At 50.9% G+C, this 70998-nt stretch overlaps 1 protein-coding gene and 1 non-coding gene across 2 annotated transcripts; one reads left to right on the plus strand and one right to left on the minus strand.

Annotated features, from left to right (window-relative positions):
- The first annotated feature begins 20041 nt into the window (after positions 1–20041).
- On the plus strand, positions 20042–60348 carry OPRD1 (opioid receptor delta 1). The gene is made up of 3 exons (XM_075538777.1): positions 20042–20268; positions 56916–57265; positions 59801–60348. The coding sequence occupies exons 1-3, from the start codon at positions 20042–20044 to the stop codon at positions 60346–60348; spliced, it is 1125 nt and encodes a 374-aa protein (XP_075394892.1).
- Positions 41339–41445, minus strand: LOC142438166 (U6 spliceosomal RNA). Its single transcript, XR_012782594.1, has one exon. It is a non-coding gene; the product is annotated as a U6 spliceosomal RNA (small nuclear RNA).
- Positions 60349–70998: the final 10650 nt, after the last annotated feature.

Below are 70998 nucleotides of genomic sequence, written 5' to 3' on the forward strand. Positions count from 1 at the left end.
TGTTCATTTGTTGATGGACTCCTGTATTGGTTTTTATCTTTGGCTGTTGTGAATAATGCTACAGTAAACATTGGTGTACCAAAATTGTTCAAGTCATTGATTTCAATTCTTTTTTTTAATCTTTGAAGAACTTTTCATCTATTTTCTCCTTGACAACCTTTAATTCACATTAGCATAGGCTGTTCTTTTTTCATTAGTTGGGATTTAATACAGATAACACATCATTCCATATTTCAATCGTGTCAAGTAGACTTGCACAATCACTAACACTCGTTTCCAACCATTCTTTTTCCACATGGACTCCTTGACATCGCCTCCATTTTATGTCCCCTCCCTGCTGTACCCCCTCCCCCTGAGCCCCTGATTCTACTTGCTGCCCTATAGGTTCATCAGTCCTGGGTTTCATTCACCGAAAAACAGAACAGCATATAGCACAGCTCCATGAGAGAGACCTCTGTTGACATAACTCCTCTGAGATGCGCTCTGCTGTGACCAACCAAAGACCTAAACCCAAACCAAAACCGTACAAATCCCCAATACAGAAAAAAATTGGGAACCGGATCAGGTCCAGCCTGCATCATAGGGGGCATCTGTGTAAAAACAGACAAAGTTTTAACTGTTCAGGTCAGATCCGTGCCTTTGATCTTCTTGACTCCTCACTCCCAAGCACTCTGTTCAGTGACCGCTTATAGTATGAATTGGGGGGGGGCAGCCTTCCACCACTCATCATGGGTTCAGTAAGCACAATTGTATGGTTAACATATATATACATGTCATATATATATTATATTAAAGTCATCGAGAGCATGAGAGATAGAAGTAATGGAGTCAGACACATTACATGATAGCATTGCTCTCCTCAGCCCCACTTGATGGTCCACGTGGAGAGAGGGGGAGGGGAAGGAGGACAAGGGGAAAGGGAAACAGGAGGAGAGGGGGGTGGGAGACCAGCGAGAGAGGACTCTATTGTTAGCCCAGGCTTACATACCTTTTGGGGGCGTGCAAGCCCACTAAGTACAGGTAAAGACATACATCACAGGAAGGGGTTGCACTATGTTACACAGCAGTGAGAGGGGGTGGTCTGGGGACATACACGCAGTAGGAAGAGGAGGGATTGGGGGCATACATGTGACAAGATGGCAGCTTAACTCTGGATGTCACCTAGCTGGTTTGACCTGTTCTGGATCTCCATAGGAACCATTAGCAGTAGGGTGCAAACCCCACCTACAGGAACCAAATAGATGGCTGCAGGAGTCCATTGTCCTTAACAGCAGGGAGTGGGGCCCTCTGCAGTCTGCAACTGATCACCTTCAGGGAGGATGCCTGTGGGCATCTGACCTCCCCCCACAACCACTTTCCTCCCATCTCTCAATTTTAGAGAGCGGAGTTCGCTGGAGGCCTGTTTCCTAGGTGGTTCCACAAATGGATCTTGGGCTCCCACTGCCATCCGTCGCCTCCAGCACACCGATTCTCACAACGTGGCCTCTGATACTGAGCCCTCCTTCGACTTCGGATTATGTGGATTCCAATCCTTTGGTGAGTGATGACGGGGTGCTTCTTCCATGTGGACTTAGTTGACAACCCTCTTCGATGGCTGCTTGTTTGGAGACAGGCCTTTAAGACCCCAGATGCCATTTTAGCTGATAGCCAGACACCATCTAAATTCTTTGCCACATTGTACTATATCCGTGTCTTCTGTGTTCCCTTCCTGAGGTCGAGTGTCGAGCTGGGCCGTGATATAAGAACTAATTGTTCTTAAGTTGGAGCTAGGTAAGATTTAGTGTAATCCTAGAACTCACTCCTGGATCTATGCTTTTTTTTTTTTTTCTTTCCCCCTTTTAATTTGCTGAAGCTTGGGAGTTAATGCCTATGTCATATCATTCCATAGTTCAATCACAACAAACAGAATTGTACATTTATTTCCACAGTCAGTCTCCAAACATACTTGCCCTTCCTGGACTCCTTGACAGCATCTCCCTTTGCTTCCCCACCCATCTATATGCCCCCCCACCCCCCGCCCCCCGCCAACACTTGTTCTATTTGCTTTCCCTATAGGCTCCGCGTCCTTGGGTTTCATTTACTGAAAAACAGAGAAACAAATAGCGCAACTTCAAAAGGGTGACCCCCCCAATGGCGACGGAGCTCTGAGATACCCCTAATATGAACAAGCATAAGCAATATGCAAGAGAACAACCTTCACAGGATTGCCGGAATAATACACATCTTAATACAGCACCCAGGGCGCTGATGTAGCAAGGCCTTGTGTGTCCGCCCACCCACAGTGCACCCCTCTTGCCACAGCCGTCTTCTGCTGCCTCGGGTTTTCCCGTGTGTTTCCGGCTTCCGTCCTCAGGTTACAAGTGCATCTGGGGTAGAATCCAGTTCACCCAGTGGAGTTCCTGCATGGCATCTCACCGATGCACCCTCTGGAGCTTGCTGTGTGCCCTCAAATATCCAGGATTCAGTGTCCCAGTGTTCCATGGCACCTGGCTGGGTTCCCAGGATACCTCCAGACGCCCTAGTTCACTTTGGCCCACCCACTGCCTGCCACTAAAGACTGTCCCCACCCGATGTTCCCCAAAGCATCCTCAGTCACTCCTCTCCTCACCTGGAGGTCAGCCCTCTCTTCCCTCCCCTCAATAGACATGCACCCCTGTTCCCCTAATGTGAGCCTGTTCTCTCTTCCCTCTCCTGCGCTGCCCCTCCCACCAGTAAGCCTCACCCCGACAGGGCTGCCTCCCTCTTGGGGGGGAGAGGACTTCACCCCAGATCCACATGGCTACCACAGCATCCCGCGCCTCTCCTCACGACCTTTTGACCCCAGCTGCCGTGAGGCTGCAGCAGATGATGTGTGGGGCTCATTGACATGGTCCAGCTCTTTCCCAGGCTGTCTGGTCCCCGGCCAGAAGAGTGGGTGCCCAGTAAGCTTGAGCTTGTGCCCATTATGCTGCTTGCTTCTGCCGCAGTGGACTCAGATAAGACCTGTCCTTTCGTGCTTGACCCACTTCACTCAGCATCATGTCTTCCAGGTCCCTCCACGTCTTGAGATGTTTCATGGTATTATCGCTGGTTTTTAGGGATGCTTGGTATTCCATTGAGTGTATGAACCAGAGAGAGTTCTTTATCCACTCTTCTATTGATGGGAATTTAGACTGTTTCCAGCTTCTTGCTATTATGAATTGTGCCGTGGTGAACATGGGGGCGCAAATGTCTGCTTGTGATCTGTTTCTTATTTCTTTTGGTAATGGTATTGCTGGATCATCTGGTAGTTCAATTGCCATCGGTTTTAGGTATCGCCACATTGCCTTCCACAGTGGCAGTACATATTTACAAGTCTGCCAGCAGTGGATAAGAGTTCCTCTCTCATCACATCCTCTCCAACATTTGTTGTTCTCCGTGTTTTTTAATTGGGCTACAGTTATGGGCGTTAGGTGGTATCTCGTGGTTGTTTTGTGGTGCATTTCCGATGGCTACTGACCGGGCGCATTTGCTCGTGTGTTTATGAGCCATCTGAATGTCATCCTTTGAGAACCATCTCTTCAGGTCCTTTGCCTACCTTCTCAGAGGGCTGTTAGTGTTTTTCTTGCTGTAGGCTTGTACAATTCTGGAGAGTTTAGTAATTAGTCCTTTGCTACGTCCTTACGAAATATCCTTTCCCAGTCTGTGGGCTCTCATTTTACTCTTTTAATGAAGTCTTTTGATGTACAAGAGTGTTTTATTTTAACAGGTCCCGCTCTGTTTCATTTCCATCAGAATATGTTTCCTTTTCCTTTCTGGTAGGCCGTGTATTCCCTGCGCTAGGGCTCCTAGCTTTGTCCCAATGTTCTCATAGATGATGCGGAAAGCTTTGGGTTTTACATTGAGGTCTTTGATCCATCTTGAGTTTATTTTTGTGCGTGGAGTGTGATGTGGGCCTTGTTTCACTCTCCTGCAAGTGGATATCCAGATATTCCAACACTATTTATTAACAAGGGCATCTGCTTCTCATTTAATGCTTTTTGGGCCTTTGTCAAAAATCGGTTGTCTGTATGCGGATGTTTTTAGTTCTGGGTTTTCTGTCCTGACTCATTAGTCCAAGTATCTATCACAATACCAGGACCCGGCTGTTTCCACAACCGTGGCTGTATTGCAGGTTTCCAGGTCAGGTTGTGCAAATGATATTTTTGTTTGGTGCCTTCTGCAAGCTACTGAGGAAATATTCTGTAGGGTGAGCTTTGGGAATAATTTAGCCCGGGCATTATTTAGCAAGGAGAGGAAGAGAAAGGATTTTAAGGCAGACAATGATAGGCCGTTCCGGATATGGAGAGCCTAGAGAGAGACTAACATAGTCTCATCAGATAAGGAGATTTGCCGGAGTAAATAGGATGAGGGACATCATTTATAGATTTAGAGGATGCAAACAGAGAAGGCAGGACCTTTTCGGCCATAAGTAGAACCAGAAAGATCATGCGTTCTTTTTTCAAGTGCAAGGTAACCAAATAGAAATAGTTAATGACAACACAGACTGAGATTAGTAAAACAAGACTGAAAAAAGCCAGTTCCCCTGTGCACCTGGCAAATAGAACTAAAAAGATCAAAAGTGAAGGCAGGCCATGAGAATATCAAACAAATTTAAAAACAAAATTATTTGGAAGCTAAAAATTGTAGCTAATGTTAGTGTCACAATGAGTCAGAAGCACTGTAACTTCCTAAATTAGAAAATGAGGTTGTTATTGTTGTTATTGTTAGGTGCGTTTGAACCAATTCTGAGTCCTAGCGACCCTGTCAGACAGAGTAGAGCTGCCCCTGAGTATCGATGACAACATTTACGGGAGTAGAAAGCCGCCTCTTTCTCCCACAGAGCGGCCATGGTTCAGAACTGCTGGCCTCGCTGTTAGCAGTCCAACGTGTCGTCTACCACGCCAGCAGGACTCCTTAGAAAATGCTACACAACAAAAATGTAAATGAGACATATTGCATTTTCTGCTCAGTCTCCCACCAGAAATAGAAATTAATTTTTTAAAGGAGGAGGAGGAGGCTAGGCCACAACTCACAACAGTAGTAGTTGTATTAGTAGTATTTCTGTCATTTTGTGAAAATGTGTATTTCCACTCAGTTAAAGCCAAGAGGGAATGAAGAATAGATTTCCAGAATGGCACAATTTCTTGGTGAGTAGTTTTAGGAGCAAAAAACGATTCCCCACCTAGTTTATCTGAGAAAGCTCTAGCGAGAGTAGTTAAAAAAGAAATCCACTTAGACGACATTCATTATACGAATGCCAGCTTAATCATGTTCTTAACAGTTAAGCTTGGATTGTTCATAGAAATTTGTTGCTGTTGTGTGCTGTCGAAGTTGATTCAGATTCATGGTGGCCTCTGTGCACAACACCACCAGACGCTGCCCGGGTCTGGGCCATCCTCACGGTTGCGATGTTTGAGCCCACTGTGGTAGCCACGATGCCAGTCCATCTCCTTGAGGATCGTAAGATATTAAATAAAGCTAGTCTCCATTGCAAGCTATTTCCCCATTAACTACATTTACAGTACATGCAAGTATGGGGAGGAGAGTGGGGGGGGGATATGGTGGAGAATCACAAAAGCAAAAAAAAAAGTTAATGTTTTGAAATGGATGGTAGTAGCGATTATAAAATTATGCTTGCTCTAACTGAATTATGGCTTGTTATAACATCTGGAAGCGCTTCCAATAAAATGATTTTAAAATAAAAGGTTAAATACATATTTTCCTTATTGTTGGGCTTGCTATATCTGAAGTAATGGATAGCAAGCAATTCATTTAGAATGTATCTTTACTGTACATTCATCTGCTCTCAGATTGCCTAAAACACTTGAATATCAATAAAATGGTGTAGCAAAACTAATGAAAGTAAGAGCAGGTACTTCACAAATGATGGCCCAGAACCATTAGGACTCTTCTCAGAATCCAGCAGGGAACAGTGTGCAGCCGACTCAAAGGTGTAGACGGAGAGTGAGGTTAGAGCATAGACACTCAGGGTTCAACAGTGAGCTAGTCCGGGTGGACTAGAGAAACAAATCCACGGACACACATATGTGTATAAAAACGAGGTTTATACACAAGAGCAATTGAACATGGATTAAACATCCCAGCCCAGTTCAGATCAAGTCCATTAGTCCGAAATTAGCCCATATGTCCGATATCAATCTATAAAGTCCTCTTCAGACTCACGAAACACATGCAGTGAAGCCAAATGCAGGACGATCACAGGCCAGTGAGTAGAAAGTCTTTGGGTCCAGGGGCGTTGTAAGCATCTCAGCGCTGGCAGGGGTCTGTGTGGTGTCTCCAGGTTCCGAGGTCTGGTTCATCTATGTGGCTTGTCAGCTGCAATGTCTCCGAGGTGTGGTGGGGTGAGGAGGAGAGAGAGAAGTACCGGATTTCCCAGAATTCTCAGGAGAAGGCCATGCCCACACAGAAGTCTCATTGGCTATCTCCAGATTGACAGCCTAGACTCCACCCCTACACTCTTAATCCTTCAATTGACACCAGATTAGGTGTGACCACAAACAGGTACTAACCACGGGATATCTGTTTTCACTACAGCCTTGTAAGTGCTCCAAACCTTAACCAAAGCCAAACACGACCATCAAGTCAGTGCCAGCTCTGAGAGACACCCTGGGACAGCGGTTCTCCACCTTCCTCGGGCCGCGACCCTTTCATACAGTGCCTCATGTGGTGGTGATCCCCCCCAACCATAACATTATTTTCGTTGCTACTTCATCATTGTCATTTTGCTACTGTGATAAATCAGGTGACCCCTGTGAAAGGGTCGTTCGACCCCCAAAGGGGTTGCTCTTTTGGGACCTATAGGTTGAGAACAGCTGCTCTAGGACAAGGTCGAACTGGCCCTGTGAGTTTCTGAGACTGTCGCTCTTTATGGAGAGTGGAAGGCGCTGTCTTTCTCCCATGGAGCTGGCCCATGGTTTCAAACTGCTGACCTTGTCTAAGGCATAACCATGACACTACTGCGGCTCCCACAAACACTTCTTTTCTGGCAGACGCCAATAACTCCTTTTGCCCTTGATCTTCCCCGAAAGGCCAAGAAGCAATCCAATGATTCCGTTTATTCCCTCTCGCCAGGACAAACCAATCTGCAGGCAGTTTTCTTTGACGGCGTTGTTAACATCAGCCCTTATGAAGCTCGCTGTACCAAAAGTGCTCTGGGAAACATTTCATAACCGGCATAGAAATTCCACATCCCATATTGGCCGGCCATCAGAAAATGAAAACGGTAACTCACTGAACGCTAACTGAGTCTGCTCCCCTGATAGTAAGCCTCAAAGCCACAGGGGTTGTGGACATCCAAACAGAAGTAACGCACGCCTGCTGTCAGTTGTAAACAGCGCTCTGTGCGAAAGCACACGTGGACGGCGGCAGGTTGTCTGCAGAGCTTTCCGAGTGAACAGACAAACGTCGGGAGGCTGGTCACTTTGCCCCTCCGGCGCCTGCTTCTGGGTATCTGGTGTCCTCTTGTCAAGTCGCCTCTCAGTAACTGCATGATCAGCTCTGTCTTTGTCTGACTCGTCACTTAAAGGTATCCGATTCAGCACGAGAGCCGTGTCCCCCGGGGGAGTCCCGAAATGTGTCATGGAGCACGGACGAGGTCCCGGCCAGCCCAGCGGATAGGACGCACGGCTGCACTGCCTCTCTGCCAAGTTCAAAAGCGTCCGAGTAGCCCCTGCCCGTCGAGCAAGCGTGGCGGACACAGGCTCGAGAAGAGGGCCGTTCTGTGCTCCGGAAGCTTCTCCGATCGAGATGGCCTTTGTCCACCGGTGCGGACACGGCGTAGCTCCCTCACAGCTCGCTCCCGGCCTCTGTCGGCCCTGCCCGGAGGATGGATGGCGCGGCCACATTGGATCAGCGCCTGAGAGAAGGTCCTCTCCTCGCGGTGACCAGCTCCGCCTCGCGCGGCTGCTCGCGTCCAGCTCCTGCTCCCGGCCCGACGCATGTCCCGTCTGGAGGGCGCTGGCGGGGCCGAGGGGCTCCGTGCTCGCTGAGCGGGGGCCGTGCAGGCTGAGAGGTGCCGCAGGTCTAGTTTCAACTTTCGGGGACCCCCCTCCCATCGTGTTTTCCACAGTGGCCGCACCAGCAGTGGTCAGGCTTCCAGCCTCTCCCCACTCCCCAGCCTCTGCGCCTTCCTGATTTCGGTTGGGAGCCTGCCAGTGGGCAGGGCGGGGTGTCTTCTTGAGCTTGTCCCCACTGACCTGACCGTGAGCGGCTTCTTTACCTGCTGTTGTCTGTCTTCATTGATGAAATGCCTATTCAAGTCCTCGGCCCATATTTTGTTTGTTTGTTCTAGCGGTTCTTTATTTTTCAGAGAGTAAACTCTTATCAGAAATATGGTTTCCACATATCTCCTATTCTGTAGGTTGTCTTTTTATTCTGTTAACAGCGTTCTTTGACTCACAAAAATTTTTATTTTTCTCTTTTTTTACTTAATCTTCATAAGGGAAAAAGTTATATAAGAGCTGGTTGTTGAAAACTGGGCCCTAAAGAATCACTCCTATGTTTTGTTCTAAGCGTTTTGTGAGTTTTGTTATTAAATTTAGGTTTTTAATTGATTTTGAATTAATTTTGACATATGGTGTGAGGTCTGACTTCAACTTCATTTTCTTGTATGTGGATATCCATTGATGGAAGAGATTACATTTTTCTGATTGCATGGACTTAGCAGGCTTGTCGAAAATCAACTGATCATAGATGTGTGGGTATGTTCTAGACTCTTAATTCTATTCCATTGGTCTATGTATCTATTATTATACAGGTATCAGGCTGTTTTGAGTATTGTAGTTTGCTCTGAAATTGAGATGTGTTGAGTTCTACTTTGTTCTCTTTTTTTTACTAGGTTGCTTTGGCTGTTTGGGGTTCCTTCCAATTCCATATAAGTTTCAGGACTGGCTTTTCTATTTCTGCAAAGAAGCCTGTTGGAATTTTTTAAAATAGAGATTGCATTGAATCTATAGACTGTTTCATGTAAGATGGACAAGCTAGCCAGCATAAATCTTCCAATCCAGGAATATTTGTGTGGGTTTGGACTTGTAGCGAGACCCTGTGCATAACAGAACCGAACACTACGAGTCCTGGCCCGTCCCTACAATTGTTGTTATGTTTTGAGTCCAGAGTTGCACCACTGGGCTAATCCAGCTCTTTGACAGGTTGTCTTCCTCATTTTCATTGCCCTGCTACTTCACCAAGCAAAACGCCCTTTTCCAGGGAGTGGTCTCTCCTGACAACATGTCTGAAGTCCACGAGACAGAGTCTGCCCCTCCTGGCATTCAGGGGGCCTTCCGGTTGTACTCCTTCCAACAGTTGTTTGTCCTTCTGGCATGCCATGCTACTTTTCCAATCTTCTCCAGCACTGGGATTCAGGTGTGTCGATTCTTCTCTGGTCTTCCTGCTTTGCCTTCTAGCTTTCACCTGCACAGAAAGAAAGCTATTGAAAAGACCTGGGCCAGGCCCTCAGTCCTCAGTGGCAATTTGCACTTCTTTAAAGAGGTCATTTAAAAAAAAACAACATTTTATTAGGGGCTCATACAACTCTTATCACAATCCATACATACATCAATTGTGTAAAGCACATCTGTACATTCTTTGCTCTCATCATTTTCAAAGCATTTGCTCTCCACTTAAGCCCTTTGCATCAGGTCCTCTTTTTCTTTCTTCCCCTCCCTCCCCCTCCCCCCTCCCTCATGAGCCCTTGATAATTTATAAATTATTATTTTGTCATATCTTGCCCTGTCCGACATCTCCCTTCACCCCCTTTCCTGTTGTCCGTCCCCCAGGGAGGAGGTCACATGTAGATCCTTGTAATAGGTTCCCCCTTTCCAACCCACTCACCCTCTACCCTCCCAGTATCGCCCCTCACACCCCTGGTCCTGGAGGTATCATCCACCCTGGATTCCCTGTGCCTCCAGCTCCTATCTGCACCAGTGTACAGTCTCTGCTCTATCAAGACTTGCAAGGTAGAATTCGGATCATGGTAGTGGGGGCGGGGAGGAAGCATTTGGGAACTGGAGGAAAGCTGTATTCTTCATCGGTACTACATTGCACCCTGGCTGACTCATCTCCTTCCCTAGACCCCTCTGCAAGGGGATAAAGAGGTCTTTTGTGGCACATTTACCCAGCTGAGACGTCTTTGGTTTTTTGGCTGCTGCTTTCATGACTATGGATCCAAATATAATGAAATCTTTAACAACTCCAATGTCTTCTCTGTGTAGGGTGCAGTCCATGGGCCTAGCTGTGAGGACTTGTGTTTTCCAATCCGCGGTGAAGTCTGCAGTCTGATTCTCATGGGTGCTTCACGTTCTCCTCAATCTCAGCAAGCAAGGTTATGGCATCTCCATTTTGCAGCTTGTTAATGAGACTTCTTCCTTCGTTACGTATGTTTTCCCCCATACAGTCCAACTTCTTGGATTATTTGTTCAAAATACAGATTGAGGAAGTATGGTGAAAAGATACAACACTGACACCCACCTTTCTTGATTTTAAACTATTCCGTGTCCCCTTGTTCTGTACAAACAACCGCCTCTTAGACCGGGTACAGGTTCTGCAGGAGCACAACTAAGTTGTAGAATTCCAATCCTTTGCGACGTTACCCATAATTTGTTAAGACCCACACAGCTGAATGTCTTTGAATTCTCCGTGAAACACAGGTAAGCATCTTTCTGGTCTTCTCTGTTTTCAGCAAAGGTCCGTCTCCTGTCAGGAAAGATACCCCTCCCTCATGCCTTGTCCTCCTTTGAACCTGGCTTGAGTTTCTGGCAGTAACTTGTCAGTGTGTTGCTACAACCAGTTTAAAAAGATCTTCAGCAAAATGTTACTTACATGTGCTACTGAGGATAATACTTGATAATTTCTACATTCTGTTAGGTCATCTTTTTTGGTGTGGCCACAAATATGGATTTCCTCCAGGCTGCTGGCCAGGCAGTGTTGTCTTCCGAATTTCCTGGCAAAGATGAGTAAGTGTTTTCATTGCTGCATCAGTTTGTTGAAAAATCCAACTGGTGCCCTGTCAATTTCTGGAGCCTTATTTTTCACCAGTACGTTCATTGCAGCTTGAACTTCTTCCTTCAACACGATCGTTCTTGATCATGTGTTAACTCGTGAGATGGTTGAAAGTGGACACATTCTTGTCGGTACAGTGACTCCATATGTTCTGTTTATTTAGGTCTTGAATTTCTTCCAGCAATGTCTTAGAGCAGGCGTCCTCAAACTATGGCCCGCAGGCCACATGCGGCCCACCGAGGACATTTATCCATCCCACCGGGTGTTTTTGTCCCATTTGTTTATTTTTTTAATTCAAAATAAGATATGTGCAGTGTGCATAAGAATTTGTTCATAGTTTTTTTTTAATATACTATAGTCCGGCCCTCCAACGAGTCTGAGGGACAGTGAACTGGCCCCCTGTTTTAAAAGTTTGAGGACCCCTGTCTTAGAGTTTTCAGTCTGCACTTCTCTTATCTCTTTGGTTTTCACTCCTAGAAACCTATCTATTTTTCTTTTAGATGCGATGGTAAATGGAATTGTCTTCTCACTTTCCTTTGTTGATGGCTCACTCCCAGTGTATCAGACCGTAGCTGATTTTTGTGTGTTTACTTGTATCTCACAGTTTTGCAGAATTCTTTATTGGCACAGGCTTAACAAGCCACCAAAGCCTATGGGTTTGAAGCAACAGCTACTTAGTATTGCTGGTAAGCCTTTGGCTAGCTGGGCAGTTGTGTGGAGCTGGGCTAGGCTTGGGTCATTCTGGTTAGTTTTACGCATAGGCCTGTGCTAAGCTGCTGGGACACCTGGGGATTGCCCGGTCCAGGATGGCTTTACTTCCTCACCTAGCTGATGCTTACTCACATGGTTGGTAGCTAGGGTCAGCAGGGTGCCTGGATTTCTCATCCAGAAGGCTACTTCAGGCTTAGCCTCGTGACAGTGGTTCCGAGAGATTGGGTAGAATGCCAGACCTCTGAACTGGCATACTGTCCTTTCTATTGCGTTCTATTGGACAGAGTAGATCACAAGACTGACTCAGGTTGAGGAGGTGGGGAAACAGATCCCACCAGTTGATGGGAAGAGATGCTGCAAAGTTATTTGGTAAAAAGTATGGATACAGAGAAGAATAAAGAATTGTGGCCATGTTTGCCATCCACTATAGAGTACCTTGATTTATTTAAATCAAGTTATCCCCTGAACCAGGGAAGGGGTGTACTTCGCCAAGCCAGTAAATAGAACACCTCTCCGCCCTGCACAGGCGCAAGGTGTCAGGGGCAAGCACACCTATGAGCAGACAGATGGCTGCAAGTGTCTGGACAGGGGGCCAGTTCCAGACACAGGTGGCAAAGGGAGACTTTTGCACCTTGAATTTCTTGAAGTCGCCATCCTACCTCCTATCAGCAAACAATGCTTTTCATCCATCTTTTGTAGATATGAGGAGCCTGGTGGCAGAGTGGTTAGGTGTTGAGCTGAAAACTACAAGGTCAGCAGTTCAAAACCACCAGCCACTCCTGAAGAGAAAGATGAGGTTTTCTCTTGCTCCTTAAAGAATTACAGTCTTGGAAACCCACAGAGGCAAATCTCCCCTGTCCCAAGGGGTCACGATGAGTCTGGAGCAACTCGATGGCAGTGGGTTTTTGTTTTCCCTTGATTTTGGTTGATACTAAGTCTGGATCTTAGGATGACTCCTCTAACAACTATCTGTATTTCCTGAAAAACACTTGATGCAAAAACACAAAACAGTGTGGTGTGTGTGTGTGTGTGTGTGTGTGTGTGTGTGTGTTGAATCAAATGAGCTCTGTCTACCCCTGACCCACTAAAGCTGTGGTGGAAAATCCAGTGTTGGTCCTTGGAGAGATGGGATCATCTCATTCCACCTTCCCTGAGCTTTACACGACTCAGGAAATATGGGGCCACGACTTTGTTTGGTATTTGGCCCATCAAGTCACGTATGAGGTACTTCTTTAACCTAAGATCCAGGAGTCCATTCTGCAGAGGGCTCTGAACTCCCTAGCCTGCATTTTCTCAGGCTCTTAGCACCCATCAAAGTCTTTACTCAAGAAACACACCCACACCCACACCATCCTCTCCCATCCCTGCGGGAATTTAATTCTCTCTCCTGTTTGGGCCACCTTCCTCCCTCACCTTCATTTCCACTTCCTCCTGCAGCCCCAGGCTCCCCAGCCTCACCCGGGAGTTCAGGACCCCCACCCTGTGCTGCCAGGAGCAGGCATACCCCAAGATTGTGGGCTGTGAACTGACCGGGAGAAGCCGGGAAGGCAGTGAGGTTCCAGTGGATGGTGGTGCTAGAGTGAGTCAGATGACAAGGGGCGGGGGAAGGGACATTTAAATGTTTTAGGCAAAGAAATGGTCCCCATAGGACTTACTGACACAGACCGAGCTGTTCCTACATGCCTGCTTTCCTATAGAGCACTTCCTACTTTCCAATAAAGTAGATACTTTGTCTGTCCCCAAGGAGCTCGACTAGCTCTGTGGATTAGGTGTTGGACTACTAGCTGAAAGGGTGGCAGTTCAAATCCACCAGGCGGTCGGTCCACAGGAGAAAGGCGGGGTTGTGGGCTCCTGTAAAGGTTGTAGTCTCAGGAGCCTGAGGGGCAGTTCTGCTCTGTCCCATTGGGATACTGCGATCGGGATGGACTCAATGGCAGTGGGCGTTTGTTGTCCCCATTTCCTGAAAGGTAAGGAAGTTCAGTGAGTCACCACGGTCGTACAACCCGTAATGGCCTGGGCTGGGATTTCAATACCCTCTTTCAAGACTCTCTTTAACACTTAGATGAGAGAAGTGGGTTATGTGGAGAACCACAAGCACAAGCAGTTCATGCGGTGGGAACAACGTAGCGTGTGTGGGGAACGTGGTACAAGGGGCTAGTGAGGCAGTGTCCAGGCAGCAAACCTGCAGAGGGGGATCCTGTCCTGCGGTGTGTAAGTGGTTTCTGTAAGACACGAGGCTGCATCCGACTAGGTCCCTGGGTGGTGCCCTCCACTCCTCATCCAGAGGTTGGCCCTTTGAACTCACCCAGCAGTCCTGCTGAAGAAAGGCCTGGCTATCTACTTCCGTGAAGATGACAGTCAAAATTATCTTACGGGGCAGTTCTACTCTGTCACACAGTGTCCCCAAGGGTCAGAATCAACGTGGGACCATTCCCACCCCACCTCATGCTGGGAAGATAAAAATGCAGAACAGTGGTGGGGTCCCAGGGGTGTCGGGGAGGAAAGGACAAGACTGGGTGACTGCTTTGAGGTGGGGGCCAGGTGTGGGTGTGGGGAGAGAGAGAGGAGTCAGGGATGACTCCGGGTTTCTGGCTTGGGCAACTAGCTGAGCGATGGTCACCCAGTGCTTTCAATGACTTGCTGGGTATCCTGGGAGATTTCACCCAGACTCTTGGGGTGCCCATCCTGCCAGCTCTAAGACGGAGATCATGAAACCTGACCTCTCCTGGATCTGGTTGGTGTCAAGACAGAATGAAGTCATTCATCTGGAAGCGCTTCGGAAAGTCAAAAGTGCTTTGCAAATGCAAGTGGTTATGATTTGATGGTCACGGTTAGCATCCTCCCCCACCCCCTGGGGCTTGCAGATGGAGCCAGACTGATCGGCAGCCCAGGGGAGCTGCCCGCTCCCTCGGAGGCGGTGCTGTATTTTCCATCCGGCAGATCCGTCTCTTTGTCAGGTGGGAGCTGCATTCCCACGCACTAAATTGTTAATAAGGTCCCCGGGGAGTTCCTTTCTGCTCTGGCTCCGCCACGGATTTCTGTTTCTCTCCAGCTGACGCCTTCTGATGCCCTGGATTGAGCCCAGAGGTTTCCATCCATCCGGCTCTCCCCAGCCCCACAGAAATCAGGGATGGGAACAAGCCCCACAAAGGGTCCAAACTCTTTGGTCCCCTGGCTTGGAGGTCTACTCTGAGCACCACCAAGGACAAGGCAGGACGGAAGAATTTCCTGTGCACCAAGTGACCCATTACCAGTGATTTAAAAATCCAATCCATTCAATTCCCACCTGTAAGGATCGATTCAATCCATTTCACAATCGATTCTCTTCTGTTCTGACACAGACGTCTTTTTCTGGCCCTAGCCACCCAGAGCTACAGTCAAGTCCACAATTTATGGGACCCAGTCCTCCAGACCAGAGACACCAGCCACATCCTCACATCTGACCCACTGCTGGTTACAGAAAGGAGGATTCTTCTGACTCTTCAGGACCTCAGCCGCACGTTGCTGCTCCTGGCCGTTGAGCTAACTTTGGAAGTCGTAACATCCCCAGGCTGCCCGGCCCTGCGCCAGCCCCATCATCAGTTGCAGATCAGCTGCTGTGATTCCTACGGTTTTTGACTGGCTGGTTGTTTTGCAATAAATTCCCAGGTCTTTCTTCCTAGTCGGTCTTCATCTGGAAGTGCCCCTGAAGCCAGCCGAGCACTAGGGCAGCACAAGCGTCCACGGCCAGATGGTGGTGGCTGTGCCTGAGGCTGTGCCTGAGGTTGGAGGGCTGGTGTTAGCACTGAGTGTGCTGGAGAAGCTCAATAGCATCAGCCAAACGAAGCCAGGGCCCGACTGTGGAACGGACCATCAATTGCTTATGTGTAAGTAGAAGAAGTTGAAGAAAACTAAGACAAAGCCATGAGAGTCAAAAGATGACCTTGAACTTATCCCACTTGAATTTTGGAAACAGCTGGAGAATAGATTTGACTTATTGAACAGTATTGACAGAAGACCTGGCAAGCTGTGGGATGTCATCAAGAACACAATACACGAAGAAACCAAAGGATCATTAAAAAGACAGACAGACAGACAGAAACTTGCTCTTGCCTGTAGAGTAGCTAAAGGAAATGATAAAGTCAAAGAGCTGAGCAGAAAAAACATTTTGTGTTTTTTTCATTTTTAAATAGTTTCATGGATATAAAATTCCCATATCATACACTTCCATAGTTAAGTCACTTTAAAAAAGAGTTGCATATACATCCTCACAATCAGTGCTAGTGCTCCCTCCCCTCCCACATTGATTATTTGCTCCCCAAGCCCTCGCCCCCACCCCTAAAAACTATTGCATCAGTTATTGTCTCTCTGCATCCATTCCTTTTGTGTTTCATAAACTGGGAAGCAGAACAGAAACAATAATTTTTAAAAAACCCAGAGAGTAAAAAATAATAAAATGATGAGGAAGAAAGAAAAGACCATCAATACAGAGAGAATTTCTGTTGTGGAACTCGTGAGAAATATTGAAGCCTGGAGCAAATTCAGGTTGGGTCAAGAGGGAGGTATCATGTTATACCATAATTCCAACCCCTAAATCAAGTTTACAATAATCTCTGTCTGATCGGGAAGCTAGTCACATCCCTCAACTGTGGCCAGAGGGGATCTGCCAGTGGCTTAATCTGACTAGACACTCTGCAGGTGGATTTGGGGTTCCCACTGCCCTCCAGAGCCTGCTACAAATTGGATGTTCATAATTTAAACTCTGATACTTTTCCTTTCATCAGATTTGGATTTTGTTATCAATGTTTTTGGGTCATGTGTGCTTCTTCTGTGTGGACTTAGTTGACAGCTCATTTAGATGGCTGCTTGTTTGAATACAAGCCTTTAAGACCCCAGACACTATTCCAATTGGTAGCCGGACACCATCTGCTTTCTTCACCACACTGTGCTGTAGCACCCATATCTTCAGGGATATCTTCATGAAGGAAAGTATCGAGCAAGGCCATGTTCTAAGAACTAACTGTTCTTGGATTGGGGCTAGAATTACGTGAGAGCTCACAGAAAATTTCAAAGGACAGTGGCTCAAGAAGACAAAGTAAACTATTATCATGAAATGTGAAAAGACCTGGAGTTAGGGAAACAAGAAGGCAGGACATGGTCAGGAAATATCAAGCTGCAAGAACTCAAGAAAAAATTTAAGTCTTGAGTTTCAATATTAAAAGATTTTATAAGCAAAATCTTGAATGATGCAGGAAGAATCAAAAGAAGACGGAAGCTGAAACCCACCTGCAAGGTCATGGACACACGGCATGCACGATAAATCCAGAGTATGGCATGGCACTGCTGAACCACACAGCTGTCCTTTAGCTCTCTAATATTTCCTCCCCTTACTATTGTGGTTTTCATTGGCTTTACCTCATCAATCGTGTTAGATTTGGATGTTCATTTGTATGTTTAAGATCATTCTCAATACATGAAAGTCAGGCTAGATGACTCTTCAGAAACAGGTGTAATGATTCCCTGAGGGTATGGGAAGAGGGGGTGAAGGGAGAAATGGGGAGCTGATAACATCGATGACTGTATCCCCCACTCAGTGGGATGGAACAACAGAATTGTATGTGAATGGATATATTGGATTGTGTAAGATATGGCAATAAAACTATTCTTTTTTAAAAAAGAAGAAATGCGGAGTCATAACAAAAAGAACTGGTCACATTCAACCATTTCAAGAGGTAGCATATGATCAAGAACCGATGGTGCTGAAGGAAGAAGTCTGCTATGCACTGAGGGCATTAATAAAAAGCAAGACGCCAGGAGTTGGTGGGAAACCCACTGAAATGTTTCCACAAGCTGATGAAGCACTGGAAGCACGCACTCATCTCTATCAGGAAATTGGGAAGACAGCCATCTGGCCAACTGACCGGAAGAGAGCTATATTTGTCCTCATTCCAAAGAAAGGTGATTTCACAGAATGCACAAATTATCCGACACTATTCTTATTATAATCTACAAGTCAAATTTTGTGGAAGATAGTCCAACAACGATTGGAGCAGTACATTAGCAAGGAGCTGCCGGAGGTTCAGGCCAGATTCAGGAGAGGATCTGGAACAAGGGATATCATGGCTGGTGTCATATGGGTCTTGGTTCAAAGTGGGGCATGAAAACAATGTGTACTTTGGTATTGATTATGCAAAGACCTTCAGCTGTGTGGATCGTAACAAACTGTGGATAACACTGAGCAGAATTGGAGTTCAGAACATTTCATTTTGCTCATGAGGAATGAGCACATGGATCCAGGGGCAGCCATTCATATAAAATAGGGACATAGTGCATGGTTTAAAATCAGGAAAGGTGTGCGTCAGGGTGGTCTCCTCTCACCACCCTTACGCAATCTGTGCCAAGAAGCTGGGCTGTGTGCAAAAGAACACAGCATCAGGACGGGAGGCAGGCTTATCCATAGCCTTTGATGTGCAGGGGACGCGACCTTGCTTGCTTGAAGCCAGGAGGACTTAAAACACTTGCTGCTGAAGATCAAGGATTGTGGCATCAATAGGAATTACAACGCAAACAAGAATTCACACAACTAGACCAAGAGGTAGCATAACATCATGATAAATGGAGAAAAGGTTGAAGTTGTAAGGATCGTATCTTGCTTGGATGCACAATCAATGTTCGGGGGAGCGGCAATCGAGATCATATGATGCATTGCATTAGGTAAATCAGCTGCACAGAATCTCTTTAAAGGGTTGAAAAACAAGGATGTCACTTTGAAGGCTAAAGTGGGTCTGACCAAAGGCACGGTGTTTTCAATCACCTCATGTACATGTGGAAGTTGGGCATTGAGTAAGAAAGACAAAAGAAGAATTGATGCTCTGGAATTAGGGTTGGAGCAGAATACAGTCTTGGAAGAAGTACAGCCAGAATGATCCTTCGAAGCACGGATGGGAGTCTGTCTCCTACAGTTTGGACATGTTCTCAGAAGAGGCCAGTCCTTGGAGGAGGACATCATGCTTGTTAAGGTAGAGGGGCAATGAAAAAGAGAGAGACCATTGATGAGAGACTGTGGCTGCAACAATGGCTTCAAACATCGCGGCTGTGTTTGACACGGCACTCGGTGGTGTTCCACAGAGTGGCTGTGAGTCAGACGTGACACTGCACCTCGCAACTAACAATACACTGTGATTTGAAAACCGCTCTCTGCACTGCCAGGAGAGCCCTCTCTCTGCCTGGCCTTTATGCACCAACTGACCCCCAATACTACTTGGTCTTATTTTAAAGCAAACCCACTGCCTCCGAGTGGATTCCGACCAACAGGGACCCTATAGCAGAAAGCGGAACTGCTCCCGTGGCACCCGAGGCTGCTGTGTAACAGGGGCTGACCGCTGCTGCTTCCCCTAGGGCAGGTTGCCGGCGGGGTCCAACTGTTGCCGCCGACGGCTCAACCCTTTTAAACCAGGGGTCCTCTGGCTTTTTACATGAGACATTTAGAACACCTTTGTTGAACGACTGAATGGGGTTCAAGGAACACATCAATCATACGAATGATTTATAAGTAGCCCCGGTGGTGCTCGGCTGCTGACCAAAAGGGTTGGCGCCCAACACCCTCCTCTGTGGGAGCAGGAGGTGGCAGTGGGCTTCCGTAAAGACGACAGCGTTGGAAACCCTCTGGGACAGTTGTACGCTGCCCTTCTAGGGGTCGCTATGAGTCAGATTGCCTGTTGGCACTGAGCTTACCTCCATGACGTGCATCCTTTTGTGAATCTCCCCAACAACCTTCTGAGGGAGGTGGTATGATTCTCTTTTAGAGGTGAGGAAACGCAGTTGAGGTTAAATGACTTGTTCAAGGTCACTGCGCGTTAGTGCAGCGCCAAGAGGTGGGATTCACATTCAGATCCCTTGGATACGAAGCCGCAAATGGGTGGGGAGATGATTCCAGGCTGGAGTGGGGGCGCATCCAGGCTCCAGGGGGGCGGAGCAGCTTGGGGAGAGAGCCCGAGGGCTGCTTGGGCCAGCTGAGAGCTTGGGGTGCAGCGCCCTCCCCCGGTGGTGGGCGCAGCGTGGCTCCAGCCTCCGGGCCACGTGGTGCGCGCGGCGGGCGCGTCCGAGGCACCCGCAGCGGTTCCCAGCTCAGAGCGCGCGGGGCGAGCGGAGCCGGCGGGCGCCGGGGACCGGGCCGGAGCGGGCTGCGAGGCGGCGGGGGAGGCGCGGAGGCAGCGGAAAGGCCGGGGCGCTGCAGCTGGCGGTGTCGGTACTGCGCCTCGACCTTTGGCGCAGCCGAGTCCCTGCGCCCTGGGCGCACGCTGGGGAGAGACGCGGCGCCGGCCGCCAGGCCGCGATGGAGCCGGCCCCCACGGGCGCTGCCGAGCTGCCGCCCCCGCTCCTCGCCAATGGGTCGGACGCCTTCCCCAGCGCCTTCCCCAGTGAGGTTGCCAATGTGTCCGGGCCGCCGGGCGCACGGAGCGCCTCGTCTCTCGCCCTGGCCATCGCCATCACCGCTCTCTACTCCGTTGTGTGCGCCGTGGGGCTGCTGGGCAATGTACTCGTCATGTTCGGCATCGTGCGGTGAGTCCCTGTGCGCTGACGACGCGGGACTGGGCACCCGGGGCCTGTGGAAACTCTGACACTGGGCCAGTGGGGAGGCCACTGCTCCTGTGCAGGGGACGCTGGAGTGTGTGTGAGAGTTTAACCAAATGACATTTGATTATCCGTGGCGTTCTCTTGTTTCTGCAGCAGGTAGCTCTGGACAGTTTGGCGGCAGTTTGTGTCTGTCACAGTTTTGAGTGGGTGATTCTGTTTGTGACAGCACCGACAGAGCTAGACCTCTGCTACCTCCCAGAGGTGGGCGGAAATGTTCTTGGGCGCCGCTGGGGAGACAGATGGGTGTGTGTGCACCGTATAGGTGGGGGGACAGGAGTATGTTTGTGGGGGCACTTACTGAGTCACATCTGTTGGTGTCCCTGTGTTGGTATGTTTGTCACAAGCTGTCATTTTGTGCTTCTGTGTGTTTGAGAATATGACAGTGTGATTGTGTGGAGAGGCTTGGGCGCTGGTGTTTGGATACCAGTGTGTTTGTGCCAGGAGAGACCGTCGACCTGGGCTCTGGGGCTTCAGTAAGCTCCCTGCTCCTTCCCCCGGGGCTAGACTGCTCATCAGGACGTCTAGTGGTATCCTAGTATCCCCAGGAGGCCTCAGGTCCTCCTCATAAATGCACCTCCTGCTTTCTCCACTCCTTCCCCAAAGGTCTTTTCTTCCTTCAAGGGCAGCAATGATTGATCAGATCACCCAGGAAGCAAGGTAGTCTTTCTGTGACTACATGCAACCGGGAACCGGGGACCTGCCCAGAGGATCTCAAAATTGTCAGTGTAACCCTTCGGACCTAACTCCCCCAGCTCTCTCTCTCTCTCTCTCTCTCTCTCTCTCTCTCTCTCTCTCTCTCTCTCTCTCTCTCTCTCTCTCTCTCTCTCTCTCTCTCTCTCTCACACACACACACAACCGGGGACCTGCTCAGAGCATCTCAAACATTGTCGGTGTAACCCTTCAGACCTAACTCCCCCAGCTCGCTCTCTTTCTCTCTCTCTCACACACACACACACAAACACACACACAAACACACACACACACACACACGGAGGGTAAACTCCTATCCTTCAAACAGCAAAGATGCTCTGTTCCTTCCTGCTCATGGGGAGTGGGTCACCTGTGCTGGTTGACCGAGAGCACAGCCCTAAACCTCTCTGAGCTTCAGTGTCACCAGACAGGGCAGACGTGAGAGCACTGATTCAGAGGCTGAGATAGGAACTATGGTTTCTGCCCCATCACCGAAGCTCATCCTGCCAGGGGGTGGGGTAGGGGTGGGGGTGAGAAAGAGAGAGAGAGAGAGAGAGAGAGAGAGAGAGAGAGAGAGAGAGAGAGAGAGAGAGAGAGAGAGAGAGAGTGTAACTTGTTGCCTCTCCTCATCTGCCTCAGTTTCCCTGTCTGAAAATTACAGACCTGATCTCTTCTGTTGGAAAGTATGAATTCCGGTGTCTGGGGCTGCTGCCCAGAGCGTGGTGGGCTGGCTCGCTGGACCAGGGATAGGAGTGTGGGTGGGGAGTTTTGACATCGATAGATCGCAGCATCTCTGCTCCCAAGGACGAGTGGAGGACACATGAACTTCCTGTGCTTTCAGTGACCAGCGGAGTGGGAAAACGCCCCCAAGCACGGCAGGAGGGAACCTATTTCGTGCAGTTGTTAGTGAGTCTCCTCACTTCACTTCCTGAAAGCGGGGCCGACCTGCCTGTGAATCCCAGGTGCACTGTGATTTGGAGAAACCCCGGCCTCTCTGCGCTGTCGTTTCCCCACTGATGGCACCTACAGTAAGGATGGCACTACGCCCGCGAGGTTGCTGCAAAGTGCCCATGAGAGGGCATTGGTAAGGCAGCTGGCCCGGTGCCTTGCCTGTCTGTATGACAAGAGGATGCGTTTTCCAGATTCTGCAGGAGGCAAAGTGAGGGAGGCACTTGTGATAAGATGGGCCCGACAGTCGCTGAGAGTTCCAGGTTCCCAGCACAGGCTTCACACACACACACACACACACACACACACACACACACACACACACACACACACTCCCCATGGATAGATGTAGAGAAAGCTGAACATCCGAGTTTGGTCAGTCCTGTTCTCCCATCCTTTCCCCAGAGCCATCGAGTGGTGGGCTGGTGAGCTAATGCGCAAGCTCCCTGCCCACTGAGTGAGGGGTGGACCTGTCCCTTAGGAAAGTCTGCTCTAAGGAGGCCCGGGACTTAGTCTGCCAGGTCTGCTCCCACCACCTTTCCAAAACCACATTTTCAGATGCACTTCGTGCGCGATGTAGCTGGTCTTTGGTGGTCCCATGTGACTGATGGCCAGCCATCAATGTGACAACCGTGTCTCTGGCTCTGAAGGGTTTACCAACAACTCTGTGGGTTCGGCATTAGAATCATCATCACCACCACCTTCCACCCCCCATTTGGCAGAGGAGGCCTCTGCGGCTCAGAGAGGCAAGGTGACATGTTCTCCAAAGGTCCCACAGCTGGACCTGTTGCTGGGACTGCAGTCTGGTGAGTCTCAGTCCAGGACGTTTTGCAGAGCTGCCCGGTATAAGGGGTGGTCAGAGACCAGCATGGCAGACCAGACCGAAACCGATTGTCATCGAGTCAGTTCTGGCTCCAGCAACGCTATAAGACGGGAGGGTTTTTGATCTGTCGATCTTTACAGGAGCAGACAGCCTCCTCTTGCTCCCCTGGAGCAGCTGATGGGCTTGACCCACCAACCTTGCAATTAGCAGCCCAACTGATAACCCTCTCTGCCACCAGGGTTCCTTGGCATGGAAGAAGTGGGAACCTTTCCTCTTGTCCCAGAATCCTCAGAGAATGATGAAGAAATAGGATCCTGCCTGTTTCTTACCACACGATCTCAGGCTGCTGCCCTGGACGAAGTTGAATGCTGGGTCTGGCACTTGGTCCCTCTGCCTGAAGAGGGAGGCTGAGGACAGGGCGAGGCCTGGGCAAGGCTGCTGCCAGAAGGCCCAGGAGCAGAGAGGAGAAGCTGGTTCAGGATGGGAAAAGCCCGCCCAGGCTCCTCAGACTCGGAACAATCTGTTTCCCTGGTACCTGGTGGATGGGTATGCTGACTGACTGGCTGACTGACCAATGCAGCCCAGCTCCTTGGAGCTTAGGCCTTACAGGGGTCGGGAAGCTTTACAAGAGAAAAGTCAGAGGGGTGTTGGAGCAGGAGAGCAGCTGGGCAAAGCAGGAGCTCTGGAGCCAGTCACATCCGAGATCGAAGCCATTCCTGGCTGTCATTGGGCTAGTTGATGTCACTTCCCCCGACGCGTCACCTCCTCCTCTGCAGCAGGAATGGCAATGAAGCAGCCAGTGTGGTGGTGAGGATTAAATGAGATGATGTATGAGATCTTTTAGACCCCAAACCCTTTGAGAACTGGGGAGGGGTGGAAGTGGGAAAAGGGGCGTTGTCTGTGTGAAGGAATGGGGAAAATGTATTCAAGGAAACTCTGTGGATGTAGCTGCTACAGCTGAGAGCAGTGGTGAAGGGGGAGAAAAAGCACCATCCCTGCCCTTGTGGAGCTTACGGCCTGCTGGGGGACACAGAGAGTAACCCACTGCCCGGGAGCCGATCTGGACTCACTGGGACCCTCTCGATGGGAACAGCACCGCATCTTTCCTCTACAGAGCAGCTGGGGGTTGGAGCACCGACCTTGAGGTGAACAGCCCAATGCCTAACCCACAGCGCCACTACGATAGACCAGCTAGTCAACCAGTACCCTTAGATTTGCAGCAGGGGACTGTGAAAGAGAGTGTGTGGGGGCTCTGGGAGCCCATGGTGGTCCCACCTGGCCAGGGAGTTTCAGGGAAGGCCTTGGTGCAGCTGCCCTTGCCCTCCCAGTTGCTCTGAAAAGCCCACTCATCCCATCGATGCAGGGCCTTAGGGAGTCGTGCTCTTAGCAAACAGCCCTTCTTTCCTGGCAACCGGGCTTCCGTGAAGTGGGAGCAGGAATGTTCAGGTTTCTGGCCCCCAAGGCAGGGCATCCCTCACCGCTCCTGCAATGTGAGTCTGCCAGGCCAGCATGGGGACTCCGTGTAGGCCTCGTGGATGCCCTGGTCTTCGGAGTAGAGTCAAAACACACACACACACACACACACACACACACACCCAGCACACCCTCTACACACACTCACACACACCAGCACACCCTCTTCCCAAACAGGGCTGCAGCTCAAAGAATCTCTTTTGAGGGTCCAGGTGTGCAGGGCTTAGACAACCTATCACTTCTAGAAGGTGAGCCATTTCCCCTCTCTGTGTCCAGAAGTTCCTGATGTGCCCTCTCCCAGAATCCTCACGTTTCACTGTTCCTCAGCCCTGCCTCCTCTGGCTCTTCGCCCTGTGTGGTATGCTGGCTCCCCTCGTCTGTTCACACAGTCTCTCTGCCTCCAGCCTTCACTGTAAAATACACGATAGTGGTTCCTCTCTCATAGGCCCCATGTAGTGGGTTAGGCATTTGGCTGCTAACTGCAAGGCCAGCAGTTCAAACCCATGAGTCACAATGAGGCTGTTAGCTCCTGTAAACATTTAGCCTTGGAAACTATACAAGGTCACTTAAAATTCACTGCCACGGAGTTGATTACAATTCAGTCATGAGTCCAGCCTTATAGGACAGGATAGAACTGTCCCTGTGGATTTCTGAGATTGTAGCTTTTTATAGGAGTAGAAGCTTCATCTTTCTCCCTCAAAGAGGCTGGTGGTTTTGAACTGCTGACCTTGTGGTTAGCAGCCGAGTGTGCCCATTGTGAGTTGAAAGTGGCAACAGTGGACTTGGTTTCTCATAGGGACCTGGGACCTTTGTCCTGAAGATAACTATAAGACAAGAATAAGACGATGTTAATAAGGTAACCAGAGGGTGGGGGAAGGTGGGGATGTTGGACACTGGACTGGTAGCAGGGGCTGGAGTGGGCTCACCGTGAATGAGGGGCTCTGGTTGTGCCCTTCTATCTACTACCCAGTGCCAGGGCTGCAGGGGAAGCTCCTCAGGTGTCATCTCTGCAGACCTGGCAGCTCTGAGTAGCTGTTGGAGGCCCAGAGGGAGCTCCCTGGCTTTCTTGTGTCTGCTGTCTTGCCCAGGTGGGGGTCTTGAGCAGGGTCCCTAGGCCAGGAGAGGCACCGGTGAGGCCACAGGGCTGAGGTGGAGGCCACAGCTGGAGGCCTGGCTTCAGTCCCAGCTCCGTCCCATCTAAGCGGTGGTACTTTGGGCAAACGGCTTAATTTCTCTGAACCACATCTTCTCCTTGGTAAAGCTGGAAGGGTGGTGATGGGTTATTGGGAAGATGACATGAATGAAGGCCCTGAGTGCGTGTGCTTGCCCCGAACTGTGCCTGTTGAAACGATTGTCTGTTTCCCACCCAGTGCCCTTGCCCACTTTCTGCATCGGCTATGCGTTCCCTCAGTCATCCAGCTGGAGCTGACCCTCGGAAGGCTGTCCAGTCTCCAGCCCCTATGCTTGCTAGGCCCTGTAGCACCCCCTGGTGGTGTGCAAGGAAAATGGCACCTCCTGCAAGTTAGACTAGGGGGTGGTCCCGCGTGTTTCCCTGGGGTTGCCCAGGAAGGGGCACCGATCAGGAGCTGGCTCCATGGAGAGGGAGGGGGAGGCAGAGCATTCCAGGCTGAAGAACAGTGTGAGCAAAGAGTGGGAGTGGCTGAGCCTGAGTGGCAGAGGGCAGGAGGCTGCTGTGTCTGGGGCCCTACTCGCCATAGTCCCCTGGTGTGTGCTGAGCCCTGGTGGACCCTGTGGAGACAGGGATGAAGTCAGTGACTTAGTCCCAGCTTTCCAAAATGTCAGAGGGACTGCAAATGTCAGAGGGACTCTGGGGCCCAGGAAGTTGTAGGCATGTTCTGTGTGGGGTGTATGGAGAGGGAGGGATGAGAAGAGGCTTGGCCAGGGGCCCAAGGCCACCCTGAGGCTGGGACTGGGGGTCTGGGCGGGCTGAGCAGAACCCAGCTGGTCCTTGGGCAGTGAGGCTGGCCAGTTGGGGAATAAGCTGGCATTGGGTCTCAGGGCCAGGGGAGGAGGATTTTGTAGCTACGGTGAGGATGGTGCCCAGGAGGGTGGGTTTGGTGTAGGTGTGTCAGGTGGCCTGGATCCGGAGGGGATAGTATGAGGACCCCAGAGAGGCTGGCTCGGCCAGTGAAAGAGAGGATGTGACCTTGGATATGTCACTGAAATACTGGCTTCACTTGTCCGCTTCCTAAAACTTCCTGTCAAGGATGCAGGGAGGCCGAAGGCAGGGAGAGCAAGCAGCAGCCCTGGCTGGGGCTCCCGTCAGTCTCCCGGCTTTGCTGCAGAGTCTGCGCTTCCCAGGTTGGACTCGCTCGGGGGTGACTCATGCACACTCGGACGGATGGAGGACATGGAGGAGCCTTTCCCTGCGTCCAGTCCCAGAGGCTTTGCTAAGCTGCCCAGCAATCCCACCACCAAGGCGAAGCAATTACTGTCCTAGACCCAGCTTCCTCCTTCAGCTAGATGGGCACTACTCGATCCCGAAAAAAGAGGAGGATGTTGAGCAAAAGGAACTTAGGTCCAGAAAACCAGTGGGGAGGGACCCAAACTATGACCATGCAGTCGATACCAACTTGGAAGGTGACTGCCACACCTGGGCAGAGAGCAGGTGCCTCTCACCGCAAGGAAGGACAGAGTCAGGGCAGATTCAGACCCAGGCCTTTGGGGCGCGAAAACCACTCCACATCCACTGTACCAATGCTGTACGTGAGCCAAGAGCACTGGGGATGGTTCCTTCTAGAAGCCAGGGACAGGCCCGGCCGGGGGAGGGGGCAGCTGGTTGTCTGCAGTCCCCTGTAGGTGAGCTCTGTGCCACTACCTGGGGTTGACAGCCTGAGTGTCACTGCCAGACTGACCGAGGAGCCAGTCCCAGCCAGGCCCTTTACTAAGAGAGTCAGCTTGGCCGCTGCTTATGCAACCTCTAGGAGCCTCAGCTTTCCTATCTGTCAATGGTAGTAATGGCAGGAGCGCCAGGGTGGTAATGTAGAGTTCACCGCGTGCTAAGGGCTTCAGTCAGACTGCAGCGTTTGGTAAGGATTCAAGAAACCTTTCTTTTATTATGACTATTTAGATGAGTGAGATTTCTCATTCATTCGATCGACATTTATTAAACCCCAGAGGATAGAAGTGGAATTATTGGATGGATGCTTCAGGGAAACTTTGCTTTTATTACCGCAATACTGGAAATTTTCTTTCATTATAAAGGCAGCCTGGTGATGACTTTGGAACTCTGGAGTGTAGGGCGACATTTAAGCAGAGACAAATAGCACCCGGGACCCAGCACCAAAGAGGAGAGCCTGTCATCTCGGGTATTTCTGTCCGCCTCCTTTTCTGGCGCTCGGCCTGTGAGCATTCGTTTGTTTCAATTAAGTCAGGGTACTGTTAGATGTGTCTTATAAGATGCTCTTTCATGCAGGAGGCCTGGTGATGTAGTAGGTAATTCGTTGGGCTGCTAACCTCAGAGTTAGCCGTTCAAAACCACCAGCTGCCCCATGGGAAAGGAATGAGGCTTTCTCTCCCACTCGGACGCCCACCGGGGCGGTTCTACCCTGGCCTAGGGGGTTGCCATGTGTTGGAATCGACTCCAGGACAGCCAGTTGTGTTTGTTTGTTTTTTAAATACCTTTTCACTGAACCATAAATCTTAAGTGTGTTCTTAAGTCATCAAAACTCCCTTGAAAGCCTGCTTTCGATAGCTGCCGCGTGGTGTGAGTGTGTGTGTGTGTGTGTAATAGGACTTGCTTCTGCTATTTCCACTGAAATCATATAGATGCCAATCTGCATTAAGCTTCTGGTGCGCTGTAGAACACAGGTGTGTGTGCACATCCCTTAACGGGAGCTCTCGGGGGCTTGACAACACCCCCAAATCTCTAAGACGACACGGTTGCTTTGTAATGTAGACAGTCTCCCACCCTTGAAAGTGTGCCAGGCGCTGGGCAGGAGACTCGGGTGAAGAAAGCACAGCACGTACAGCCCCTTCCACCAGGGCCGAGGGCTGTGATCTCCGACGCGCCTTCCCCTTCCCTGGCAGACGCCCGGATTTTGAAAGGAAGGGGTCTGTGTGAGGGTGAGCCATGATTTCATTAACCCCCGAGGCCTGGGACCTCAAAATCAAATTGGCTACCCAAGAACATCCTAACACGCACAGGAAGAGGAGTCATGCAGGGGAAGAGCAGAAAGCCTGGCTCAAATTAGCAATTTACTGTCGGGCTCGGGGCGGGGGCTTCTGGGCTCTGTTCTATTGATTTATAGCTCCCGGTGCAGCTGCAGAAATCAACAGCTTTGTCTCTGGCTGGGAGAGCGTGTGTGAAAGAGGCTGGTCTTCCAGAGCTTTCTGAGAAAATGGAAAGGAGTTCAAGTTCAGAGAGCTGGGAGGTGAAGGAGGCCTGGTCAGGGTGCTGCCCCTCTTGGCTGAGTACTTACTCGACACCTGGCCCTCTGCTGGGAAGTGTAGAGTCACTGTCCCCTTCATCCTCACAGAATTCATCGAGGGTGCAGCCCCATTTTACAGACGAGGAAACTCAAGACTCAAAGGAGTGATGTACCATATATACTCGAGTCTCTATGGTAACTTTCCCCGAGTCTGAGGGCCAGGTGTGGACCTCAGGTTATTCTGACCCCACCGCCCATGCCCTCCAGCATTGCCACGTCCTCTGTCAGCGTGTAGGTCAAGTTCAGCCCTTCTGATCTACATATGAGGAAATCCAGGCCAGGAGAGGGGGTCTTTTGGACCCCTTTTTAGTGGCTGGGGCAGGACTAGAGCCAGCTCCTGAGCCCTGGTGCCCCATCTCTCTTTCTATCCCTGTCCATGCCTGTGGTTTACAGAGAAGCAACGGTGGGCTAAAAATTGTATCTGCAATGTTAAGAAGTAGATTCTTGCACAGGCTAGCCTGGCCACAGGGGCACGGACAATATCTCACAGGCCCAAAGAACCCCAGTCCTCTGGGCAGGGCCAGCAGCTGAGGAGGCCACAGAGGTGGACAGACAGGGCTTCCAACCCAGGTGTACTGTTTGCTGGCTGTCCACCGGGGGCCCACTCTCTGAGACGCTTTTCTCATCTGTGAAATGGGAATGACAGAAAAACACTTGCCTCATAAGGTTGGGAGAGACATATTCAGCAGGTATTTACTGGCTCCCTACCCTCACCCCCTCCCCCAGGTACCAGTTCTAGGTGCTGGGGATGCACTGGTGACTGAGGCATGGTCCCTGCCCTCAGGGGGCTGACATTCTGGTGGGGGAAAGAGAGACTCAAAGAGAGACAAGGCCAGTGGTTTCAGAAGCGGGGGTTCCAGGGTGGTGCGAACAGTTAGCATGCTCAGCTGTTAACCAAAAATTGGCAGAGGTGCCTCAGAAGAAAAGCCTGGCAATTGACAACCCCCAAATTGGCTGGTGAAAACCTGGTGGAGTGTAGTTCTGTTTGGATTCAGGCGAAGTTGCCATGAGTCGACAGGATGGCAGCTTCTTTTAAAAGCTGGGAAGTGAAGTAAACCAAGCCAGCTGGGAGCGAGAGAGAGGCAGACCCACCATTGCAGGTGGGCGATCGGCGGGGAGACCTTTGAGCAGAGGCCGGTTGCTGTGAGGAAGAGGGAAAGGCAAGGGCAGAGGTCAGAGAGATGGTACATGGGTGACCTTCACACAGGGCTTGGCCACCGTTGGAAGATGATGATGCCTTCTGGCTGGTTGCTCAGCACTCTGGAACCAGGGACAGGGCCAAGGGAGGGAGGCTGCTGCTTCGAGCCAGGCCGCCTCCAGATGCCCAGACAGGACAGATGGAGACCATCCGTTTCCCTTGGCTACAAAAACCCATCCTTTCTGAGTGCTAGAAAATGCCCCGCATCTAGTGATTTTCCATTCCTTCCTGGTGGGAGTGAGTGAAGCCCAGCATGTGGTCAGAGAGCTGTTCTGAGGGAGGCAGATAGCCACAAGATACCCTTTCCATCTGCCCAAACCTTGCCACCCCAGGTAAGAGAGTTGTGTTAGTGGCTCACACCATTGGAGAAGCCGGGGAAGTCCAATCTGGTTCAAATTGGTGTGTCAGATGTTAAGCCGGAGACTTTTCCTTAGTTGTGTAGCTGCAGAGGCTGATGAACCCGAAGCCAAGAAGATGGCACAGGAAGGCCACGGCTGGAGGATACAGACAGAGGAGTCTGGGAGGGCCACTGGCGCAAGCCCAAAGAACTGGAGGTCAATGAGCCAGATGCAGGGTCCAGACCAGCAAGAAATGAGGTTGTTTTATACAGCATCTAGTTATACATATGAAGGGGCCTCACCCCCGAGCCTGCGACCTGTGATCCCCCCGAATCTTCCCACAACTGCTTGGCTGCTCGCAGCTGATCTCATCCTAGAGTTGCTCACATGATGCTTGGTCTCGCCTTGAGGGAGGCCCCCACCGTCAAACTGCTGAGCTCCAGGCCAAGCCAAGTTGACACAAAAACCTAACGATTACAGGGTCCAACAGCAAAGCATGGCGCATTGACCCAACAGCACAGAACACCACAACGAACGGCTGCCCTTTCTGAAGTACTGACCAGGTGGCCAGCTCTGTGCCAAGTGCCTCCTGTCTATGATCTCACTTCATTCTCTCAACTTTGTGAGGCTGGAGCCCTGTGTCTCCTCATTTGCCAGATGGGAAACTGTTTCTCAGAGAAGCTGATTCACTCAGACCTGACTGGATGGCGATGTTTGTTTCTTCTTGAAACAGAACATGAAGTCAAGTACATCATCGAGGACTAGACAGTGGCTGGCCGCTGGGGCCACGGTTGGTCGGTCACAGAATCAGCCATTGCACGGAGGCCCCAAGGTGCAGCGCCCATGAGGAAAGTGGAGTCCCCTGGTGCCCTCGTCTCCCTCTGTGGAGAAACATGTTCATAAAGCCAGGTGTTGGGAGGCGCCAAGGGCCAAGGTGGGCTTAATTATGATTGACATAGAAAATGTTCAAGACACCCAGTGGAAGTGAACCCCTGTTGCGTGCCAGGCAGAGAGAGAGAGAGAACGTACGTGGGGTAGGGTATGATCAAAGGCCCGGAGGTGGCAGATCTGGGTTTTCTGGAACATCTGACTTTGGATCTTTTTTTTTTTTCTTTCTTGCATTTTCTTCTTTTTTTTTTTTTTAACATTTTATTAGGGGCTCATACAATTCTTCTCACAATCCATGCATATACATACATCAATTGTATAAAGCACATCTGTACATTCTTTGCCCTAATCACTCTCAAAGCATTTGCTCTCCACTTAAGCCCTCTGCATCAGGTCCTCTTTTTTTTTTCCCCTCCCTTCCCGCTCCCCCCTCCCTCATGAGCCCTTGATAATTTATAGATTGTTATTTTGTCATATCTTGCCCTATCCGGAGTCTCCCTTCCCCCCCTTCTCTGCCGTCCATCTCCCAGGGAGGAGGTCACATGTGGATCCTTTTAATCAGTTCCCCCTTTCCAACCCACTCACCCTCCACTCTCCCAGCATCGCCCCTCACACCCCTGGTCCGGAAGGTATCGTCCGCCCTGGATTCCCTGTGCCTCCAGCTCCTATATGCACCAGTGTACAACCTCTGCCCTATTCATTCCTGCAAGGTAGAATTCAGATCATGGTAGTTGCGGGGAGGAATATCCAGGATCTGGAGGAAAGCTGTGTTCTTCATCAGTACTACATCACACCTTGACTGACCCGTCTCCTCTCCTAAACCCCTCTATGAGGGGATCTCCAGTGGTCAACACTGGGGCCTCGGGTCTCCACTCTGTACATCCCCCTTCATTCACTATGGTATATATACATACATACATACACACACACACACACACACATATATATATTCTTTTTTTTTTTGCATGATGCCTTATACCTGGTCCCTTTGGCACCTCGTGTTCGCACTGGCCGGTGTGCTTCTTCCATGTGGGCTTTTTTGCTTCTGAGCTAGATGGCCGCTTGTTCACCTTCAAGCCTGTAAGACCCCAGACACTATCTCTTTCGATAGCCGGGCACCATCAGCTTTCTTTGCCACATTTGCTATGCACCCGTTTGTCTTTGGCGATCGTATCATGGAGGTGTGCAGCCAATGATATGATTTTTTGTTCTTTGATGCCTGGTAACTGATCCCTTCGGGACCACTCGATCACACAGGCTGGTGTGTTCTTCCATGTGGGCTTTGTTGCTTCTGAGCTAGATGGCTGCTTGTTTATCTTCAAGCCTTTAAGACCCCAGTCACTATCTCTTTTGATAGCCAGGCACCATCAGCTTTCTTCATCACATTTACTTGTTCACCCACTTTGGCTTCAGCAGTTGTGTCAGGAGAGTGAGCATCATAGAGTTCCAATTTAATAAAAGAAAGTATTCATGCATTGAGGGAGTGCTTGAGTAGAGGCCCAAAGTCCTACCGCCACCTTAATACTAAACCTATAGATATATACACATAGATCTATTTCCCCATCCTCATATATATATTTGCATGTACATGTCTTTGTCTAGACCTCCATAAATGCCCCTTGACTCCCAGCTCCTTCCTCCATCTCCCTTGACTTTCCTCCTGCCCCACTACCATGCTCCGTCCCCACCTGGGCTACAGCTATACCTCTTCTCTACGCAACCTTACCCTTGATCACTGACTTCGGATCTTTAGGCAACGATTCAACCAGCCCTGCCTGTGTACCGAATCCCAGTCCACACTGTGGACACGGAAGCGCAGGTAAACCTTCCGGTTGGAGAAAGACATTGATGCCTGAGAGCATAATGTGTCTCTTGGGACTTGGGAGCCCCTCCGTGGAGCCCCTCCCAGAGGTTGTCCTGTGTGTCTTCATTTGTATCGTGTTTGCTGTAGTACGGCTGTGAACCACAAGGTGACTACAGTGACAGTAAAGCCGGTCAGAGAGGAAAGCCCATCAGGATTCTGAGTAGACACCGAAGGGGTGAGCACCCTGTCACAGATGGAAAACTGATGTGACCCATGAAAACAAGGTGGCCCCACTGAGTTCCAGCATCCACGGGTTTCACTGTCTTGGGACTCATTCTAAGGAATTATTATTAAACACAGGGATTTGCGGCTAGCAGGTCAGAAATGAGAGTGGCCCTGGGCACCCCCAGATGTGTGTTTGGTGCCCTGAGGGGGTGGGGTGCAGCAGCGTTTAGATTGTCAAGCACTGGAAGTGTGTGGAAGGCTGCAGTCTGCAGCGCTTTGAGTCACGACTTAGTTTTTACCTTACCTCCCCCCCCCCCCCCCCCGTGCTTGCCAGCCCTTCAACCAGCAAAGTGGCTAGGCTGGGACAAGTCCTGGCAAGCCCCGGGCAGGGCAGTCTGCCCTCAGGAAGAATGTGGAGAAGGTCTGACACCTGGGGAGCCTGGGGCGGAGCACTGTGCTCTCAGGCTTACACAAGGAGCCAGGGAACTTGCCTGGGCCTACCCTGATCAATTCACCCAGAACAGCCACATGTGATGGAATGGAAGTTAAAAAGGGGGGTCCTGGTGACTATGACTCAGTCACATGATCGTGAGTAATATCCAGACCACTGTGGAGAAACCCCAGACCCAAACAGTAGCCTATTTTTAACCTATGACTACGCACCAATCACGGTCCACAGTCCATAGTCCAGATGTGTAGTCCTGACGGACAGTGTTGGATTGATCTGCTACCAATCACAGTGACTTCTTTCATCTTCTGTCACACACCTATTGAGCCCTGTGGCTGGCAGTGGGTGGATTTCGTTAGCTCTGCACTGTGTATGTGCCAATGGTTTCCCTTATCCAGGATGACTGCCTTGACTTTGTCTCTGTTCTGTTTAAGGCAGCAGTTCTCACCTGTGGGCCGCAACGGGGTGGAATGACTCTTTCACAGGGGTCACCCGACTTATCACAGCAGTAAAATTACAATGATGAAGTAGCATTAAAAATAATTTTATGGTTGGGGGGGTCACCACAACATGGAGGAACTGTATGAAAGGGTCACGGCCTGTGGAAGGTTGAGAACCACTGGTTTAAGGCCTATTCAGAGTGTCTCTATAAAACATGGTTGACTCTGGGGTCTCTTTCCCCCTAATATAGTGGGACTCCCCAAATAAGTCTCCCGCAGTTTGGAAGTGAGGGGCAATCTGGAGGGCCCTTTACATAGTGTGAGCTGACCAGTGCGGGGCGGCTCAGGTACGGAGAAGAACTGCCTTTGTAGTGGGTGTCACAGGGGCAGTTAGAGTTGGTGTGGGGGAAGGCAGGCTTTCGCTCTGTGACACCCACCTCCCAGGGTGGGTGTGGTTCCAAGGGGAGAAAGTGTCTAAAGTGCTCTGCCTGGGGCCTGCCGGGCCCATTGTCTCCAAAGAAATGCCCTCAGGGGACAGGTTAGGCAAACTTGTGGGCATTATATTAACATGGAGCTGTGGGCGGGAGCCATGAGGTTGCTGGATGGCACAGTGGTTACTCATTGGGCAGTGGTGCGTGAGATCAGCAGTTTGAAACCACTGGCCACTCTTTAAGCCGGCAGTTCTCAACCTACCTGGTGCCTTGACCCTTTCAAACAGCTCCTCATGTTGTGGTGCCCCCCCCACCCGCCAACCGTAACATGATTTTCATTGCTACTTCATCACTGTCATTTTACTACTGTTATGAATGGGGCGACCCCTGTGAGCATCATTCAACCCCCAAAGGGGTCGCGACCTGCAGGTTGAGAACCACTGCCTTAAGAGAAAGCCGGGGCTTTCTGCTGCTACAGAGTTACAGTCTCAGAAAACCCCAGGGGCAGTTCCATCCTGCCCTACGGAGTCGCTATTTTGCTATGAATCGGCATGGACTCAATTGATGGCAGTGAGGTTTGTTTGTTTTTGGTTTAAGGACACAGAGGAGCCCCTGAGCAGTGTAAATAATTAGTGCCCGGCTGCTAACTGAGAGGTGGGAACTTCAAGCCCAGCCAGAAATACCTTGCAAGAAAGGCCTGGGGGCCTACTTCTGAGAACAAGTCAGCCAGTGAAATCCTCAGGGAACAGGATTCTACTTTGACACCTGTGGGGTCTGAGTTCACTGTATGGCGACCTGGCGGTGCTAGCGACTGAGAATATTTCAGACCCCACCAAGGACAACCGTGGCAAAAGCAGGTGTGGGCTTCGGCAAGGTTGGAAGGCTACAGGACACTTTACCGGCACACCGCATTAAATTGTCATAACCGCTGTGAGAGGAGCAGGGTCGCCTGCCCACTGGACAGCTGCAGAAGCTGGGGCACAGGGACAGCTGGCTAGTGTCGGACTGCATCTTGTCACCAGGCTTCCGGTCACACTGAGTTCTGCCACAGTGACTTGTCACCAGGCTTCTCTGGGCGAGGTGCCCTCGTGGATCGCTGGCACCAGCCTTAGCCTTGTGGTGAAGAACATGGCCTTTGGGGTCAGACACCGTTCTGGCACTCTGCTTCCTGGGCTGTGTGGCCTGGGGGAGGTCTCTCTGCCTCTCTGAGCCTCAGCTGCCAAATGTGGGTGACAGTGCTTACTACAATCACTCGTTCGGTGATGTGAATCAAGTGGCCCACATCCAGTCCTCAGCACACAGAGAGGGAGATGTGCTTGAAAGGACGGCCCAGACAGTGGACAGGACAGCCAGGACTCCAAGACAGCATCTGTTGTGCCCCTAAAGGAGAAGCGCCTCCTGAAGGTCAAGGTCGCGGAGAGGTCTCGGTCAGCGTTCCAACAGGTACATCAGGGTGAGGAAGGGGAGCGCCTCTGGTGTGTCCGTGATGTTGGTGGCCTACGTGGTTTTCAGCTACTCCCCCTCCCACAAGGAGCTCACACATGGGCGGTTCCGGAAGCACCGCTGGGAAAGCTGGGGCGAAGGTGCCACCTGCTTTCCTGGCCTGGCCTTTGGCCCATGCCCCTCCCCCTCAGGAAGAGCCCTTCCTCACCCTAAGGACATGTGTCCAGTAAAGATGACAGGTTAAAGACAGAAACTAGACGGCCCGGAAGCGCTAGAGGGCCATTGCTTGGCTCTGTGTTGGCTTCCCTTTCGGCAGCTTGCTCCTGGAGGGCAGGAGCTGTGTGGGCCTCACCCATCTTGGACATCGATTCCCAGCGCAATCCCTGGCCAAGGAGGCTTCAGCAACTGTTTTTTCAGTAGGTGTGTCTAGTACTGAGCGTTCAGCTGCTAATGAACAGCAAAGTCAGGTCAGCTCCGTGGGAAAAGACGGGGCTTTCTACTCCCGTGAAGACGAGTCTCGGAAACCCACGGGGGCAGTTCTACAATGTCCTACAGGGTCACTATGGCTCGGCATCAACTTGAGGGCAGTTGGGTGTGATCTCGTTTGTTTCAGTGGTGTGAAAGTTTTGTTTCCCTACTACCAGAAAGGCGGGTGGTCTGAACCCGCCCAGAAGTGCCTCAGAAGAAAGGGCCGGCATGTGCGTCCATAACAATGGCTGCCCAGAAATGCCTGTGGGGCAGGCCCACGCTGTGTCACATGGGAACACCATGAATTGGGACCAACTTGACAACAGTCTGCAGTTGGCACATTGCCAAGGAGAGTCTGTCCCTAGAGCTGTTGGGATCTATGGCAAGCCCCGCCACCCCCATGACAGGGCAAGAGAGAAGGTCGAAGGGACTTTGCCACGTTCATTAGTTGCTGTGCCAGCCTGTAGGTCTCTGAGGTACCTTCCGCTTAGAAAAGCCTTTCTCCAAGAAGCCCTCTCGGATGCCTCCAGACCAGTAGGCACCCTCCAACTCCCCCTGGAGCTTCTGCGTCCCCGTCAGAGCAAGAAGCACACACTGTCATTCACTTGCCGGCTTGTCTCGCTCGCTGCCTCTGGACACAGAGCGGGTGGAGGACAGCGTTCTGTGGAGGCTGGAGCCCTGGCTGAGGGCCCCGGACCCTGGAGCCATCGGTCGGTGTTTGTGGAAGGAGGAGCACCTTTTACTTTGCAAAACCTAGAACCCCCAGGGGCAGCTCTCCCTTATCCTACCAGGTCATTCTGCGTCTGCTCTGCGTCTGCCTTGACTCAGTGGTGGTGAATGAGTTTGCCCAGAGGGGAGGAGCCCTGTGACACGGTGGTTAGAGAGCTGAGCCGTGAACCAAAAGGTCAGCCGTTGACCCCACCAGCTGCTCTGCTGGGGAAAGACCTGGAGACCCGCTTGTGTAAAGGCGGTGGTGGTGCGGTGCCACTGAGTCACCGACTCACAGCGATCCTGAGTCCATGCGAACAAAACACTGCCCCCCCCCGCCACACCCACCGAGGTCATGGCTGTGTTTGCACCCCCTCTTGTAGCCACTGTGTCCATCCACCTCCTTCAGGCACTTCCTCCTTTTCACGGACCCTCTTGGCCAAGCATGATGGCTTCCTCTGGGGATTGGTCCCTCTTGGGCACACATCCCAAGTGGGGGCCATTGGGCCCCCCTGGGGTGATCCTACTTTCTCCTGTGGGTTTGCTCTGAATTGCAATTTCAAAATGGAGGTGGTGGGAAAGCATGCCACCCTGGAGTGGGGCCCCTGCTTTCTTGGGGGCCTCTTTGTGTCCATCTGGCCCATCTTTCTTAAGGCAGACACAGAGCCAAGGCGATGGAGACCATCTCTTCTCCCGCCCTGGTACGCTGCGGCCCTCCACAGAGCGGAACAAGGCGGCTGCCTGTTTATTGCCGAGCACGCCCGAGGGAGGCCTCCTCACTCATGTCCAGCCTGAAGGGTCCTTTATGTCCATGTTCCGGCCCTTAATCTTCTCCCATGACAGGCTCACTGGGCCTCGTTATAATGAACTACTCTCCTTCCTCGAGCTTGGCCCAAACTGAGAGAGCTAATTAATTTCTGGCCACTCGCCACTCGTGTTAACTGGTGGGCAGGGACGTAGCTTGCCGCCCTCTCTGCCCAGCCAGGCTTGTTTTGCCAGTTGGGAAAGCAACCACCGTTTGCCTGTAAATAGAGGGGGCCCCAGCTGGACCCCAGCTGGCTGGCAGTTGCAGTATTTAAGCTGGTCCTTGCAGTGGGCTGAGCTGTGGCACTGCCTCCCTTCTCTCGTTTGTAAATCAAAGTGGTTGAGCTTCACATACTGACAGGGGAAGATCGGGGGGAGGTCCTCAGTGTGTCCAGGTTCTAGAGGTAAGCCTTCACTCCTGGTTGTAGGACTTGCCGGGAGTTACTCGGTCCCTCTTGGCCTCCATATTACTCACCTGTGCCATGGGGATAATTAGGCTCACCTGTGGTGGCTGTGCAGCTTCAGTGGGACAATTCCTTGCGTGTGGCTTAGCAGAATGTCTGGCTCACAGTGGTGGTGGTGGTTAGGGGCCAGGAGTCGAGTCAGTTCCTCGTCCCGGTCACCCTGTGGCCAGCAGACTGGCACGCTGATCCGTGCTGAGCCACCCTCACCGCTGTTTTTCTCTTATGGCTGCAGCCAGTGGGTCAATCCATCTCTTCCAGGATCTTCTTTTGTGCTGACCCTCTGCCAAACCTGACACCCTGCTCCGGGGACTGGCCCTCCCAGATACCGTATACAACGTATGAGAGACAGAGTCTTCCCAGGGGGAAAAAGAGTGCTTCTGTTGGGGGTGTTGGGGAGTAGAGCAGGCTTTTCTGGTGGTGGCATTTCTATTTTTAAGAATATATTTTATTTGATGTTGAGAACATACACAGTAATGCATACATCCGTTCAGTAATGTCTGCATGCACAGGGACATTGATGACAGTCTTTAGGCCGTACCTCCTTTTCTCAGCTGTCCCCCCACTAACAAGCAGAGCCCTTTTCATGGACCTCGCTTCCCGGTTTAGCCCTTGGCTGGCTGCCAGGATGGGCGACTCCTCCGAGGCTCCCTTTCCAGAAAGTGAAGGCAATACTTGCAGGTTGTCGGAGGGATGAAGTGGGAACGTGCACACCTGTCGTGGTGGGGTTCATGAGATCTTCCTGGCAGTTAGTGGAGTCGCTTCCCGGGGGTGGGCTGGGGTGGTGGTGCTGGTAGTAGTTGTGAAGATGATGGTGATGGGACTGGGGATAGGTCCATCCTTTGACCTATGCTACACGCTAATCGCTGGCAGTGTGGATCCAGGTGTCTACTGAGCCAGAAGACCTTGCCAAGCATTCTGAAGACGAACCAGAGTCCCTACTCACATTCCCTTTGGCCTCTTCTTACTCTCCGCGGAGACACAGCTCGCCCCTGGGAGGGCAGCTTGGAGAAATGAGAAGAAGTTGGGCTCTTAGAATTCAGGAGAAGCAATCCTCTGTCTAATCTCTCGAGGCCTCAGCTTCCCCCGTCTGTGCTGTGGGAGCTGAAGCTTGAACTCAGTGTACTAGATAAGGGCTCCCTGGACCAGAGCACATTCCCAAGGGCCTGGGCCTTGTGAGTCAGGAGGGTGGGGCTCCGGGGCAGCTTAGCAGGTGCCACTCTGGCCTGAACAAGGAGAGAAGCCGCCGTGATACCAGCATGCAGGTGGGAACCTCACGCACATTGCCTCGTCTGCCACACACCCTCACAGTCAGTAGGATGGTTACGCCCAGTTTACAGAGTTAGTTAGGACTTATCTGAGGGCAGACAGCTTCTTACAATAGACTTCAGACTTGGATGTAGGTGTTCCTGGTGCCAGAGTTCCTGCTTCTCTTTGGGGTGCACCTTCCTTTTGGGGATTGGTTTGGAACCACTTGGATAATTCAGGAATGAGTTCACCTTAACCACATCTGCAAAGAACCCTTTTTCCCGATGTTACAGTTGTAGGTCTTAGGGGTTGGGAATGAAGTATATCTTTTTTTTTGGCGGGGGCACCATTCAACCAACTAGAGTGGGGCCTGTGTCTGCTGAGTCCCTGGCTCCCACGGGGAATGTCCACACAATGGAGGGGGTGATAGCATGATTAGCCGGGGATCCCCAGCTGCTGGTGGTTGAGAATGCAGCCAGATCCCACCTGCCATGAGGTGGTGGATTGAGCTGATGTAACAGCAGCAGCGGTGCCAGAGAAGGAGGTAGGGAATGCGGAAAATCCTACGGGTAATTGTTATGGACTGAATGTGCCCCTCAAAATATAGGCTGTAAATCCTAATGTCTATTTGGCATCGTATCTTCTTTGTTATGCAACGAGGACATGTCACAGGGAGGGTGTGTCTAAGCCAATCGCTTTTGAGATTTTAAAAAAAAAAAGGAGAAAATCAAGGGCAAAATGTGGGCGAGATGCCAGGTGCACAGCTTCAAGGCTGAGACACCGAGCTCAAGATCTTCCCCCGGAGCAGAGAGAGCCTTCTCCAGGAGCCGGTGCCCTGGGTTCCAATTCCTAGCCACCTAAACCGTGAGAAAATGCATTTCCGTTCTGTCAAACCACCCACTGGTGGGTCTTTCTGTTTCAGCAGTGCTAAGAATCTAAGATGGCCGGGCCCTGCTGGTGGGGCCATGTGCCCTCATTTATGGCCTTGAGGTTCTAAGAAGAGAGCTCACAGAGAATGGGTTTGGCCTCACCTTGCCAGGCAAGGTGGAGAAAGACCAGGGCCCAATTCTGTGTACCTGCAACACGATTCACCTGCAGCATCTCAGGCCCTCCGCTGAGGATGGTGTCATCCAGAGAAAGAGGAGGCTTTCTGCTTCTATGAAGAGTTACAGTCCCGGAAACCCACAGGGGACATTCCAGCCTGACCTACAGGGAGACCTGAGTGTGATGGATCGGAATCACAGGGACACATCATATGTGGGCCCCCATCTTGGTTTGTTCTCACGCCATCGACAAGCACACCTGAGCTTGTAACACTTGTCTAACTTGTACAACCCACTCAGGTCTCACCACAGCCCGCCAAGCCCTAGAGCATCACCACTCCACGCCACGGGAGCCCTTTCCCAACAGGGAGAAAGAGAAAGGGAGGGATTAGGGTTAGAGTGTGTGGATCTGTAAGCAGAAGAACTGAAAATAGTGGGAGGTGAGGAGGGAGCAGTCTTTAAGTCTGCAAGCTGTCCAAAATGGGGGTGGGGTGGTGGATTGTGTCTGCAAGTGGTGAGCTCCCCGTCCCAAGATGTAATCAAGCAGAAGCTGAGTAGCCATTTGTCTGAGCGCCTCAAGGGGATGCCCTCACTGTGAAGAGCTAGACCTCTAAGAGTCCTCCACCATCACATGTTTTATAGACAAAGTTGTTTTCTTTTTTTTTTAATATGGAACGCTTCACGGATTTGCGTGTCATCCTTGCGCAGGGGCCATGCTAATCTTCTCTGTATCGTTCCAATTTTAGTATATGTGCTGCCGAAGTGAGCACCAATGTGGTTTTCTAACAGCATAAAGGCAGAAGCAACCTCCATGGCCTTCAACAGGGGCATTATTACGTAGTGTTGGTGCCCATACTGAGAGCCCTGGTGGTGTAGTGGCTATGCCTTGGGCTTCAACCTGCAGGGTCATCAGTTCAAAACCACCAAGGGCTCCTCGACTTAAAAACGGGGTTTTCTCCAGAGTTACAGTCTTGGAAACTCACAGACACAGTTTGACCCTGTTCTGTCTAGTCCCTATGAGTCGGCATCAACTTGATGGCAGTGTTTGGTGTTGCAGTAAATGTTGGACTGCTAACCACAGGGTTTTCAGTTCAAGCCCTCTAGCAGCTCTATAGGAGAAAGTTGAGGCTATCAGTTCCTGTAAAGATTTATGACCTTGTAAACTCTAGGTAGGGTCGCTATGAGTTGGAATTGACTCAACAGCAGTGGTCAATTACCCGTATATATTTGAGTATAAACCGACCCGGATATCAGCCTAGGCACCTAATTTTACCACAAAAACTGCATTAAAAATATGCTGAAAAACTCAGCTTACAAATAAGTATATATGATATTTATCTCAGTAGACTAGACTAGATACAGCCAATGGTGTTTTTTGGGGGGGGCTAATTTTATTTTTATTTATTTATTTATAAACATTTTATTAGGGGCTCATACAACTCTTATACATATACATACATCAATTGTATAAAGCACGTCTGTACATTATTTGCCCTAATCATTTTCTTTTTTTTTCTCCTCTTTTCTTTTTTTACATTTTATTAGGGACTCATACAACTCTTATCACAATCCATACATATACATACATCAATTGTATAAAGCACATCCATACATTCTCTGCCCCAATCATTCTCAAAGCATTTGCTCTCCACTTAAGCCCTTTGCATCAGGTCCTCTTTTTTTTTTTCCCCTCCCTCCCCGCTCCCCACTCCCTCATGTGCCCTTGGTAATTTATACATCATTATTTTGTCATATCTTGCCCTATCCGGAGTCTCCCTTCCACCCCCTTCTCCGCCATCCCTCCCCCAGGGAAGAGGTCACATGTGGATCCTTGTAATCAGTTCCCCCTTTCCAACCCACTCACCCTACACTCTCCCAGCATCGCCCCTCACACCCTTGGTCCTGAAGGTATCATCCACCCTGGATTCCCTGTGCCTCCAGCTCACATATGCACCAGTGTACAACCTCTGCCCTATCCAGCCCTGCAAGGTAGAATTCGGATCATGGTAGTTGGGGGGAGGAAGCATCCAGGATCTGGGGGAAAGCTGTATTCTTCATCGGTATTACCTCGCACCCTAATTAAACCATCTCCTCTCCTAAACCCCTCTATGAGGGGATCTCCATTTAGCCAATGGTGTTTTTATATCTTTTTTTTGATCATTTTATTGGGGCTCGTACAATTCTTATCACAATCCATACATATATCCATTGTGACAAGAACATAGGTACATTTGTTGCCATCATCATTCTCAAAACATTTGCCTTCTACCTAAGCCCTTAATATCTGCTGCTCATTTCCCTCCTCCCTCCCCACTACCGCCTACCTCATGAACCCTTCATAATTCATAAATTGTTATTTTGTCACGTTACACTGTCTGACATCTCCCCCGGCCTTCTTCTCTGCTGTCCATCCCCCAGGGAGGAGGCTATACCTGGATTCTTGTAATCAGTTCCCCCTTTCTACCCCACATTCTCTCTACCCTCCAGGCATCGCCACTCTCACCACTGGTCCTGAAGGAGTCATCTGTCCTGGATTCCCTGTGTTTCCATTTGCTATCTGTACCTGTGTACATCCTCTGGTCTAGCCAGATTTATAAGGTAGAATTGGGATCATGATAGTGGGGGGAGCATTTAAGAACTAGAGGAAAGTTATATGTTTCATCGTTGCTACCCTGACTGGCTCATCTCCTCCCCACAACCCTTCAGGAAAGGGTTGTCCGGTTGGCTACCAATGGGCTTTGAGTCTCCACTCTGCACTCACCCACATTTACAATGATATGGTTTTTTTGTTCCTTGATGCTTGATACCTGATCCCTTTGATAGCTGGTGGTCACACAGGCTGGTGTGTTTCTTCCATGTGGGCTTTGTTGCTTCTGAACTAGATGGCCACTTGTTTATCTTCGAGCCTCCAAGACCTCAGACGCTATATCTTGATAGCCAGGCACCATCAGCTTTCTTCACCACATTTGCTTATGCACACATTTTTCTTCAGCAATTGTGTTGGGAAGGTGTGCATCCTGGAATGCCAATTTAATAGAACAAAGTGTTCTTGCATTGAGTAAGTGCTTGAGTGGAGGCCCAATGTCCATCTGCTGCCTTAATACTAAACCTATAAATATATGCACACAGATCTGTTTCCCCACACTCTTATATAAATATATTGATATATGTACATTCTAGTCTTTGGACCTCTATAAATACCCTTTGTCACCTAGTTCTTTCCTCTATTTCCTTTTACTTTCCTCTTGTTCCACTATCATGCTCAGCCTTCATTTGGGTTTCAGTAATTTCTCTCGGTTACCTTGCACTTGCTGAATCTCTACCAGGCTGCTCACACCCTCCTTACCACTGATTTGGGATCACTTATTGCTCCCCTGTCCCTGGGTTGGTCAGCACCACCTCCCTACCCCCTCCTCCCCCTCTCCTATGTCCCCCCGGAACCATTAGTCCCGTTGTTTTCTCCTCCAGACTATTTATCCAGTCTATCTATCTAGATCGATCTGTAGAGATAATAATATGCACCAAAAATCAAGTCATAGCAAGATAGGTGATGAGTGAGAACACAGCAATGACAACAAAAAAGGAAACCAATTACCCATAGGAAAATAAATTAATTAAAAGAAAAAAAATTTTGAAAAAAATTTTTAAAAGAAAGAAAAACCTGTAAATAGATCAAAGTCTGATTTTTGATCTCTAGGCATGACCTTCAGTAGGGTTCAATGGGGACGCCCTGCTCTGCTCCCACAGTTGCTTTGCTGCACACTTTTAGTGGTTTGCCTCAGTGTCACAGGGTCAGTCTGAGCCAGTCCTGACCCTGAGTCTCCAGTGTTGTTCCCCTTAGGGTCTTGGGCCATCAAGGGGCCTGTGGTGTTTTTATATGATCTTGAGCTTTAAAAAAAAAAATGGAAGAAAGAAAAGTTTTTACCTTTTTATTAAAAAAATTTTTTTTCACCACCAGTTTTTACCTTTTTAAAGGATTGTTAAAAAAAAAAAAGAGGAAGGGGGGAATGGGGAGGGAGGGAAAAAAAAAAGAGGACCTGATGCAAAGGGCTTAAGTGGAGAGCAAATGCTTTGAAAATGATTAGGGCAAAGAATGTACGGATGTGCTTTATACAATTGATGTATGTATATGTATGGACTGTGATAAGAGTTGTATGAGCCCCTAATAAAATGTTTAAAAAAAAAGAAGAGGAAGCATTTGTAACAGACACCTGTTGTGGCTTACAATGCCTAAAATATTCAACTATGTAGTCCTTTAGAGACGACCATTCTGACTCCTGGGGTAGCATAGTGATCCCCACTGCAAGGGGGCTTCTATTTGTGACTATGGATGTGACAGCATCTTATGTAACAGAATTCCAGCAAGATTCACTTACATAAAGCTGGGTGTGCGTGTGTGCATGGTGATGTCTGACAATGGTCTATAATTTTAACAGTGGGATTTAAAGTTTTTAATTAAATGAATCTAAGTTATTTGAACGTTTTATAATGATCTGCTTTTATTTATTGAGAATTCACAAAAACACTTGGGAGTAAAATGAATCCTGAATACTCCCTCGATCCATATGGTTTGCGACTGAGATCACTCGGCGGCTGAAGCGCAGGTTTGATGGGTGCCGTGGGGCTGGTCAGGCTGAGGGGGGGCTGGTGTTCTTGCCTCGTTGGTGTTGTTATCATTGTTTTCAGTTTAGGGACTGTTGCCCCTTCCTGGACCCCGTGGTCTGTCTGCCTAAGTGGAAACCCCCCTTAAGTACGTGAAGAACAGAACAGCTACTGTGGATAGATATCCTCACTGCCGTCAGAGCGGAGTCACTCTAGACGCAGGGCAGGCAGGGCCAGGCCAGCTTGTCTGTCAGGGCCCTGGATTGGGCTGAGCTGTGCTGAGGTGTGTGGAGGGAGAGGAAAAGAGATGGCCTATTTTCGCTCTTGGCTTTATGATGGGTTACCACCAGAGGTGTGGCCATCTTGACTCTTCCTTCACAGCAGGGCGCACCCAACCTCCAACCTACTGCCATCGAGTTGAGACCGACTCATAGTGACTCTATTGGACAGGGTAGAACTGCCCCTTGTGAGTTTCTGAGACTGTGACTCTTTGTGGGAGTAGAAAGTCCCATCTTTCTCTCTTGGAGCAGCTGGTGGTTTTGAACCGTTGACCTTGCGGTGAGCAGCCCAATGTGTAACCACCGTACCACCAGGGGTTACTAAATGAGTGATTCATCTCCCCTGTGTCCAGCCTCGTGCTGAGCACTGGCATAGAGCATGAAGGAGATGTGGTTCCTGCCTCAAGGATGTCCCAGTCTGGTGTGGAAGGCAGACATGTCGTCGTTCATTCATTCAACAAATGTGCTCTGAGCACCTGCTTTGGGCTGCAGCCTGCTGTTGGTTCAAAGCTTACGATGATGACCGTGGCCGATGGAATCCTTGCCCTCGGGAAGCTCGTATTCTCATTGTCAGAGTGAGTATATGAGAGGCACGCAGACTCTATGAGGTCCCCAGGAACAGTGCCAACACGAGGACTCCGTACAGTGGGTGTGATAAGATACTATGAGGTGGCTTCCAAAAATGTGTGGGAAAATTTGATTGTCTTTTCATGATCTGTCCACCAACCTTTTCAAGTTTCCTGCATCTCCCTCAAAGGTGGAAGGCGTCCCTGGACGGCACAATCCATCCGTGTGTGGACGTTTGAGCTGCCCCAGAGGAAAGGCCAGGCAACCAACTGCTGAAAACTCAGCCCCCCAAAACCTGATGGAGGCCAATGATCCTGTGACACACAGTGTCTCATCAGGAGTTGGGATGTGCCTCCGCAGCAACTCGTTTTGCGTTTTAAAATATTATGGAGCTATGAGGATTACATGATATCAAATGCCTCCCCTCATCCCTAGGAAACCCGAAATGTTCAATATAGACTTATTATCGGTTCAGATCCAGAAATCCCTGGCTCATGGGAGGAAGGTGTCGTTAGGTGAGCTCTGACTCAAAGCAGCCCCTGGGGTGGAGACCCGCCCCACAGAGTACTTTCAGCTGGAGCCTTTAGGGGAACAGACCTCCAGGGCTTTACTCCCATGGAGCTGCTGAGGGGTGCGAACCACCAACCTTGTGGTAGCAGCAGAGTGATTCAACCATTGCACCGCACCACTGGACCGTGTCCTTGTGCTGGTGACACTGTTATGTTATTGACGAGTCAAGTCTCTACCCGGCCCCCCCTGCACGGTGAGCTGCGGCTAAGTCTCCAAATCCTGGACCATAGCCGGGTGTGGGACTGTGAGCAATGGAGGCACCTTGGGAGTCCGCTCCCCACACCTGTCCCCCTCCAGACCTAGCCAACGTTGGAGATGCCAGCATAGGTGAGGGAGAGGCTGGGGGACCGAAGACGACTCAGCACGGACCCCAGTGGAAACCACAGGGCTCTCGGTTTGAATCCTGTCACTTCCTAGAGTGAGCCTGACTTGGCTCCTCTGTAGAGTAGGATGGTGTAAGCCTGAGGGTTGCAAAGTGGAATTCCCTGCTTGGGGCACAGTGTCTGGTTCCTGAAAGAAAAGACACTCAGAGATGATCGCTTCTAAATGAAACAAACAACCCACCCCAAGCTATCTGGTGAGACTCCTCCCTCCCCTGCCTCCCCCGCCATGCCTTGTACAAAGGAGGGAGTGTTTGACCTTCTGCCGGCCACCAGGCATTGCAACTTGAGCCAATCTGACCAACTGCTCTGCGTTTGCCTGGGGAGAGATGCTGGAGACACTCATAGGTGTATAAGAATGAGTTTTATATAAAAGAGCAATTGTATATTGAGACAACATCCCAGCCCAGTCCAGATCAAGTCCATAAGTCTGATATTAGCCCCTATGTCCTTTACCAACCTATAAATTCCTCTTCAGACTCATGCAAAACATGCAATGATGCCGAATGCAGGAAGATCACAGGCCACTGGGTAGAAAGTCTTGTGGAACCAGTGGCAATGGAAGCATCTCAGCCCTGGCCAGGGTCTCCATGTGGCTTCTCCAGCTTCAGGGCTCTAGACTAGCTCCATATGTCTTGTCAGCAGGAAGAGGAAGCAGAGAGAAGAAAAAGGCTGACAGAGGTCAAAATGGTTGACAGAACACTTGGCTCTGGCTTGAGGCAATGCAGCCAAAAGCTTAAGGCCATACTTCGTATCAATGAAAAAGTTTAGATAAGGACTAAGATAAGTTAGATAAGGATTGAAATGGATTGTTTTAAGAATTGAGTTTAGTATCTGATTCTACATTATTTATTATGATATCTTCTGCTTATTATTGATATGATAAATAGAAATGATTCTTGAGAAGTATGAAAATAGCTTGTAAGCCCACTTGCCTTCAGCCATTAAAATTGGAACTTTAAATGGGTTTAGGACACGCCTGCAAAGAAGACTCTGAAAAGCTAAGCCCCACCCAGTGTCTTGAGTGCTCAGGACATTCAAAAGTGAAGATACTTGACTAGGGGGCTGTTGACAGATTAAAGAAGAAAAAAAAACTAGATTTTTGAATTTTGAACAGGTGTTTTGTGTCAGAAGCTGGAAAAATTTGGAGCCATGAAATTCTCCTCTCTGGGACTGAACGTTAAAGGGAACTCTGGGCAGGCTGAAAAGCTTGCTAGGTAACCACCTGGATCCACTCGTTGAATGCACTTGTGGGAGAAATGCAGCAATAAAGAGTCGGGTTGAGTCTGGCCACTAACACCCCTGGGTTTGGTTTACAGGAACTAGAGGAGAAGATGAGAGCAGGTTGACTGGTCTGAAGTTCATGACCTAGCACAAGGGGGCTAGGCTTGTTGAGAATTTGTGATTGGGGCCATGATCTAAAGGCAAGGTGACCAATGGGCACCCTGGTGAGGCTAAGTGAGGCAGCCCACATTGAGTTGACCAGAACCCGACCAGATGAAGAGATTGTTGAGCCTGTGAACTGGTGCATATTGCTGCTGACTTTATGGACGTCTTGTCCTGATTTGACTGTGCTTATGAATGCAGACTCACAAGGTTCCAACTGGAATGAAGATTCGTCACATCAAAGAATATGATTGTCTCCTCAGGGCGCTGGGTTGATGTAAGTGGGCATTATAGGCATTGGATACCCAAAATTAGGCGGAGAAAGGCATGAAGTGGCTGGCTTACAAACTTTCAAAGGTGGGAGAATATAGTCATAGGACTATAGGACTAAGGTGCAGATGCTACTTAACTACAACTGATAGGCATAGAATATTGTTGTGTTGTTCTTATAGCAGTGGTTCTCAACTTGTGGGTCGTGACCCCTTTGGGGGTTGAACACATTCACAGGGATTGGTCAATTCATCAGAGTAGCAAAACAAAAATAATTTTATGGTTGGGGGGGAATCACCACAATATGAGGAACTGTATTAAAGGATTTTGGCATTAGGAAGATTGAGAACCACTGACTTATAGAATATTATGCTTCAATGAGGCTTTGGCACATATTGAAGTGTATATATCTTAGTTTTATCCTGTTAGGTACAGATCTGATTTTACAATTGCTCTTTGATATGTTTCCTCTTACACACATATGAATGCCTCTGGATTTGTTTCTCTGGTCTACCCGGGCTAACAGATGGGTTTTTGGCCCTGAAGTGAATGTGCTTGGCTACTCGCTGTTTCGATGAATGTTACCTTGCTGAGGATCACGGAAGATGCTTTCACGCATGTTGTCTCCTAAATAGCATGATTACATGATTACCAGTCAGGAAATACATTCCGAGAGGTGAACTGACATGCCCCTGATACACAGCAAAGTATGTTGGAGTGCCAAGGTCTGAAAGTCTCCAAAGGATCTCCCCACCCCAACTCTCTGCTTTAGTGCACAAGCATAGTAACAGCAGTTGATTAGCCGCAGTTAAAAAAAAAAATCAGACACCAACAGTGGGATTTCCTGGGATAGGGAAGTAACCAATTTGTCTTTCTAGAAAGTTCATTCTCTCTCACCCTTGTCTCCCCTCCACCCAGTAGTCAGAGGAATCATTTAAGAAGCACAGCTAAATCAGTCCACATCACTCCCTAGCTTAAAATCTCCAGTGACTTCTCATTGTTCTTGTGTTACAGTTGAACTTTCTTGCCATAGCCCAGAAGCCCTGAGTGATTTGGCTTCTGCTGACTTCTACCACTGCATGTCCCATTACCCCTCTTTGACTTACAACCCTTAAGTCACACTGGCTTCTGACCATTATCTGCAGCTCATCAAGCTCTTTCCTGCCACAGGACCTTTGCACATGCTGTTCCTCCTACCTGGAACCAGCTTCCCCTTTCTCTTTGCCTGGCTGACTCCTCATTCTTCCCGGCCTGACAGAAATGTCACCTCAGAGAAACCAGCATTGGCTTCCTAGTCTAAGCCAAGACCCCTCTACAAACACTCCTGCACACCCACCTACTGGGTAATCTCCATCACTGTATCACGGTTATTTATGGCAGAGGGTAATGGTGGGCAGGCAAAAGATGAGGCGGTCTGCTTCTGTAAAGCTTTATAGCTTGGCCCTGGGGCATCTGTCCTACAGGGTCTCTATGAGTCAGAATCAACACGATGGCAGCGGGGTGTTTAATACATTCATTAGTTTATTGGTTTGTTCACTATCTGCCCCCTTAAGGACATTGGTTTCAAGAGAGCAGACTGTCTCTGTGTGCTAGGTCAGTGCCTGGCACATGCTGACTGCTCAGTTAATACTTGTTAATAACTCAGTTAATAACTTCAGCTTAAATAAAATTGCATCCCTTGATGTGTATGCAATTACAAGAGGCAGAGGAGGAAATAAGGTAGGAAGCACCGAGGGGCAGGATAGCTAAGTGGTTACCAGATGCTGCATTAGATTGCCTGAGTTCAAATCCCAGCTCTGTCACTTAGTAATCCTGTGACTTTGTGCCAGTCATTTCACTTCTTGAGTTTCCATTTGAGGCTCTATTAGACACCAAGGCCTCCTGATAGAGCAGTGGGATCCACATTGGGCTGCTAACCACAAGGTCAGCAGTTCAAAACCACCATGAGAGAGCAGATGAGGCTTTCTGCCCCTGTAGAGATTTACAGCCTTGGGAATTATCAGGGGTACTTCTCATCTGTCCTACTGGGTGGCTGTGAGACGGATCGACTCAATGGCAGTGAGAATTGAGTAGCCATTCACACATATATAGAGGGCGGAAAGCAATCAGCAGAGGTGTCACAAGCTGAGCAGAACGGAAGTGCGGCACTGAAGACGAAGCACAGGATTGTCTATAGAGGAAACAGTGAGACCCTCAGGTGCCCACTCTTGTACCTTGCACAACCCTGTGACTACTTGGCACCTGTAAGAGGTCAAGGTTCATTCCCTGGAGAACTCAAGCTACAGGAGCTCTGAGTTCAGAGCCAGCAGGCCCAGAAGGGTCCGAAGTGAGACACCAAGTAGAAAATGTGAGAGACTTGGAACCCCTTCTGCAGCCCTGCTGTCACAACCCTGGCAGGCTTCCCTGCAGGAGATGAGAAGGTTTTTTCTGCAGGTCCCAGAGAAGAGACCTATGGAAATTGATAAACTTAGACACCACCCAGTGTAAAAGTCAGATCACTGACCAGTCCTCCGACAGTGTAAGCCACCAGTAGACAGGGACCTGCGCTGATCTATGTGCACACACACACACACACACACACACACACAGCAGCCGGACTCTTGTGCTCCTCTGAAGGTTCAAAGATCCTTGGGTGGCACAAATGGTTCACACTCGACCTCTAATCTAGAGTGGGTAGTTTGAACCCACCCCGTGGCACTGCAGAAGAAAGGCCTGGTGATCTGCTTCCATTAAGAGAAGAGAGAAACCGAGACGGCCTTGGAAGAGCAAGTTCAAGACCTCTGTCTAAAGTGGCAGTTCACACGCTGTGGCACAGAGACTCAGAAGAGCAGTGCTGAGACCAGGACCTCTTTATCTGGCCAGACACTGTGTAACTATTGGACAGAGTGACAGGTGGGCTGGCTTCCTGGCCCATGAAGTCAAAGGCCAAAGAATGCAGCTGAGAGAAGAAGGAGGGGAGAGAGACGTGGCTGCTGCTGACAAACAACTGTATTCTTAATTGTTTGCTGATCCTGATTTGTAACCCATTGACTGCCCTAGTAAACCCCTTAATTGGGGTGGGGGTCAGGGGGTTGCAGCCAAGCAAACCGTATGGAATAGTTTTCTATCACACGTGAGGCTGAGATGAGTCTGAATTGAGTCATGCACAGTGGCTTCGACTTGGGTTGAAGAAAGGATCTACCTTTAGTCAAGTATCACTAGATATTTGAAGAAAAAGACAAAGGAGGAGGCCACAGGGGATGGACACAGACCAAAACATGGGGAATAGACAATGCAGAGAGAATTGGAACATTATTCATGGCCTTAGAGAGTTAAGCAGAGCTACTGTATCCGTGAAATAAAGTGCTCACTTCATCATGTGATGTAAGAAAGCAGTGTTCAGAGAGGAAGAAAGGAGGCTGGAAAAAGAAAGCATGAGCGCGAAATTTTAAGAAAGTCAGTGGAAAGGTTGAATGATATCAAAAATAAAATTCCTCAGTGTATTATTACAGAGTCAAAGAGCAATGGATGGATGCATGGATTGTGATAAGAGCTGTAAGAGCCCTCAATAAAAGTATTTAATAAAATACATAAAATTATGTTAATTTCAACAACAAAAAAAGCCAACGCAAAAAGAGACTGAAATTAGAAACAATGAAATGAGAGGACCCATGAGAAATGAGAGTGAAATAATGACATTTTCCAGAAATGCCTGTGTGCAATGTGCCCCACCAACTGAGGGTGAGAATCCTAGGAGATAGCCATGTAAGTGAAACAGACATGTGAGCCAGCAGCTGGAGAGACTCCTCTGGAAGGATCCAAGGAGAAGCTCTATCTGGGGGCCTGAATGGCCCGGTCTAGGGACCAGACTTGCCTGCCACTAGAACTGTTCTGTGGCTTTTCTCCCGTAGCCCCCCCTAACCCCCCCCCCCACCCCACCGGGAGTGATATTCTGTTCGGCTTAGGCACATTTCCGGCACCAGCCAGGACGGAGCAGGGCAGCGTGTGAGACACGGAGAAAAAGTGTGTTGCCGTGGCTGTCAGATCGGCATCAGCGCCAAACGCTGCCATCCCCATGGGTGGTAACAGATGGGACCGTCGTGGTCCGTAGAGTGTCGTCATCTGATTTTCAGTGGATCGCCAGTCTTTTCTTCCTAGTTGGGCCTTGTCTGGACAATCCCAAGAAACCTCCCTCCCTCCCTCCCACTGAGTCAATACTGATGCATAGCAAGCCTATAGGACAGCTGAGAGCTGCCCTTGAGGTTTTCCAGAGTACAACTCTTTATGGGCAGTGCCCCTAGTGGGTTTCAAACTGCTGACCTTGCAGTTATCACCCAACGCATAGCCACTATGTCTCCAGGCCTCCTGTGCTATGTCACAGCACATGCAAACCTCTACTGACAGCCGGCTGCACACAGCCTCATGGGCCAGGAAGGTGCGGATTCTGACCTCTGACCCACCAGCACCTCATGAGTTACACTAGCAAGGCCTGAATTTTGTCTTTTAGATCTAGTTGTGGAAGGCTTATTTCTTGAAACTCGAATTCCCTCTTTTTTGTCATCTTTATTTTTATCTGGCCTTAGGCCTCTCAAATGGTAACTTCTCAATAAAAATCTCAAAATCTCTACTGCAAAAGAGAAAGTTAAGAAGAAAACCCATATAAACAAAATAGAGGAAGACTTATAGGGAGCAGGTGTTCCTCCACAGGAGGTCAGGTGTGCAGCTGGTCTAGAAAGCCCCCCCCCCACCCACTAAAAAAACCCAACGCTTACTGCCGTTGAGTCATAGCAACCTTATATGGGAGGGTAGAACTGCCCCTGTGAGTTTTCTGAGACTAACTCAACTGGAGGAAAGCTTCTTCGGTCTCCCGTGGAGGGACTGTTGGTTTTGAACTGTTAACCTGTGGTTAGCAGCCCAATGGGTAACCACTAGCCATCAGTCCCAATTTGGAAGGGGAAGAAGAGGCAGGAGATAAATCACTAGGAAAACAAAAGGAGCGACTAGGTGATCTAGCGTCTTGGAAAGGGCATTTTACAGATCTGCGGGAGTGAGAGATCATGTAGCAATACCTGTCTGCAGGGTCAGCAGTTGGAAACCACCAACCGCTCCGGGGAATGAAAATGAGACTCCCGCAAAGAATTAGTGTGGGGAACTCACAGGGGCAGTTCTGCCTGCCTGGGCAGGGTTGCTAAGAGTCGGCATCCAGTCAATGTCAGTGAGTTTTGTTTTTGTTTCGATACATAGCTAAGCAAATGGAGGCAGAGAGGCGACTATGACTCCAGGAAAAACAAATTATACAGCATTTGGCTCAGTAGCGGACAATACCAGTGCTGGAGGCCTTTGCTAGCCCTGCTGTGCAGAAATACTTCAAGGGATGGTTTAAAAAACTCTCTCTCTTCAGGAGGCCAGAAATCTGATTCAGGATGTGGTTCTTGGGGGTGGTCCTCTCAGGTCTGTTTCAGCTTCTGTAGCCCCACATTCTTGTGTTCTCTTGGCATTAGCTTGCTTGTCCTTGTCTCTGCTGTTCTTTATAGCCCCTGAGCTGATGCTTCAGAATTTGCTCTACTGGGCTATGCCCCATTAGCATAACAAAGGAATGCCTGTTTCCACATGGGGTTATATCACAGGCTGAGAGGGGTGGGTGTTAAGAGTCCAAGAAGTATTTTGAGGGGACACAGTGGCTGGGGAGTCACCGGAGAGCAGTAAGCAGGAAAGTGTCCTTTTTCCCATGAACAGCCTGACTCAGGTGGGGGAGCAAGGGCAGCAGGGAGAGGCTGCCGTGGGCTGAGCAGTCAGAGGCTGTGGCCTGGTGTCCAGGAAAGCGAGAGGGCCTGGGACTCCACTGGCCAAACACAATGACTGGTGAGTGCTTGCTACTTGCTGTGCGCCACTGATGGGACTCCTGGTGGTGCTGTGGGTTAAGTACTGGACTGCTAACCTCAAGGTGGTTGGTTCAATTCCATGAGCCGCTTTGAGGGAGAAGATGAGGCTGGCTGCTCCCTGAAGGATTTACAGTCCCCTAAACCCTAAGGGGCAGTTCTCCCCTGGCCTGCAGGGCTGCTCTGAGTGGGGATGACTTGATGGCAAGCAGTGGGTTATTGGGGGGACTGAAGGAGCACTAGTGGCACAATGCTTAAGTGCTCAGCTGTGAACTGCATGATCAGCCGTTCCAACCCACCATATAGCTTCATGGGAGAAAAGACCTGCGATGTACTCCCCTAAGATTCCAATCTAGGAGACCCTGTGGGCAGTTCTATCTGTCCTACAGGATCGGATCGCTGTGAGTCAGAATCTACAAAAACATCGGTGGGCATCAGGGAACAAGACCTGCCCCCCCCCCCACCTTCGGGGAGCTTCCCTGGCTAGAGGGACAGATGAACAGTGACAGAAGCTTCCTCTCCGTTCCCAGCATCCCAGCCCCCTCTGGGAATGCAAGGATCCGTCACAAATCAAAATAGCAGGCAAAGAACAGCCTCTAATTGTTCTGCGTAAGAGAAGAGAAAGTAGACGAGTCAGCTGCGGGGTGGGGACCGCCTCCCACAGCTGTGATCCCACTCGGGCTCAAGACAGACTTCCTGAGACTCGCACTTCTGTTGTCTCTGAGCGAAACCCGTGCTTCTCCAGCCCCAGAGCAAATGACAGCTATTTTGGGAGGGTGCGGGACAGATGCTGGCCCTGGAGGACAATGAGGAACTTGATTTTTGTTTTTTTAAAGACTCAAAAAATCAGTCACTTCATGAAAATCAAATCTTAACCAATGTGAATTTGTCCTGCCATTCAAAACGAACTGAGGCATTCGCTCTGGGTGCCCGGGGTGGGCAGATTTCAGAGAGGCTCTAAAGGAGTTGAATCACAGTGTGGCCCCCACCCCCACCCCTCCCGTGCGGTAGAGAAAGAGCACTGGTCTGGGAGTCCTGAAGGTGAAGTGCTCCCCTTGGCTCTGCTCCTGTTGCTGTGTGACCTTGGGTGAGTCAGGCTGCCTCTCTGGGGCTCAGTGTCCCCACAGGTGGGTTAGAGATGGCGATTCTCAGGGCTCTGTCTCCAAAGGAGGTGGGCCCAGGTATCTGCCTTTCTCACTGGCTCATCACTCCATGCTGAAGGGGGTCCTTGGACCACACGTAGGCACATCACTTTCCTTGCTTTCTCCCAGCCCTCGCTGCTCTGGAGTCTGAGGAGCTGCCTGTGCACCTCTCCTGGATGCTAACCCAAAGCTTCCAGGTACATGAAAGCACCCCTCGTCCCTGCCTGGTGGCCTGGGTGCTTCTGTGGTGAGCTCAGAGATTGAGGACCATCTGTTTGGTGTGTGCAGTCAGTCACCTGAAGGCACCCAGTGCCCAGCTAAAGCGCAGGTGTCTGTGGTAGCACAGAGCACAGAGCGAGGTGGGGAGTGGCTGGTGCAGGGGTGCAGTTTTCGGGCATCCAGCAGCTTGAACACCCCACCCCGTGCCCTGGCTTGGGTGTATGACAGTCAGCTGCTCCCTTCCCCATGTCACTGTGGGTGGGAAGGGGGTGTGCTGCCGCATCTACAAAGGAATGAGCCAGCTGCATGGGGGTCCTTTCCAAGCTAGCCCTTCCTATTTCCAGGAGGTCAGACTAGTGGGCAGAGGCCAGCGGGCCAGCTCACTCCAGCCTAGCCCCCAGCTCTACCATGTTTGCCAGGTGCCTTGGGCTGAGGGTTAAGTGCTATAGTTTCTCATGGAATCTTCGCAAGCACCTGGGAGGATGGCACAGATGTCAGCCCTCTTTTTGCATATATGGAAGCCGAGGTTCAGAGAGCTCAAGTGACTTCCCCGGATCCGGCCCGCTGATCAGTTGAGTTGTGTGGTTTCTTAGTTGGTCTCTGACTATAGCAACCCACGCACAACTGAATGAAATGCTGCCCCGTCCTGCCTCCTCCCCATGGCGAGTTGTGGATTTTCATCGGCTGATTTTTGTGAGTCAATTGCAAGGCCCTTTGTCCGTAGTCTCTCTGTCTGGAAGCGCCCTTGAACCCCCCACCCCTCAGCATCAGAGCTGCTCAGCACCAGTTCTCCACAGTCGGAGAAATCCGTGGGTCTCTGGGAAGTGCTAAGCCACAGAGGTCAAGTCCCAGTGCTCTCCCTGACCTTTGGTGTAGCCTTGGGGAAGTCACTTCACCTCCCTGAGTTTAATGGGACACTGAAATCTATGACACGAGATCAATTAATTGTCCACGTACTTCCTTCCAAGGTACACTAAGATGAAGACGGCCACCAACATCTACATCTTCAACCTGGCCCTGGCAGATGCCCTGGCCACCAGCACGCTGCCCTTCCAAAGTGCCAAGTACCTGCTGGAGACGTGGCCCTTCGGAGAGGTGCTCTGCAAAGCTGTGCTCTCCATCGACTATTACAACATGTTCACCAGCATCTTCACGCTCACCATGATGAGCGTCGACCGCTACATTGCTGTCTGCCACCCAGTCAAGGCCCTGGACTTCCGGACACCTGCCAAGGCCAAGCTGATCAACATCTGCATCTGGGTCCTGGCCTCAGGTGTGGGTGTGCCCATCATGGTCATGGCTGTAACCCGCCCCCGGGGTGAGTGAGTGACTTATAGCCTAGGCCACTGACCACAGGAGGCAGCACAGGCCACACAGCAGTGGGGGGAGGTGGGAGGTGCTGGTCGCTGATCCATGAAAATGTGGCTGGCCTGTGGGGTGGTGAATGACTGGCTAGAGGTAAGGGGCAGTATGTGGCTGGCTAATGTAGATATCACTTTATGTAGATGGCTGGCCAATGGGAGTATGGATGCCAGCCAATGGGAATATGCATGGTTGGCTAATGAAGGAGATGGCCTTTGACTATGGGTAGGACGAATGCTTGGTCAGTGGTCATCTAGGCTGCCGGGGGTGGTATATGAATAACTGGCCTGTGGGATTACGAATGGCTGGTCTGTGTATATACAGGCAGTGGGCCAGAAATATATGGACAAGTGACCTATAGGGAGATGGCTGGCTGGCCAGTGGGTGAGGGCATCACTGATTTTTTGTGAGTGGTACAGGCCATGTGATCCTAACACAATCTCCACCCCAATTTGAATGCCATTGTTCATATAGTGAAAGCATGACCCAATCTAATACAGGCAAGTATCTAGACCAGCGATGCTCAACCTGTGGGTCGTGACCCCTTTGAGGGTCAAACGACCCTTTCACAGGGGTTGGTCTAGACAGATGCATCTTCTCATTGTAAAGTGGTAATAGTTTCTTAACTACCTGTGTTAGGTTGGCTGCTAGGAGAAGTAGCCTCCACGGCTCAGTGGCTTCACACGGCAGTAGTTTATCTCCCACTCACATCTGTCCATTGGAAGAGGAGGAAGAATGCTTGCTTCACATAGTCACACAGGGACCTTGGATCGGAGGGATGCTTTTGGCACCTCCATTGCCTTCTCTGCATCTGGCCCGCAGATGGCTGTGGAGAGGGTGTAGGGAGAATGCACACCCACCCTGAAATGCTGTGACCCATCCCTTCCTCGTGAGAGCTGGTCACGAGGTCCCGACTGGAATGGAAGGGAGCAAGAACATAGTCTAGCACGTGCCAAAGATTCATTAACCCACCCGAGCCACGAGCTGCTTAGAAAGGTTAAATGAGGTAATAGGAGAGGGGCTTTAACAAGATCACGAATAGAAAGATCATGGATTTTTTCACATGAACTTTTTTTTTTAAGTCCCATATAAAAAACCCTTAGCACAAAGCTCAGCTTACTGTTAATAGACAGCAGCTATGAGATGGGCAAGGTGGGACGCCCACCTCTGTTTGACTAAGAAAACTGAGAATCGGAGAGGTCAAGTGGTTCATGTAGGGTCATCCGACCAGACAGTTGGTGGAACTTGGTCTACAACACAAGGTCTCCGCCTCCAAACTGGTCATTCTCTCTGGCCCAAGAGCAGGTGAAGGTTTGCAGAGGGTGGTGCTGGCGAGGACAGACTTCTTGGCCGTCTTTGATCTTCACAAAGGTAGAGGCCCTGCTGTCCTTACACAGCCTCTGAGCCATCAATCCTGACTCAGCAGCCTGGCCCCACTCCCCGCTATCATTCTTCTATTCAAGGTCATTAACTGCAGCCTGCTCTAGCCGGACCAGTTGGGCCTCCTCCGTGCGCACACACTCCCCCCGAGTGGGCTGTCAGCGGGTTAGGACTGTATGCCACCTGCTGGGTAACCTAGGGTGGGTGCTCATCTCTGAGCTAAACGAATTTGGCCCTCTGTACGATGCAGGTCGTGGTGGCTTTGCCAGCAGACCCACTCTGCCTATAGGCTGAGGGTGGGGGATCCCCGCCCCTCTTCTCTGAATTCTTAGACTCCAAGTCTATTGCTGGGCTCCTCCAATTCCAGAGTGCCAAGAGATCCCTGGGCCAGCCTCAGAGCTGCGTCTAAATCCCACACCATCCCCTAAGATGCTCACTCGGCCAGCCCACACTCTCAGAGTGGGGAAAGCAGATTCCATCCTGAGCACCCCTCCTGTCTCCGGTCCAGTCTGTCTTCCTGATGGTGAGCCTGAACATGCCACCTTGACCCTAGCCCTGACCTCCGGGCTCCCACATTGTCTGTCCCTCTGCCCTGGGAGGACACCGTGTGAATCCCACCGTGCTAAATGCTCTCTGTGTCTCATCCACAACAGCCCTGTGAGGCGTAGTGCTATTAGCATCTTACTTGAAGAGATGGAGTAAGTTGCCCAAGGTCAGGTCCCAGAGCCAGGAAGGTCTGTGTCCTCCTTTCACCAGATTCTTTAAGGAAGATCCGAGTAGTACTTGATCCGAGTGGTGCTATCCCAAAGGAGCCCCATTTGGAAATGGCAGGGGTGGGTGGCGTGTTTAAGTGATCACGATGACTGTCATTATTGACATTACTGCTGTGACTAGACACTGTCACTAGGCTTACACAGGTCTGGGGGAGGCATAGAAAGATGGTCACCCAGATCAGGGCCAATCTTGCTGGGCCTCTCGGGATGCGTAGGAGTTTCCCCAGCCCACCTTTCGTGACAGAAGAACAGCCAGGCCTGGAAATGGCCTTGGATAAGCAGGCGGGGCCCTTAGGTGCTCAGCCCCTTCACGCTGCGTTTGTCTGTCCCTCACCCAGACGGCGCGGTGGTGTGCATGCTGCAGTTCCCCAACCCCAGCTGGTATTGGGACACGGTGACCAAGATCTGCGTGTTCCTCTTCGCCTTCGTGGTGCCCATCCTCATCATCACCGTGTGCTACGGCCTCATGCTGCTGCGCCTGCGCAGCGTGCGCCTGCTGTCGGGCTCCAAGGAGAAGGACCGCAGCCTCCGGCGCATCACGCGCATGGTGCTGGTGGTGGTGGGCGCCTTCGTGGTGTGCTGGGCGCCCATCCACATCTTCGTCATCGTCTGGACGCTGGTGGACATCGACCGGCGCGACCCGCTGGTGGTGGCCGCGCTGCACCTGTGCATCGCGCTGGGCTACGCCAACAGCAGCCTCAACCCCGTGCTCTACGCCTTCCTGGACGAGAACTTCAAGCGCTGCTTCCGCCAGCTCTGCCCCGGGCCCTGGGGCCCCGCCGAGCCCGGCAGCTTCCGCCGCGCCCGCGCCCGCGCCGCCTCGGCCCGCGAGCCGGTGTCCGCCTGCACCCCGTCCGAAGGCCCCGGCGGGGGCGCCGCCGCCTGACCAGCCCGCTTCGTCCCGGGGCGGCCGGAGGGCGAGCCGGGCCGCTGCTTTGGAGGAGGAGGTCCGGCAGGATGGAACCTCGGGGAGCTCCCCCGCCCCGTGGTCTGCGCTGGGGGGCGGAGCTAGCCACTCAAGGGGCTTTGGGTGTGGGCAGCGCCTCCGCTCCCCTCCCCCCGCCCCCCATCACCAATTTCAGGATGCGGAGATTTCCGTGGCCCGGAGGCGTCCGCAGAAATGCCTCTGGCCTCTTGTCCAGCGTTTATATTGGTGGTGCCTTGGATTGGCATCCGGCTTCACCCGGCAGCCTCTGGACTTGCACCTGGGTGCACGTCCCCCCACCTCCATCGCCATCCCTCCGGCCTGGGGGAGGGGCTGAGGATAGGACAGCATAGCAACTGCTCAGTGGCGCCCGCTTCACGGGGTGTCCAGAGCAGATACCTGACAGTGCAGGTACCATACCTGACAGAAACCCCCGAACCTGGTGCTCTAGAATTGAGACCCGAAATAAGGTCGCTGCAGTAGGATAGGGGCCTCTATCTTGGAAAGCTCCGTTAGAGCCCAGCCCAGAGGGCCAGCCAAGAGCAGAACTCTTAGGCCTGGAGGGTCTCGCCTGACATTTGAAGGAACCCAGCGGCCCAGGACCCAGGCCGGGCAGTCGTGGGGTCATTTAAGACTGGAGCTCCGTGCAGTGGGGACAATGAGAGAGGCCCATGCCGAGCAGGGGAGGCCTCAACTTTAGGATGGAGTCCAGGCCGGCTTCTAGCAGACAGTGGGGCTTGCTTCAGCGGTGGCCATCTTGGCATCGTTACCTTTAAAGAAAAAAAAATCTCTCGTTCTTGTGCCCTGCGGGAGAAAGACAGGCTTTCCATGTCTGTAAAGAACTGACAGTCTCAAACTCATGGGGCAGTTGGACCCTGTTGGTCAGGTTCCCTATGAGCAGCCAGTTTGTTTGCTGTGTTTTGTTTGGGCAGTCATTTCTTTGGAACGGAAGGGCCCTCAGCATCAGGGCAGTGTCTCCAGCACTCCATCCAGCCATGTGCAGGACAGGACAGTTGTGGCGGGGCCACCAGCTGGGGACACTGGAGCCTCAGTGGGACAAAGTACTCAGCCTCAAGTTCTACTGGGAGGCTCCAAAGCCAAGCCCCTTGGAGGCCTCTGGGCCCAGTAGGGGGCTGTGATTCCAGAGTGAGGCTGAGGAGCAAGACTTCTGCTCTGGGCTTAGGGTCCTCCAGCCAGAGGGTGGGTGCTTTTGGAGGTGCCCTGGTCTTGACTTCTGTGGCTCAGGCCTCCAGAGGACAGAACAAGGACAGGATGGAGAATTCAGAGCTCCATGGGTGGTAAGCAGCACCTGGGTCTGAAGAGGGTATCAGACACTCCATTGGGACACCCTCTCTCTCAGACCAGCCCTTTCCCTCTTCCCCAACAGCTGCCTGTGCCCGGCATGTCCAACAGGTGCCGGAATCACCCACATTCCCCGACTTTGGAGGCACTTCCCTCTCCCCCCTCCCCAGATCCCCTGGCTTCCCCCCAGTCCTCTGCATGTTTGGGCAAAGCTGTTGCAGGCAGGGTCCACTCAGAGCTGGGCAGAGGCATCTTCCCTCTGAGTTCCGCTCTTTATGGAGGTGCCCCCAAGTCTCTGCTCCTTGGATGTCAGGGTCTCTCCTTACCCCCTGTGCCTCCTGAGTCTCACCTCCACCCCACCCCGTTGCCTCAGGCACGTCCCTCCCACTCTCTTTTGAAGCCCTGTGCTGACATTCTTGTAAAAACAAATTTAATTTTCTTTCCTTTCTGGGACAGAGAGAAATAAATTGACATCTTTTTTTTTTCTCAAACCAAAAAAAGAAAGAAGAGATATACTTCTCATCCCTGTGACAGTCCTTTCCTTGGAACAAAAAGCCTTTCTTGTCAGGAGGCTGTCACTCCAGAGTATTCAGGGTGGGGATTACATGCCCAGGTGGGCTATGGGCAGGCCAGGGGCCGAGATGCCCTCAGTAGGGGAACTGGCGGCATTCTAGAAGCACTAGACCCAGGCAAGTCCTTCCTCCTGAAAACAGCTCCCCCGGGACCAGGGCACCTATGACAGTACCAGCACTCCGTCCTGGCCCACTAAGGCCACTCAACCCACCAAGATCCCCCTCACTGCCCAAAGGACAACCACAGTGACCTCTGTGTCTAAAGGAGGGGCAGGGAACCAGGCACATTCCTGGATACTCATCACCGGAGACCCCTGGGAAAGCAGCCTATAGGAGGTGGCACTGGGGTTCAGAGCTGTTCATTCTCCTGGTGAGGACTGTTTCCTTCGACGTGCCCCTCCCCCACCTGCCCCCAACCCCCCAGCACAAGCCTGTCTGGGTCACTCACTACCAGACTGCGTGCATTTAGGGTAAAATAAGCAAATGGAACCTCCATGCCCAGTAGTGCACACTGGGCCCTGGAACTCAGAAAGGGGTCAGACGCACCCTGCTCTCAGGCAGCCCAGGCCCAGGCCAGAAATGAGCATCTCCTGTCGGTGTCCTGAGGGCAGAGGCCCAGCTCCGGGAAGAAGACGTGGCAGTGAAGCACCTGTTGTACGTTTTTACTGAAACATGTTTCTAGCAGCCCTGGGATAGATGGGCAAGGTGTAGGGGCCTTAAAGGCTGTCTCGGCGGAGTTGGCCGTGAAGAAGAGAGCTGGCTGGGCAAAAGCCAGGAGAGGTAAGGTGCTCAGTACGTCCTGGAACCAGTAGTTGACGGCCCTGGGGACATGGGGTTAACAGCACTTCCGTGGACCAGGTGCTGGGTGCACATGCTCTCATCTGATCCTCACAGCACCCCCGTTTCAGACAAGACGGCTGAGGCTCAGAGAGGTCAAGCGGTTCACTCAGGGTCACAGAGCCACTCCATGGCAGAACTGGGCTCAGTTGCTTTCTAGCTCTCGCCCAGCCTTGAAGAAGGGCCTCAGCAGCTGCAACCTGGACGTGTTTGAAAACGTTAAACCAGGTGGGAAAAAGCTGCAGGAAGAGGGCAATTTCCCATGAAGTTTGTTCTCCCCGAAGCTCTTGTCTTCACGTTTCCAAGGGTGCTGCCGGCAGCGTGCGTTGCAGCTCCAAACCGACAGCGCTTGTCTAGATCAGCACAGAGCTCCGACACCCATTCTTTTCTGCTCTCCTGGGAGTACCCGGGTCACAAACTGCCCTACTGGGCCCTAGCGCCACTTAATGGGCTACAAGTAGTGGTCAAAGCTGGAATCGGATCTTGGCTTTCCCTCTGGGCCTCGGCTGTGGAGTGGACTTTTTCATGAGGTGTTCGGGAATTGTGATGAGCTCGTGTATGCCGAGCGCCCCGCACAGATGCCCTTGGCATGAGGTCAGCAGCTATTCTTACTTAAAAGGGGAGCTGGAGACCTGGAGGGAAAGGTAAGTGGCAGCATTAGAGAGGCGACTGGGGACCCAGCCTGGGGAGCCCCTGCTTCCTAGGCTTAGGAGGAGCCGCTGCCAGCAAGGCCCGGAGGAGGATGGGGTGAGTGTGTTGTCATGGAAACTGGAGGAGGAGGGCGTTCCTAGGGGGAGGGTGTGATGGATGATGTCATGTGTCTTAAGACAGGGTGGGGGAAGAGGCAGGAAGGCGATGGGAGTGAACCTGAGCCCTCAAGTTCAGTCTCTTACATGTCCTGAGAAGACCTCACATCAGGATCCACATCTGAGCTCTGTGGCCAATTGGCTGTTTCACCTAAGCAAGTACCTTGCCCTCTCTGAGCATCTGTTTTGTCATCCGTTTTGTTCTGGGTATAAGAGGAAGGAATGGGCCAATCTCTGACGCTCATTCTATAGTGGGAGTTTGATCTTGTGGGATTGGTGGCCATTTGTTAACTGTGATCTGAAGCCAGTTACATCACTTCTAAGCGCTTCCTTTGAAGAGAGAGACTGAGCAAGGGGTGTGGTGCATCCTAGGCCCTCAGTGCAGGAGGGTTCTGTAATCATTACAGGGCTGCCAGGGCCAGCTACTCTGAAATGTGCTTGGCTTGAAACTTGAAAGCCCCTTAAGGTAGAGAGGGGCCACCAGAGGACACAGCCTAGGCTGACGTCACGGACAGGTCCCTTTCCCAGCTGGCCCCAACTAGCAGCTGCTGCAGAGCCAGGCTGTGGATCAGCCCAGGAGTCTTCAAAGCCCCTAGCAAGTGACACCCCTTGGTCCTGGCCCTGAGATTTAAAACACACCCCCCTCCCACCAGTTACCACTGACAACTCCAAGGCATGGTAACCCCGCCTGGGTCCAGAAGAACTGGGCTCCAGAAGAACTGGGTTGTCAGTGGCTGATTTCTCTAGATTGCCAGGGTTTTCTTCCAACGCACCTCTGAGGCCTCATGGTTCCCAACTGTTCAGCAGCTCTCTGATGGCTCCCCCCCCCCCCCCACACACACCGCTCACATTTCTTCCTTTCGCAATCATGAGCACATGGTGCTGGGAGCGGGGTGCGGGAGCCCGGAGCTTGCTAATGTTGGGGAATGGCTGTGGGGCTCAGGAGACAGGCAGCTTTGAAGCTCACAGTGGGCTCGGGGGAACGGCTGGTGACAACTTTGCAGGACACAGGGATGGGGTGTAGTCCAGTGAGCACTGGACAGGGAGGTGGCCCAGGATTGGCTCGGGACTCAGCACAATCCCCAGGAGTGAGCCCGCCTGGGTCACGGCCTTTCCGGTCCAGCTCAGTTCAGTAATTGCACTAGGTAAGGTGTGACCGCGGGCATCAGGCTCCTCTGCGTACTTTGCACAGTCTCTTACTGATTCCTCACGGATGGCATGGATAGGCATTACTATAGAGGCGGAAACCAGGGTGTGTCTTGCAGAATGATTTACCCAGAGCTACAGGGCTTGCTGGTGGCCGGCCCAGCTATCACATGGACTTCCAGGAGGAAACAGATTGCCCAGAAGGCAGTTTGGGACCCTTGTGCCCAGTCTCACAGCCGTGGACTCAATAGTCCCCAGTATCTGTATCTCGTTGCTACCTTGGCACCAGAGGGACATGCCACCCACTCAAGAAACGACTGTCTCCTTGGCAGACCCATCTCTCCATCCATGCCTCCTTTGCCTTAGAAGGCCCACTTGTCCTGTGTCTGTTCATTTTGCAGTGTGTCCTTGGGCAAGTCATTTCTCTCTCTGAGCCCGTTGCCCTCGGTCGTGGATGACAAAGTCTACAACACCACTGGGGAAGAAGTTGTGGAGACTCGGGGAGAGACTGTGCATGAAGGACGCTGTGTCTGTTTTGGTCACAGACGTACTCCCAGCCACGGGCATGGCACTTGGCCGGCCCCAATTCCTCAGTGGACAGAGCTCTCCACGATGACCTGCTGCTGGTTCCACTCGCTCCAACACCAGCTATTAGTGTTGCCCGTGGGCCGGGAGCAAAGCACCTTTGCTTTTAAGCACTTCAGCCCTTCAGCCAACCCAGTTAGGAGCTGCTGGAACCTCTGCTGCCCCAGGAGAGAACTGAGCCCTTTTCCTCTGGTTCCTTGATCCCAGAAATTGTCGTTTCTGGGTGAACTTCCCAGGACCTTTGCCCAGAGGTGGGGAACAGGATGTTTGTCCTTGAAGCTGCCTCACCAGGGGGAGAAAGTGAGTGGCGGAGGAGGGGCAGGCCAACACAGCCCCATGCTTGACTCCAACACCTGCCTGCTTGTCCACAGGACTCAAGCTTCTAGTTGCCCAATAAAGTGAACTCTGTCCTCAGTGTCTGAATCTTGGCCTGTTTCTTTTGTTCACCCTTGTGGTCCTATTGTGGAGTGGGGCATCTCAGCCTAGGGCGGTGGTTCTCAACCTTCCTAATGCCTTGACCCTTTAATACAGTACATGTTATGGTGACTCCCAACCATAAAATTATTCTCGTTGCTACTTCATAACTAATTTTGTTACAGTTACATTTTCCGATGGTCTTAGGGGACCCTTGTGAAAGGGTCATTGGATCGCCTAGGGGCAGGTGACATCAACCTGCCTGCTCACAGGGGCATGGTGGCCCACCCTTCAGGACCTGCTTTGGGGAGGATGAGGGCACAGCCAAGTCCCAGGACATGCCCAACCAGCTCCACTCCTGCTCTCCCTGCCTCCCATCTCTCCCTTCTCTGTACCCTGTCCACTCTGATCAAAACGAGTCCTCCAAAACCCTGTCCAGGAGCTCTCACCAACCTCCCTCCACCCGCCTCACCTCCTGCTTACCTGTAGCCATCCATTTAAGCAACCAATTCCTGGGTATGGTTGAAGCCAGGCCAGGGGCTAGAGTCCATAGCTTGTCTACCTCCAGTGTTTTCTGCACATGGTTGCTGGTCCAGGTGGCTTCTAAGTTAAGGTGACCAGATTTTAACATTGGTAAAGCGGAACACCATTGATAAAACTCATATCCTGGTGAAATAGCCACATGGCAGCCCAAAACCGTATACCCTAGCTTGTTGTGCATTCTTTCCAAAATCATAACTTTTTAAAAACGCCGTGGGACGTGGGAGGAAATTGTTAAAAATCAGGATGTCTGGTCACCTTATTCTAAGTCCCTTTCTGGAGGGGAATTCTTTCCCAGTCCAGTCGCTGCCTCCCACTACATGTGACTGGGTCCTTAAACAGGAACAGGGGGCCTAGAGTGGATTGTCCTCCCGATGCAGTGGCTTTCGGGGTACCCAGTCTGAAGGGAGACCTCTAGCAGGGCTTCCTGTCCTTCAGCCAGCCTGGGCTAAGGGGTGTGGTGTGGACAGTCTGGATCCAGCAGCCCTCAGTTTGTACCAAGTGGACAGGGCTACCTGGGATGGAGACAGGGGACTTCAGAGTGTTGGCCACTCTCTGCAGAGCCAACTCACCCTGAGGCTAGAGGTGAGTGCTTGAGAGTGTGCAGGGTGTGTGCAAGGGTGCCATGAGTGTGTACACCTTGTCACCTTTGTGCTCAGATGGGAAGCCTGTCCGGATGAACACTCTGGGCCCCATTTTCCTCCTGTGTAAAATAGACTCATCATTGTTCTAACAAGAACTCATTTCCCAGGACCCTCCTGAGGCTCCACTGAGTGGTAACCATGGAACATTATGACTGATGGGAAATACACTCTGCCTGTAACCTTCAATGACCCCAAGTGCCTGGCAAATCTCCCTTTCAAATAAGGAGACTCTTTAATTCAAACTGGCCTGACTTTGTCCCCCTGGGAGGGGAGGGGACCTGGGTTGAGAGGAGACTGCCGTTCTCAGAGGCAAGGCATGGAGTAGGCAGGGTCTGGCTCCTGGCAGTGTGTCAAACTGGTCAGTTCCAAGCCCTCTGCCTCTAGGTGAGGCGCCAACCCCACCCCATCACCCTCTTGTCAGTCAACCCCACCCTGAGCAAGGCTGCTGGGCTCCCAAGCATCACAGGGCCAAAGTGTGAGAAGGAAGCGCAGGTTTTAATTGTTTTCTTTGATGATGCTTATGGGGTTCCTCCTTCCTGCATAGAGAAATGGGGAAACCCACTGAGTTTGGAAAGCTGGGAACCCCCTGTATTCACACCTGGTGTGCTTCCTTGTCTTCAGGAAGCCCTAAGGGACCGAGGACAATTGCAGCCCCCTGAAATGGGGTCCATTGTGCGCTATGTTGCAGAGGGCCCTGAACCTCCATAGAGCACCCCAGGGTCCAGGACCCAAAAGGTGGGGAGGCACATGCAGCACCCAACCTGAACCAAACCCATTTCCAACTCAGAGTCACCCTATAGAGCAGTGGTTCTCAACCTGTAGGTCTCGACCCCTTTGGGGGTCAAATGACCCTTTCACAGGGGTCACCTAAAACCATTGGAAAACACATATTTCCCACAGTCTTAGGAACCAAGACACTGCTCTTCTGTCTCCAGGCGGGTCCACCCACATGCAGATACGCCCACATATGGGTACCTGGTATGAAGACTGTTACCCATGCTACCCCCCGCTTCAAGACAAAATTTCATTTGTCATTAGAAATAAATATTTCACAATATATAATTACATACTGTTTTTGTGATTCATCACTATGCTTTCATTATGTTCAATTTGTAACAATGAAAATACATCCTGCATATCAAATATTTACATGACGATTCATCACAGTAGCAAACTTCCAGTGATAAAGTAGCAACAAAAATCATGTTATGGTTGGGGGTCACCACCACATGAGGAACTGTCTGACAGGGTCGTGGCATCAGGAAGTTGAGAACCGCTGCTCTAGAAGGTTGCTCGAGCTGTGAAACTTTACCGGACAGGACAGCTTCATCTTTCTTTCTCCCTATCTTCCTTGTTGGTGGCTGTGGGTTTAAACCACCAACCTTGAGGTTAAGAAGCCCAAAGCCACGGCACCAGCAGCCCACAACAGTCCCAGGTTTACACATACAAACATCTGCTGTGCGCAACATCCACCACCCCTCCCCTCGGGGAGGATGCGGCACCCCACCTGCCACACACACACCTTGAGTATATTCTGTTCTCTCCCACAGACTCACGTGGACATGCCTGGAACACACACACACGTGCACAACTACCCGGGAACTACATTTCTATTTCACACAGGCACCACCTATAGGGTGGTGGGAAGGTGGGGTAGAAAGGGGGACCGACACATATAAGCTCCTCCCTGAGGGATGGACAACAGAAAACTGGGTGAAGGGAGATGTCGGACATTGTAAAATATGACAAAACAATAATAATTTATAAATTATCAAGGGTTCATGAGGGAAGGGGAGCAGGGAGGGAGGGGGAAAAGGAGCTGATACAAGGGTTCAAGTAGAAAGCAAATGTTTTGAGAATGATGAGGGCAACAAATGTACTAATGTGCTTGACACAGTGGATGTATGTATAGATTGTGATAAGAGTTGTACGAGCCCCCAATAAAATGATTTAATTAAAAAACCATATTGTTCACACATATGCACGGTTACATCTATATGTACATATGGAGCTCTGGTGGCATAGTGATTATGCATTGGGCTGCTAACCTAAGGTCCCAAGTTCAAAACCACCAGCAGCTCTGAGGGAACAAAGAAGGGGCTTTCTACTCCCGTAAAGAGTCTCAGAAGCTCACAGAGGCAGTTCTACCCTGCCCTATAGGGTCCTTTTCAGTCGGCATCGACGCGATGGCCGTGAGTTTAGTTTCAGCGTATCCATGTGTATGCACATAGTCCACTGGGACACACACCTGCACCTAAACACAGCAAAAACGGCTTGATCTGGGAGAAAAGTTCCTCCAGCTGCCAACGAAGTGCTCATTTCACGGATGCTGCTGCTCTCTACTGGCCACACCTGGCACCGCGGCTGGGTGCCTTGCAGTCTGCCTGTACTCTGACCCCAGGATGAAACAAACCCCGTGCCGTCCTGCCCTGCCCAGTTACTGCTGTGGTTGAGTCCACTGTTGCAGCCTCTGCGTCAGTCCATCTCGTTGAGGGCCTTCCTCTTTCTCACGGGCGCCCTCATTTCGGTCCTGGGTGGTGCTTAGCTGCTAACTCACAGAGCGCACTCAGAGAAGCCTGGGAGGAAAGGTCTGACAACCTACTTCCTAAGCCCAGCCACAGACAACTCTGCAGAGCAGGCTCTGTTCCCACACACCTAGGATCACCTACCGGGAGAAGGAACGTGGCTCCATGACAACTTTGTTTAATAACTTTCTCCAGTTCTGTTCACGCCTCACCCGCCCGCCTGAACCCCAAGCCTCTCCTTCCTCATCCGTGGGAACTGTGGTCTGGACCTGATTCTTTCAAAGGGGACAGAAATGAAGAAACATTGGGGTGGGTGAGGGGTGGGTGGGCTGAGGAACTCTCATTCAAGGGCCAAGCACAGCTGACCTCAACAGCTACTTTCAACTTCCTCCCTCACACCCATGGGCCACGCACAGTTCCGGGTTCATGATTCAAATGGCACTTCAGGGGGATGGCTGAAAAATCCTGGCAGGTGAATGCTTTGAATGCATAAAGACATGGCAGTTTTGAGAGGGAAAGTGACTGACCCAGTCACACCACTGCAGGGGTTCTGACTGAGCTTCCTAGAGTGGTCGGGACCAGGACGGTACTCTACAGAACAAGCAAGGAAGGAAGCCTCCAACTCACTCCCAGGGGTGCAGGAGAAGAATCTTGGGCTGGAGAGAAGATTCTCCCACCAGAATGACGCCTCTACCCTGGGCTGCTGCCTCAAAGCCTCTGTATTTTGACAGGGCAGCATGATGAACGGAGAAAAGATGAACCCTAAGGATTTCATTTCACTTGGATCCACAATGCTCCTAGAAGCAGCAGTCAGCCAAGAAAGCAAAGGGCCTGTTGCAGTAAGTACATCTGCTGTGAAAGTCCCCTTTAAAAGGGGGACCCCTTCCCAAGGTTGCCTGTACAGCCCCCCTCCAGGATGACTAATAGGTGGGTGAAGGGAGACAATGGACAGTGTAAGATCATGAAATAACAATAACAATTGATCAAAGATTCATGAGGGTGGGAGGGTGGGGAAAAAAGAGGAGCTGATATCAAGGGCTCAAGTAGAACATGTTTTGGAAATGATGATGGCAACATGTGTACAAGCATGCTTGATGCAATTGATGTATGGAATGTTCTAAGAGCTGTAAGGGCCCCCAGTAAAATGATATATATACAAGAAAGACCCTTTAAAGTGTTAAAAAGCACTTTGACCATGAAGGTACTCTGACCCAGGCCAAGGTGTTTTCAATGGCCTCAC

Source organism: Tenrec ecaudatus, chromosome 1, assembly GCF_050624435.1.
Source record: "Tenrec ecaudatus isolate mTenEca1 chromosome 1, mTenEca1.hap1, whole genome shotgun sequence".
NCBI classification, from domain to species: domain Eukaryota; kingdom Metazoa; phylum Chordata; class Mammalia; order Afrosoricida; family Tenrecidae; genus Tenrec; species Tenrec ecaudatus.

Bases quoted from the DNA above. Each gene is read 5' to 3' on its own strand.
- OPRD1 (XM_075538777.1), top strand. From the start codon at position 20,042: ATGGAGCCGGCCCCCACGGGCGCTGCCGAGCTGCCGCCCCCGCTCCTC. The intron at 20,269-56,915 runs GTGAGTCCCTGT...CTTCCTTCCAAG, and splicing joins GTCATGTTCGGCATCGTGCG to GTACACTAAGATGAAGACGG. The intron at 57,266-59,800 runs GTGAGTGAGTGA...TCCCTCACCCAG, and splicing joins GGCTGTAACCCGCCCCCGGG to ACGGCGCGGTGGTGTGCATG.